Source organism: Sturnira hondurensis, unplaced genomic scaffold (assembly GCF_014824575.4).
Source record: "Sturnira hondurensis isolate 20B ecotype Veracruz unplaced genomic scaffold, ASM1482457v3 Scaffold0006413, whole genome shotgun sequence".
Lineage (NCBI taxonomy): Eukaryota > Metazoa > Chordata > Mammalia > Chiroptera > Phyllostomidae > Sturnira > Sturnira hondurensis.
This window is the reverse complement of record NW_028079044.1, coordinates 21,369,696-21,426,596: the sequence shown is the minus strand read 5'-3', so window position 1 is coordinate 21,426,596 and position 56,901 is coordinate 21,369,696. Positions and strand designations below refer to the sequence as shown.

Below are 56,901 nucleotides of genomic sequence, written 5' to 3'. Positions count from 1 at the left end.
GGTTCGATTCCCAGTCAGGGCACATGCCTGGGTTGTAGTCCAGTTCCCTGCAGGCCAACTCCCAGCAGGGGACGCACAAAAGGCAACCATACATTGATGTTTCTCTCCCTCTCTCCTTCCCCTCTAAAGATAAATAAATAAATAAATAAAATCTTTTTAAAAAAAAATTGCATAACAAGTAGCAAAATGCAATAAATGTGGATGTACAGGTAACTCCAATATAGACAAATACTTCAGTGAATACAGCTATAAAACAGACACCAAAGTGTAAAGGAATTCCATTAATGTGTTCATTCATGTTCATCTGCATATTACCCAGCAAGTAACAGGTAGTGAGTCCGGTGGAAACACATATTCCAGTTCATATAGCCATGCAACAAACACAAGAGAACACTATAAAACGTCATGAATCTTTTTATATTTATCTTCAAACCTAGGTTATAATGGCCTTCCACATCCAGGACTGTGTCATACCCAAAGCCTAAGAAACCATCGTCTCTAGATTCCCATTAAAAAGCTTAATGTAGGAATTTCCCCAAGAGACCCCACAAAATTGTGCCTAGATATATGTGAAATTAGACATGTGGGGCTTGACTTTTCTTTTTCTTCTTAGGTAGCTAAGATTTAAAAGGAGATGGTGGCTGTTCATCAGTGTGTTCTCTGTGTTAGGAAGAAGATAAGAATAAAGATAAAAACCAGCTTTATTGCAGAACACGTCACATAAAAGAATTAGTCTTTCTGATTGGAATTAGGATATATTATTTAAAATATTTATTTTTAATATACTAAATGCCCTCATAGTTTAAAGATCAAGTGCAACACTGAAAATGCTGTTTCTTCCAGCCCCCTAGATAACCAATTTTATAGTTTCATGTTTATGGGAAACATCATTTCAAAAATATAGTTTTTAAATGTTACATTCAACTGTCGAATGTCATCTGTTTTCAGAAAGGCAACAGAAAAACAGACAACAGAACGTGACTTATTATGTAACCTCCTTTGCCTAGTGATACCCTATTCTGCCCTTACCTTCCTTCCTAGTCTATTAATGTAAGCACCTGCCTAAAACCACCTTTCTTTTGCCCTACTCTGAGCATATTTTACCCTATGCTATTTCTGCCTTAATTGAAAATCTTTGGTTTCCTTCAACATTCCATCACAAACTACCATTTTTGTTCTTGAGAGCTCCTCCATGCTCTCCTCCTCTTCCTTGTAGTTTCCCCTTCCTCTTGGTCCCTCCTGCTGGTCTGAGCTGATAAACATACACTCAACTTTCTTTCCTTTAAATATTGTCCCTCCTGTTGCCCAGTACTCTTCATCCTCTCTATTTTCTCTTCTCACCTACTCTGTACAGAAAACTCAAAAAACTGGTATATATTACTTCTTAAATGGCATTAAATTTAAAATACCAAAGTAGAAATATTAGTGGTGGGAGATCATTACAGGTGACACATCCTGTATAGGTATATATTTTTAGATTTCTCTATCACCTATGTTTTTTATATACTTCTGTTGAAACCCTCTCGGGAAGTTTTGATTGCACTTTTATATGGGTGTCCTTTGGCTCAGTATTAGAAATAAAGTGATTAGAAAGAAAAATCAATCTAATGTATTAATGTGGTAGATGAGGGAAAAACAGATTTTGTGAGACATTCAATTACCTGTGTAAAGTCCCATAGCTGGTAAATGTTGAAATCGAAACTAAAATGATGTCTCCAGATTTTTAGATCAATACTTTCCCCCTGTATCCATGGTATTTTGAGTCTACTCCTTAATTTTTTTATCAAAAATATTTGATAAAAAATTTTAAAATGTTTGTTTTCTTACCTGACATGGTCAGAAAAGAAGGGGAATTATCAACTGTAGATACAAGGGATGAGGAAACAACACCAGATGCGTGATTGTCTGGAGCCAAAGAGCACAAGTGTCCAGTACGAAGGTCACTGGTCACACTGGTCACTGGCCACTGCTTACTGGTCATTGGTCAGTTGCGATGATCCAAATTTATTTACAGACCACTCTGTGGATACCCCAAGATTCTACCAGGTGGTGGTAGGTTTGGTGGGAGAGTGATGTCACAAAGCAGGCAGTTTCAAGACATGAGAGAGCCAATAGGGAGTCAGATTCCCATCAAGAAGACAGGATTGGATGGTGGGAGTGGTAGGAGAAGGAAACCAAGCCCTAGATGGCTAAGCTTGAGGACTGATGTGGTGGTCCTCAAGGTGGGTGTGATAGTCTCACTTCCCCAAGCTGTTACATTAGGAAAAGAATCAGCTCAATGTTTCTTATAGACATTCATTAATATAAATAAATAGTGGTAACATATTCTCTATATTTTATTGTATTATATATATAATATAATCATTAATAGCCCTAGGAAGAATGAAACAGACCTATTGGTTGCACAACTACAGGTTTTCTGTGATTTCATGAGGCCATCTGATTAGTGAATTTACTGCAGCTTTGGAGGAGCAGACAAAGGGATTAAGGAACTCTTTTCTGTAACTTGGCTAAAAAGTAAAATGAAGTTTGTTGAGCATATATTGTGAAGAATGATCCAGTCCAAGGATTCCCACTCTAAGTTTCTTCTCCTTAAATCCTACCTTCCTTGGGCTCTGCTGGACACAGCCAGTTTGGACTTGCATCTGTCTCCTGCTCTCCTTCACTTTTTTGTCTCCATTTTCGGCATTGCTCTGAGACGACCTTTGATCTTGCATTCTCACTCTTGGATGTTATGTCCTGTCACCTGTGAGCAGCCAGTTCTTCCCCTCAGTGTCTGAGGCTTCCCCAAATGGACCCTGCCCCTTACAAGCAAATGCCAAAGAGCTAGGAGTGAGCTCCTTGGAAACCTTGCCACTCCCAACCTTTGGTTGAAGTTCTCTTGACCTGAATTTGCCACCTGTGGCTCCTTGGCCCATGAAACAATGTTGCCATCCTGTTCTTTTACATAGGACAGGTGTTCACAGTATTCTCCTTTTTCCTTCTCATATAAAGTGTGCCCATTGTGGCAGTTACTGTAGTCTCCTCCCCCTTGCAAACAGCCACTGTAGAATTCTGGGGCTCTAAGATTCTCTGTCTGCCATGCTTGGGTGCAAGGCCAGGAAGAAATGAAGAGATTAGTTAGTAAAAGTCAAGGCTGTTCATGGAAAATAAGGAAGAGGCAAGGTGAAAGTGTACAGAAAAAGGACATTCATGGTGTTTTCGGTTTCTGTGAGAAACAAGTTGACACACTGTGGCCTCATTTTGCATTAATCGAAGGTGTATGATAGGTCCTGCAGAAACTGCCAGGGACTCTGTTCAGTAGACAGAATAATCTTAAATGTATTTTCCACTTTGTTTTATGTAATATCAGCTCATTTTTATCATTCATTGGTATGTTTGTAGAATGTAGACTGCATCCATGCCCTGTATCAATGTTCTGCTGTTGTCCACACATTTTTTCCTTGTGAAATTTTTGAAGATTCTATCACTGTAAGACATATTGCATGTTTTTCTCCTGATGACTTTACTTAGAAGCATCATGAACCAACTTGTCCTCATGGACATTGTGGAGACACTTAAAAAGAGGATTATGAGAAAGGCACTGTGGTGAGTTACACTGTGCACCAAGCCTCAGGGAGAGATGTGTGCCATCAGCCCACCTTGGCCTGGGCTGCCTGCATTTTTCTTGCCCTGATTAGTGGTGCTCACACTAACCACTCTTGTGACTGCAAGTGAGGGCTGACATGCTAATGACCTATATAGGGTGGGGCCAAAGAATGTGTACAGTTGTTCATTTGGAAACTAATACAATAATTAATAAATAATAATCTAGGAATTAACTGTTTCCTACTCACAATGAGAAATCTACATTTGTCTCACCTTGTTTTTGGATGAAGCTGCTTTTGGGGAGGAAATATATGGATCTGGTTAATTTTTTATGGTAAGCCTTTAGAGGTACCTATGCCAATCTGCCTCAGCACTCTTTAGTGCCATGTGTAGGGAGTTTGTGATACAAGATGCCAAGGGCACATAAGATGGTAACTCATAGATGGGATCTGCAAATAGACATTTTTCTCTTACAGGCCTTCTTTTCCTATAGTGACATAAGAGATTTTTGACAGTGGGTTATGGCGCTAGTCTGAGAGGAAATTGTGAGGGGTGTGGCAGTGCAAAGATGTGGCTGAAACTTAAAAGGTTTTATTACAGGTCTTCCCCCTAAGCTTCATGCCTCTCAGATTGCCAACTTTCGTGATAGTAGTAAGTAATGTGAGGCTAAAAATGTATGCCAGAGCAGGTACCTTTTTCTGTGTTCCCATGGAATCACGGGAATCCATACTTACTGCAGCTTAGAATTGGGGGAAGCATTGATGAGATAATTTCTGGGAACAGGAAAATGTTTATATCTTAAATTCTCAGTTCCAATATTAATTCTATCTAAATAAATTCTTAATTTGGTCTTTACCCGTGCCCAGTCTGTATAACTGTTCTCCGCATAGTTCTGTCTGATTTGCTGTTTCTTGCTCACTCATCATCATCTTAACCTCTAAGAGCATCTTAATTGTAGGAGGAGGAACCTAAAGAAGGTTAGTCCAGTGCTCTGAACTCAGCATCCAGCTCTACCTGGATGTCAAGCCTTCTGTTTATAGTGAGGGCCTTGTCTTGTCCCACAGACCCATTTCCTGTCTGTTGTTCCCATTGGGATAAGTAGGACTTGTCCTGATGAAACATTTTCAGTCCATGTACCACTGGACCCCTTTTTATTTTCTGTTTTTTTTAATACTCACTTAAGGACATGCTCATTGATTTTAGAAAGAGGAGACAGGAGGGAGAGAGAATGGGAGAGAAACATGGAATGTTTGTTTTTTGTGTGTGTGTACCCCAAATGGGGACCAAACCTGCAAACTGGGAATGTACTCTGACTGGGAATAGAACTTGCACCACAGTGGAACGATGCTCTAACCAAGTGAGCCACATGGTCCAAAGCTCTCACTTTTGTTTGTTTTTGTTGTTGTTGTTTGGTTGGTTGGTTTTCTTTTTAAAAAGAATTTATTTATTTATCTTTAGAGGGGAAGGGAAGGAGAGAGGGAGAGATTTATCAATGTATGGTTGTCTCTGGTGTGTCCCCTGCCGGGAACTGGCCTGCAACCCAAGCACGTGCCCTGACTGGGAATCAAACCTCGGTTCTCTGGTTCACAGGCCTGCGCTCAGTCCACTGAGCTACACCAGCCAGGGCTCTCACTTTTGTTTTAATTAAAGAGTGGAATCCCTTCAATCAGGCATTTATAGCCTCCCTCCTCCATGTGCAAGTAGGCAGCTAGCATTAGTGCCTGAGCTCCATCTCCTCCTGTCTCCCCCAACCCCACCCTTGTCTCAGGAATATAGTCTTCCATAAAACCAGTCCCTGGTGCAAAAAAAGTTGGGGACTACTACCTTCAATCCCGACATGATACCTGGGGCCCCTCCAGACACTGGTAGATTTTATAGTGTCAACAATTACTTAGCTGCTTGTTGCTCCAAATATCTTTGGCACCTCTGTCTTCTATTCTTTAGCTCATGTTAGATTCACTGCCATTCAATAGTCCACTCTTTGGTAGTTCCCACACTTTCTGAAAACCCTATTGTGCCTAGGTCTAGATTTTCTTGCGTCAACTATAACTGAGTTTGTTCCTTCCTCAAGCTGTGTCTTTTAGCAAATTGGAAATATGAGACCAATATTGTTTTTCCAGTTTCTGATAGATGTATGTCACATTTTGTATGTTGCCACATCCATAGGCATTTGTACCAGTAATACTTTTTGGCCACTATACCCATATTGTATATTTTTCATAAATCCAAAAGAATATTTTATGTTTTAGTACCAAATTCAAATGTTTCTAATTGTAAGTTTGCAAACTGTGCTGTACTAACTTCTATATTTTGGCAAAGAGCAAATATTAACTGATTTTTAATTATGTGGGAATCTTCAGAATTGTAAATGCTTGTGGATATAAAGTTGGTCAGAGTATGATTGTCCCCAAAATGTTAAAATTAGTGATCTTTTCAGCATGTATGCATTCATGTCTTCAGTAATTGACCTGTGTGATGCTGTTGACCCAGATCACAAATGATTGTGATGATTTAGAGTGTATATAAGGTTCTTTGAGAAATTAGAAACTAACAAGTACCTGCTGGCTTGGTAGCTCAATGGCTTTAGCACCTGCCTGCGAACCAAAGGGTTCCATTCCCAGTCAGGGCACATGCCTTGGTTGCTGGCAAGGTCCCCAGTGGGGCATGCACAAGAGGCAACCACACATTGCTGTTTCTCTCTCTCTCTCTCTTTCTCTCTCTCTTCTCCTATCTAGAAATAAATAAAATCTAAAAAAATGTAAATAAAGTATAAAATGAAAAATCTTTGCTATTATAATTATCTACAGTTTAATCTGAAATTTAGATTTCTATTATCCCTCTGACCTACTGAAGGACATGCTGTCGTCTGCTGTTTCACTAGTAGTGGAATTGAGAGGTGTTCTAACAGTTACAGGTGCCTGAGACTGTGTGGAAATCTTAGACTTCAGCTTCACTCTCATCTCTGTTATTTTTTTGTTATTTTCTAAAATGTAAATACTTAAGACCTGACACATGATAGAGCCCAATAAAAGCTTCATTGTGAGTGGAAATGTAGGTTAAAACTCTATTTTATTTTTTAGGGTTAATTAAGTGGTATCTTTCAACGTTTTAAGTTTGCAAGGCCTTCATTTCAGAAATTCTACTTCTAGGTATTTAGATATAGGTGTACACACGTTTAGGGATGTTCACATCACACCCTGTGTGTAGTGGAGGGCAATAGACTGAAAATAAATCTAAAAGTCCATCAATATAGAATTGGATTTTATAAATTATGGTACTTATTATCATCAGTGGAACACTATGTGACCATTAAAAACAACAGAATGTATGTACACTTAAATTGAGGAAATTACAAGACTTTTTGTGGATATATTGTAAGATATATGGTGTGCTACTTTTATATCAAATAGAGGATTTCCACATTTGTGCAAATAAATATTTACATACACTATACCATAATAAGAGTGAATGTGAACACTTGGAAAATATATGGAAAGAGCACTGAAGGCACCGGGGGAGGGAGACTTAAACTTTCATTCTACGTGTAGTATTTGGATTTTGAAGGGTACGCACAAGGACTCTAGAACCTGCGCTACCGGCCGCCAGCTAAGGCGGGTACACCAGCCACCAAAATCCTGTCCCGCTAATCTAGTTTTCAACCAGCCAGCGTGGTGGCGTCATCACTATGGGCGGTGACGCGTGCGCATTAGCAAGGAGGCGGTGTAAGGGGTGGAGCTGCGTAGGTTGCAGTGTAGAAGCTTCCGGTGGAGGATCTTGTTTTGGCTCTGATCGTGTAGGACTGGCGACTTTGGCGCTCTTGGCGCGGGCTCAGCGGCATCTTGAGGCCCACATGAGCCAATGGCATCGTGCCCGCGGCGGCTGGGGCCCGGGACGCGTGTTTTCTGGACGTTCCAAGGCCAAGAAGAAGGGCGGAAACCACATCCCCGAAAGGTAATAAGCCTTAGACCCTGGGCGTGGCTCTTCCTGTAAGTAGCTCGCGGGGTCTGGGCTTCGCCTCCTGCGGCCTCTGCCAGTCCCTACGGCCGCCGCGCGCTAGGGGGCTGTGATGCTCTCGCTGCCCCGCCTACAGTAGCTGAAATGGACGGTCTGTGCTTTTCTGATTTCTCCCATACTTTTCAAAGCGAGGTTCTGGCCATCGCTTCTCGGGTAAATGGGGAGGGACTGCTTTTGTAGATGGGACTACCAGTGTTAGGGATATCTATCATTCATTACCAAAATAGACCCCCCCCCCCTTAATATCAGAAGCTCAAAGTTTCACAATATGAACTCAAAGTTTCCTACTGATCTGATTTGCTGGCACCAGTTGTTTGAAGATTGAAAATAAAGTGTGAAGTGAAAGGATTGAGTTTAAAGTATTTCAGTCAACATGTATATATTAGTGGTACCTTAGTATTCAGGACCAGGCTAGCTTTTGTCAGGGACATAGAACTTCTGGCCACCTCTGGTCTTAGATCTGCCTCGTTTGTTGAGACCTCTGCACTGTTGCCTTGTATCTGTTCTCAAGACGGGGAAGCAGGAAGAAGGGAGCATTCTTGCGTACTAGGTGGGGTTAAGAAAAGAGCAGCAAAATGCAAAGCAAAGAGAAGAAGGGACCAAGGAGTCTTCAATCTGTGCCAGGGAGATGGGCTAACAAAAAATGTATTAACAGGTGGAAAGACTATCTCCCAGTTGGACAGAGGATGCCTGGGACTCGTTTCATTGCTTTCAAAGTTCCTTTGAAAAAGGTAAGCAAAAATTGATTCATTATTCTTTCAGAAATCTGAATTTACCATGTAGAACACTGATTCTCAATCCTATCATCCTCCACTTTCTCTTTAGCACATGCTTTATATTTTGCCCTTTACTATCATAAAATGAAATTCATTGCAAATGAATTTCAACGTACTTCCATACGTAATTTTAAATGAAAAAATTACTGCAATGCTCTAATTATGAGAGGGGACCCCAAAAAACCAGTATTTATTAAAAATTGAGTATTATTACGTGTTTAAACATCAGTCACTTTCAAATTACTCTCCACTTGATGCAACACACCTACTGAGACTTTTTTCCACCACTCAAAACAGTTTTGGAACTCGTCAATTTGAATGCCTTTTAGTGCTTCTTCTGTGCTTTGTTTTACCTCTTCCACATCGGCAAACTGTTTCCCTTTGACAGCTTTTTCCATCTGGGGGAAACAAACAAAAAAAAGTGTCACTTAGGGTGAGATCAAGTGAATAGGAAGGGTATAGCACGGGAGTCGTGCTGTTCTTGGTCAGCACTGTGTCGCAAATCACCCTCCATGAAAGCACAAACATGTGACAGTCTTCAAAAAAATTTGCTGGAGCCAAATACAGCCTCTCATAACAATGCTAGCTGGTACCCTGATGCAGATGGTTTCCTTGAACACTCCCCCAGTGGGGGAAGCCTGTACTATAAGGGACCTGTCCTCCAGAGATTTGAGGGAGGGGGCTATTTATTCCTTGTATAATTCAAGGAATAAATAAAAGAATTTATAATAAAGTATTGTGTATTTACATTTCACTATGTAAATATTTAGGCATGACTATACTAGAAATAAAGAAGTAGTTGGTTACTTGCACCATGAATGCAAAAAACTACAAATGCAGACTGATTTAGGTGGGTTATATTGCCTTAGCCGTAGGAGTTTCCATGACAGTGAACAGCTCTTAGTAGATTTCTAAATAAAACCAAGTTCATTCTTCACTGGTTAATAAGGTGATTACTATCCTGGAGAATTTAGTGTACATTAAAACTGGAGGAAAAAGAAAACCTTTGTGTTTAATTGTGAAATGGAGCTACTTTCTAAGGCTTACATAGTTATGAACAGTTTTTTCACCTCTTTGAACATGGAGTAGGATATTCAATAGTCATTCAAGTATAAGACACGTTTTTAGGACTGTTCCGATTTGACAAAATGTCTAGCATCTATGACCACATCTACTGACTGCCAGGAAGACCCTTTGCTCCCTCCATCACAACAAGGAAAATGTGAGCTTAGGGTTTCAGCATGGAAATTCTTAAAAATTTTTTTTTAACTAAGAAAGGAATCAGTGGGGAAAGTATTTGAACTATATACAGAAGGTGAGAAGAGATTCCGTGTCTCATTACACTGCCTGTTATAGCATAGATTAGCATCAGTAAAAGCCTAATTCAAGTGTATTGGGAATTTATTTAATTTGTGACTGATGGGTAGGGGTTCCTTTTTCTCTTACTGCGTCTATTCTTCTGCATCTCTGGACATTAGAATTTGGTATAAAGATAACATATGGTTCTTATATTCATCACTACCAAGCAAGTATTTGACATGCAATAAATACTTAGCAATCTTTGTTGAATGAATAAGTGGACTCCCCACACACAGTTGCAGTTAGTGTGAATTTTTCCTCCTTTCTGTGCAGTTTTTCTAACTGCTTCAGTTCCTACTGCATGAGCACTAAAAGTGGATTCCAGAGGCTTTACAAGGGTCTCTGCTTAGCCCCCCTCCAGTCAGCATCACAGGGCTTGAATAAATGGATCCCATAACAAAGGATTTTAAGTGCACTTGTCTGTTTCCTATTTCATCCTCTCTGACAGAGTTTTGAGGACAGACTTGCTCCAGAAGAACGTTTTTCCCCCTTGGATCTTTTTAACAAAATCCAACAACAGAATGAAGAACTCGGACTGATTATTGATTTAACGTATACTCACCGCTACTATAAACCAGAGGTAAATGGAAATGTTAACTAAAAAGAACCTACTTTCTGATACTATAATAATTCACAGCTAAGGCTAAGGAACACAGCTGTTTATCACCTCAGGCTAAGAAGAATCCAGACCTACTTTCATGGGTAACAGTTGAAAAAGGGAACCAAGTGGTTTCCTGAACTAAACATTTCTAATTGCTGTCTCAGAATGAGGTAAAGACATGAATTAAAGTCTAATATTTGACAGTAGGCTCTGAGTGTGCTTAAGAAATTCTGTAAGCTTCTATGTTCTATATTTTGAAAATGAAGTAAACTTTTAGTGAGGTAAGTAGTAGCCTAACAGCACAAAGAGGAATATTGATTATGTCATTAGCATTTATTTTAAGCAGTTACCTGCATATGTGTAAGCATCACAGTAAAAGACAAGTTGTTCTCAAGGGTGTATGCTTTCTTTTCCTCCAATTTTTCCATGATGTACAGAAACCCATCTTTTCTGTTGGCCCACATGGCATATCAGTTGGAAAGAATTGTCCTCCTTCTGACCAGTTCAGTGACCATGGGAAACAATAATAACTAATGCATGTTAATGCTTGTGTAGCGGTTTGCTCTTTTAAAAAGTACTTTGAGCTCTGACTGGTGTGGCTCAGTGGGTTGGCCATCGTCCTGCAAATTGAAGGGTCACAGGTTGGATTCCTGGTCAGGGCACATGCCTGGGTTGGGGGCCAGGTCCACAGCTGGGGGCATGAGAGAGGCAACCAGTTGATGTTTCTCTCACACATGGGTGTTTCCCTCTTTTTCTCTCTCCCTCCCCCTTTCCCTAAAAATAAACATATAGTATCTTTTAAAACCTAAATTAAAAAGTCCTTTCACATACCTTAGGTAATCTGCGCAACAAGTTCTAGCTGATGAAGTAGTCGTAGGACTGATATCTCCTATTGAGTGCTTATCCTTCACTAAGCTCAGAGAATAAATGATCACAATTAGGAATTTTACAGATGATGAAACAGGCTGAGACTAGGAATAATGAAAAGGAACTCAGTTGTTCCTCTTTTATTGTTTTAAAATATGCATTAATAATATTTATCATTTTAACCATAAGTTTTCAATTCAGTGGCATTATGTACATTCACATCATATGTATCCATCACCCCTGTCTATAACCAAAACTTTATCATCCTCAACAAAAACACTGAACCATTAAACCATAACAACTTCATTTCCCCTCCCCTCATCCCCCAGTAACCTCTTGCTTTCTATGAATTTGCCTATGCTAGGTACCTCATGTAAGTGTTCATCCATTTGTCCTGTGTCTGGATTATTTCACTAAACACAGTGTTTTCAAGGCTCATCCCTGTTATAGCATGCAACAAACTGGTATTCCTTTTCATGGGTGAGTAATCCATGTGTATATATACCATATTTTACCTCTTCATCTGTTGATGGCCACTTGGACCGTTTCCTTCCTTGGATCTTGTGGATCATGGTGCTGTGAACGCGGGTGTACAAATTGTTGTTCAGATCCCTGCATTCAGTTCTTTTGGATGTGTAGGTGGGAGTGGAGTCGTTAGGGCTTATGGCAGTTCTGTGTTTAACCTTTGAGAAACTGTCAGGCTGTTTTCCACAGTGTCCTCTTTTTTTTACACAATTGTTATGAACTTTAAACTTACATAGAAGTCGATGTAATACTGTGGGTGTTTGTTGTCCACCCATAAATTCATCCAGCTTTGATATTCATTAACTGATACCAGGTTTCATCTACGCTTCAACCTATTTCAACTTATTCCATATTATTTTGAAGTAGATTCCAGATGTCATTGTGCCTGTACATTTTGGCATTCATATTTTAAATGTGGGGCTTTATTCCCTAATACAACTTTTTAATATTACATATCCAATCAGCATGCAGATTTGTAGTTGTCTTCTAAATCTCATGAAAAGAAACATTTGTAAGACTTGAATTAGACCCAGATAAGGTCCACATTGTGTTTGATTGTAATATCTGTGGAACCACATCTCTTTTCTTTCTTTTATTTCCCCTGTTGAATTTCATTTTTTTAAAAAATATTTTATTTATTTATCTTTAGAGGGGAAGGGAAGGAGAGAGGGAGAGAAGTATCAACGTATGGTTGCCTCTTGTGCATCCCCTGCCGGGACTGGCCTGCAACCCAGGCATGTACCCTGACTGGGAATCGAACCTCAATCATGTGGTTCACAGGCCCGCGCTCAATCCACTGAGCTACACTAGCCAGGGCTGAATTTCATTTTTTAAGAAACTGTGGTTTGTCCCATATAATTTTGGTGATCACACCCCCATGTGTTGTAACCATATTCCTTAGGACTTGTATTTTAAATTGGTAATTGACCCAGAGGCTTGATCAGATTCAGGCTTGGGGTTTTGTTTTTGTTTTCCAAAGTGGTTTCGTAGGTTATGAGTGTTCTTCCATGGAGACATATAAGTGATAGCCTGTTTCTGTAATGTTAGCAGCCACTGATGATTGATACCTACATTGAGAATTATTTGGGGACTTTAAAAATGGTGAATTCTACTGTTGTTTTTTTTTTTCATTTATTAGCTGGGTATATGTATTTTTCTTTTTTAAAAAAGATTTTATGTATTTGTTTTTAGAGGGGAGGGGAGGGAGAGAGAGACATCAGTGTGTGGCTACCTCTCACACACCCCCTACTGGCCCAAACCCAGGCATGTGCCCTGACTGGTAATCGAACCAGCAACCCCTTTCTTCACAGGCCCACGCTCAGTCCACTGAGCTACACCAGCCAGGGCACATTAGCTGGGTATATTTCTATGAAAAGAAGCTCATCAGCTATTTGGTTGCCCAGCTGTAGAGGCATGATTCTTTCCTTTCATTTAAAAATTTTCAAAATAATGAGTTGATTCACTAAATTCTCCAGTGATGACCAGTTCAATTGTACTTTATTTATTTATTTTTGTATCATCAGGGATTTCACTGCAGCTACTATTCTTATTGAGGCACAAATTGAGTCCTGTCTCTGGCCAGTTGGAGCTTCTCCATTTAGCTCCCAAGTCTTCTTGACATGACATAACCTCAGTTGTTCCTGTACTTCTTCAGGGGTAACAATTAGGAAATGTGTTTGTATGTTTGTTTTTCGTATGAATACATCGTAGGTTCACACTGACACTTTCCTATTGGATTCAGAACTACAGGAGTTTATTTAACTTGTTCTGGCTATTGTCAATGTCTACTCTCTCCCACCCCAAGAGTACCAGCTCTCAGCAGTGCCTGCAGGTTGCTCTGTCCAAGTTCTTCTGACTCATGCCCTTAAAATGTAAAATATTAGGTGGATTTGTTTATGCAGCTTTTAGTGCTATATGCATTCATTCACATGCATTTTGCTTTCAGCTGTGTCTACCTACTGAGTATCCATTCTGCAGTTTTAATGCAAATCTGGTGATACTTCTTAGTTGAAGCAGCTTTGGAAAAAATGGCTTTTTATCAGAATTACTAATATACTAAGTTTATTACAGTCTATTCTGGTTCTTGTAATTAATTTTTAATTCTTCCCCTGCAAATGAAATAACATACATTTTCATGATCTTGCCTTTTAGGACTTACCGGAAAGTATTCCTTACTTAAAAATTTATACAATTGGGCATCAAGTGCCTGATGATGACACTATTTTTAAATTTAAATGTGCTGTTAATGGGTTTTTGAAAGAAAACAAAGATAATGGTGAGTTGTTCTATTTCTTACCTGAACTTTGTTATGCATTTTGAGTGGGGTTGTGAATTTTTAATATTTTTAATAGCTCCTGCCTTAGTCCTATTGTATTTGATAATGTGGGCATGTCAGAGGGTGGTGAGAGAGTAAGGTGTTTGTCCTGTTATGGGTACAGAGAAACAACTTAGTTTGTAATGTGAGGTTAGTGAGAAATAGGAGCTGAGCTAGCTCATCTCTTTTCTAAATATTTGAATGGGAAATGTATAATATAAAAATGTTCTCTTGTCTTACTTACTGGTTAAGAGGTGATCAGTAGAAGGAAGAAAGGGTAGAATCTTGATGTTTTAGAATGTGTAAAAACAGAAAAAGTAGGCAAAGGTTGAGACAGACCTTTTAAAATTTGAAAAGGTTTGGGGTGAGACAGACCCCTAGGAGCAGGAGGAACAGTGAAGTTGCATCTTCATCATTCATATTTGAAACATTTCTGCTGTTTTTCCACTCTGGGTACAAGTGAAGAAGGTCATGGCCACCTCCTGTTCTTAGTTTTCAGACAGGAAGAACTAAAGTAGGCTGGTGTTTGCTTGTTTCTGCTTTCAGATCTACTTGACTCTGTTTGAAAACAGATCTTAATAGCTTCTGCATATAAAGAATCCATTGCCTTTTTTCTGGCATCTGGCTATCAGAAGGAACATGATGTTTGCCATATTTTAAGACTAGGGGATCTTTTTTTCTTTGGAAAGTCACATACTCACAGGACCGAGTGTTCATTTTGTTCTCTTTCTACATTTAGCTTAAGGAGTATATACTTTATTAAGTAAATTTGACATACAAATATAAGTTTAAATATAAAGAAGCAGAGAGTAAGGGAGAAAGAATAGAGACAGATGTGGGAAGATAGGGGATGGAAGGAAAGAGAGATAGAATCAGTGGTTTTTAAGATAAATTGTCAAGCCATTACCTGGTCACTTAATGTAGGCACTAGTTCTTAAATATCTGAGCCCTGGTCACAGGTCTCTTGTGTACTTTAAGTCATGAGAGGCTGGACTTTGCCTGTGATAACCACAGAGTCTACAGGCTCCTTTATGCAGTGGAACTATTATGCAGTGTCCCGTCTGTTTCCGGGAGGGCCAGAAGATCCACAAGGGTGTATGAGAGCATGTTTGTAAGTATTGGTTCTTCACGTGCTGCACCAAGTGTACTCCGTTGCATGGTTGACTTGATGTTGGTCTCCTGCTTGTATTATGCTGACTTCACTGTGTCTGGCAGCGCTCCTTGCCATGGCGGTCTCAGGACCTGGCTTATGATCCATTTGGCTGCCTCTGCTGTGAGCCCCTCTACAGATTCTAGGCGCACTGATGAAGAGGAGGACCCTACTCAGTCCATTCCCTAGAACTGATATACTCAGAAAATAAATTGATTTAGTAAACACTTGAAGGCCTGTTGGGTTTATTGTTAGGGTTCAAAGATTTAGAGGTGAATAGCAGTCTTTGTTCATTAGAAATTCACAGTTATCTTGAAAGGTAAATATGTAGGAAGTATAAGTACTTAGTTAATTATAATAAGAATAAATTATATGGTCTGGGAATATAGAGAGATGGAGGAAGGCCTTTCTGAGGAGTCAGTGTTGGAGATGGGCTGTGGGGAGGAGGATTTGGCTAGAAAAAGCAAAGGACAGCTTAAGTGTTGGAAACGGTCCAGAACCTACACAGCTTGAATCTGTGTCATGGAGAAGCAGGCTCTGGTGCCACTAGAAGGTAGAGTGAAAGGGCATGATTCTTATGTTTATATTCCACAAATATTTATATATAACACCTTCGAAGGTGAAGGCACTGATCTAGGAAGTAGGAACAGAAGAAAGTTCTTGCTCTTCTGTACTTCACATTCTAGTGGGGGAGAGGGAGAAATAAAAAGTGAATATACAGAGTGTCAGGTGGTGATAGTGCTTCGTAGAATAAGAAAACAATAAGGAGGTGAGGAGACCTGGTGGGTGATCAGGAAAGGCTACTCTGAAGTTATCATTTAGCAGTGCGTTAATGGGAGGGAGGAACTGAGCCATTGGGTATCTGGGAAAGACAGTGGGCTGGGTAGTATTCTAAAGGGAGAGAATGGTAGGTGTAGAGTCCCTGAGGCACGACTGTCACGACATCAGCATGTTTGAGCAATAGCGAGCAGGCCAGTGCAGCTGGAGTGGGGGGAGAAAGTGAGGTCAGAGCCGTAGAAAATGAGATCAGAGAGGTTGGCATAGGGTGGGAGTGAGGTGGACCATGTAGCAAGTCCTTGTAGGTTGTAGTTCAGATCATTGTGGACTTAGACAGACGGATTGCTCTCCTTGTATTGAGAGTTCTAATGCTATCCTAAATGTTTGGGCTTTATTCTATGCAAAATGAAGATTTTTCAGCAAGGGAACAACCCAGGCAAGTGTATATTTTAGAAAGAGCATCTTCCACATGCAGGTTGCATTGAAATAGAAGAGGTGAGAAGTAGGGTGGTAGTAATCCAGGTAGGAGATGATGAGTACCCTCCTACCAGACAGCGCCTAGTCAGGGGCATACATTGTGCAGAGGTCGATTACACATTGTTTTTTATTTAATTTCTCACAGAGTGTTTTTAAAATAAGGACTAAGACATCCTGTGGCATGGTTGGGAAAATCTTAGACACGATTCTCGTGCTGGTTCTATTTTCCCGCTGTGTAGCTCAGGCTTATGTCTCCACATCTGGCTTTTTCACTACAAACTACAAACAGACTTCACGGGGCACATAGGCCTCTGGCAGGTGAGGAGCAGCAAATGGGGGAGTGGACGTGCCTTGGGAACACAAGAGCACTGCAGAAACTGTCCTTTTTAATAATCGGTGTTAAAACTGAAGGCATTCCCTTTGTTTCACTCAAACACAAATTTCACTCTCTTCAATGCCTGTTTTTCTTTAACTCCCCTTTTCTGTGACTGATCAGTTACTGGTGAGCATTCTACAGGGTCTGGCAGGAGTGAGGCCTGCTGAGTGTGTTGGTCAGGTATGCGAATGTCTCGCATGAGATGGGCAGCAGTTTGAACATGTCACCTAAAATGTCACATGGTGTGCTTGAGTTGGTATTGTTATGTTATAGAATTTCATCCTTACGATTTTGTAATAAGAGATTTTGTAACAGAAAGGGGCCTTATTTGGGCCCGACCCTGTAAACTAAGACAGAAGGAATTTTCTCAGTGGAGTTGCTCTAAGTACCTGACCAGGCCTTCCCCGTGTTACACTGTTGCATCAAACTGGGGACTGTGCACAAGTTCCCAGAGACAGTGAATTTTGACTTCATATTACATCATTCCTTAGAGTATGTTACTAAAAAAACCCGTTTTTCCTAAGGTGTTACTTCTTTTCAGGTAGTGGTAGTGCTGTGGTAACTAATATATGTTACTCTTAAGAAAAGTATATAACTTGTTTTTAGGGCATTCACTTCATTTATTTAACTCTACATTCCCTGTTTCATAGACCGACTTATTGGTGTCCACTGTACCCATGGTTTAAACAGGACTGGCTACCTCATCTGCAGGTGAGTTGCCAACCCCAAGAGCCAGACCATGCTTAAGTTGTTTTAAGTAGCAATATAAACTAATCGCAAAATGTAATTAGTATAGAGATATATGAAGCAGAAAGCAGTGTTGCCCCCCACTCAGGGATTACCACCAGTAATAATTGACTACATGTTTTTTCAGACTTTAAAACTGCAGATAAAAGAATATACATGTAATTTAATGGTACAATACTCAGACATTCTGTTTTATGGTTTTATTTTATATTTTAATATATGGTGGGCATCTTCCTTTGAAAGTATTTGGAGACCTCATTCCTTTAAAAAGCTGTATTATTCTTTCCCTTACTGATGTACATAAAAATCAGAAGATTGATGTTATAAAGTGTTGAAATAATAAACATTCCTCTGAGTATATCTTTGAATATATATGCTATTATCTGAGAGATAATTTCACTCAGGATGAAATTTCTGAATCAGAAAGTTTATGTCCATATGCTTTCTTGCGGATGTTGCTACAATGTACTGATTTGTGTTTGTTTATTCAGAAAATAATGTGTTTTTTATTTTGGTTTTTTAAAGGCATTTTTAAAAAGATTTTATTATTTATTTATTTATCTATAGACGGGAAGGGGAGAGGGAGAGAAATATCAATGTATGGTCGCCTCTCGTGGGTCCCCTGCTGGGAACCGGCCTACAACCCAGGCATGTACCCTGACTGGGAATCGAACCGAGATCATCTGGTTCGCAGGCCCGCCCTCAATCTACTGAGCTACACCAGCCAGGAGAAAATATGTGTTTAGCATCTGTTATGTGTAAGCACTGTGCTGGGTGCTAACAAAGACAGTTGTGAGACTGAACAGAGAGATGTGACCTGGATCCAGCAACTTAGAGAATAATTCCAGCACTTACTCATAATTCTAGCAGTTGCTGGCACACACATCTAAAATTACAACTTTAACAGGTGTTCAGAGGAGAGGGACATGGTATTAAGAGAACATATCAGTTGGGATGACTTGACCTCATCATGGAGCTTAGAGAAGGTTTTCTTGGGGGTGAGTTGATCTAATATCTAAGGAAAAGTAGGTATTAACAAGATAGGGTCATGGGGGAGAGAATTCTGGGCACAAGGAGCAGGACAGGCTCTGTAACGGGAAAGCATGTGCTGTGCTGGAAGACCTGGCTCGGGAGGCTGCGCCATGGAGGAAGAATGGCATTAAAATGAAACTAGATCATGCAGGCCTGTGTTGAAGTTTTAGGTTTTAACTTAAGAGCAGTAGAAAACCATTGAACTCTTTTCACTGAGGCTGAGTTAGGGTAGAGGAGGATCAGTTTGCACTGCAGGGGCACAGAGTGGAAGAAGGAGACAGGTGAGGTTTTTGTAGGAGTCAAGGCATAATGGTGGCTTGCTCCACGGTGTGCAGGTCATTTTGGTGGGAAGATATGGACATACGCCAGAGTGTGTATGTGATATCACTGCTAGGGTGGTGGTGGGATGGACAGGAGGGTAAGGAGGAAATGGCTGGCAGTGATGGAGAATGCTAAGTTTCTTGCCCATGCAGTCAGTTAATAATGTTTTTGAGATAGGACATCAATATTTCCCCAACTTGTCTTCTGCAATTTGTTGATTTCTGATAAATGCTATTGTCATATTTTGATTCAAAATTACTTGTATCTTATCAACATCTTTTTAACACCTGGCGAGTTGGTTCTGTGTTTTCTGCTCTTTTAGTAATTAAATTGTTGTATTAATGTAAGTCATTTTATTAATAGAGTTCCTAAAGTTGGTTCATCCTTGTATCCTTAGCATAAGGCTTTTTGTGATGGTGGTGTGTCATTCTTTAATAATTACTGGATTAGATGTGTGATATTTCCTTGGGATGTTTATATCTATATCTGTAAGTGAAATTGGACCTTTTCTGCAACAAACTTGATTTTTATGTTGTTTTGTTAGATATTTGATTGATGTAGAAGGCATGAGGCCAGAGGATGCAATTGAATGTGAGTATGAGGGTCATCACTGTTTTCCTTTTTGTAAAAGTGGAAGGTGGAAATGTGGATGAACTTTCCAAATTTTGAGAAAAGAGAAAAGTTTGTAGTTCATTCTTTGTGACCTAAGATAATCTTTTGCCAAAAGTTTATACAGCGATGTATCTGGAGATACTGAGATGTAACAGCCTGAATGATTAGTCAATGGATTTCAGCTCTGATCTGCTTTCTCTGGAAAGGATGTGCTTTTTGTACAGCTATTTCTGACAGTTCTTCCACTCCTTAGTATTCAATCGGTGCCGAGGACATTGCATAGAAAGGCAAAACTACCTTGAAGACCTTCAGAACGGTCCCATCAGGTGAGTTGCATTTTACATGTGAAGTTTGTGGTCAGGGAGATCAGTTTTGATGTCATTTAAGTTGCACATAGCCATTCTTCTTGTCACTTGTTTCCTTGGTCAGGGAAACCTAACCAAATAGGAATGGAGGGAGGATGGGGTTGTTACTTTCATTGGCCAAAATATAGACAGTAAATTGGCTCCTGAATTTGGAAACCAGTAATATCCTGTATAAAAATCATTCTCTTTGAGGGATCGGGAACCCAGTGTGTCCAGATCGAGGGGTTCTGACTACTCAACATACATGGTGGAACCAGTCCACACCACTAATAAGGCTGTTCACCACAGACCTGGGAATAACAGACGTTGGACCCAAGGCTACCCAACACCTTCTTGGCATTTGCACACCCAGGTCCCAGATGTGCAGCAGTCATCAAGGTATGCCTGCTTTCCCTCTTTGCTAGAATCGAAAGAGAAGTGAGTAGTGTGATGAGTTAGTGTCAACACGCTCTGATAATGGTGAGGAATTGACATTTTCTTGCTGGTCGGTGCCAACCTCAAGGTATCCTTTCTTCATGTTTTGCCCTTAAGGCTGGACGATCAGGTGCAGGGTGGGAAATATGTGACTTTTCAGAGGCATCTAGGAAAAAGACTTGGACGGTTTCATTGTTTATGAACTTAGTTTCAGCCAGCAATTTGATATGACTACCAGAAACGATCTTGCTTTCTTTGACTACGTTCAAAGTGGTATAGTTTTCAGAAAAAGGAAGGTTGTTGTTTAAAGAGGAGGTACAAATTATAGCGGAAATAGTAAAAATTCCAGTAGAGGAATCTGCAAAGGACTTGAACAAATAAATCAAAAAAGAAGTTTTACTTGGGAAGTGGAAACAGCCTCAGTACACGTGAAGCAGCGAGGTTCTGTGCTTTACCTGCTAACTCAGCAGCAGTCCCCGATATAGCAGCCCCAGGCAGGGTGTCAGGCTGCACCTGCAATGCGTCCTGGTTCTGCCCTTCACTTGCTGTATGATTGTGGGTAAGATTTCTAAGTCTCTAATTTTTCATCCAATGACAATTTTTTTAAAGATTTTATTTATTTTTAGAGAGAAGGGCCTGGAAGGAGAAAGAGAGGGAGAGAGACATCAGTGTGAGGTTGCCTCTCACATGCCCCCCACTGGGGTTCTGGCCTGCAACCCAGGCATGTGCCCTGACTGGGAATTGAACTGCTGACTCTTTGGTTCCCAGCCCGTGCTCAATCCACTGAGCTACACCAGCCAGGGCCCAATGACGATTTTAATAAAACCTATTTCATAGGGATTGAGGTTGACTATTACATGAACTAAAAAAGTATTTTGAGCACATTATGAACACTTTCAAAGAGACGTTAGCATTTTTAGAAGATGTCAGTCTTTTTTTAAAAAAAGATTACTTGTGTGTATATATATATATGTATGTATGTGTGTGTATATGTATTATGTAACATTACTTGTAATGTTACTTGTGTTGCCAATGGTACTGAAAATTTGTCCAGTCGTTTGCAAGGATAACTTTAATTCCGTACAAAATGTGCAGCATACCTGTTAATTCCACATTGAGTCTAAGGAAATACTTTAAAATATGGAAAGAGTTATATTCATTTAATCAGCACATTTCTAAAACCTTTCTCCTACATTTCAGACATTTGAGTGGATGCTCAGGGTATAGTAGTACATTCAGAGATGTCAGTCCCAGCATTAGTTAATAGTGGTGAAAAAGTAGACAGGGGCTTCCATTTCTAACAGTGAAGAATAGTCGGGTAATACTATGTCCATACTATGACCTTTTATAAAGCCATCCAAACTGATAGCTCATGTAGGATAAGCAAAAATAATCTGTTACTATTTAACAGTTTCAAAAAAAGATGCCGGGAATGCATTTCAGAAAGGAAATATTAACCGGCCTAATTAGATTAGGTAGGATTGAGAGAGGATTGAGGTTAATTTTTCTTTTTCTGATTTCAGATTTTTTTGTATGATTATATTACATTTATTGATCTTGCTTTAAGTCTTAATTTTCCAAATTTGTTACATATACTATTTTTAGAATTTCTATAGTTTATAATTAATACATACATATATATTTATTTATAAAATGAAAGCAGCTTTATGTTTTCAGGAATAAATAGCTTGCTCTATCTCATGTCAGTCTGCCAGACTTGGAAAGAAAGTATCCGATTAGAACAGTATGGGCATTTATCTCTATAGGGAAGGAGAGAAAGGCTGCTGGGAATCTACCGTGTGCTGAGACATTATCGTAGATAATTTATCTGTATTGTCTTACTTTACCTTCATAACAGTTCATGAAGATGGAAAGTGTTATTAGCTGTGTTGTATAAAGAACTAAGAAATCCAAAGATTTAAGTAATTTATGTGCTAAGGTCATACAGGTAGAGAACATTAGAACCAGTGCATTTATGTATCATTTACAAAGCTTATTATATATGTTCTTAAAACTAATAATGGTTTATTACTTTTTGTTGTAAGAAACTCTTCACAGAATCGAAGCTTTTACCAGAGACACCATAACCCTCCTCCTGGCCCCCCTGGAGAGGACTATTCACAGAGGAGATTCTCTTGGAGCGCACGGCCAGATGCCAGTCACGTAGTCCAGAACGAAAGGTGGTGTCCTGGCGGTTACTATGGGTTTTCCTATCCAGCTTATTATGGATGGACTGAGTGACGCCAGCCTACCCTGGAAGTCTGTCTGGAGACCTCAGGACTGAAGACAGCTGGAGTGACCCTAAGGTTGGGTCAAGTGAGGTTTATAATCTATTTTTCCTCCCTTAAGTTCAAACTTAAGGAAAAATTATATTAATACTGGACTCTTTGCTGATAAATTTGCAGTATTTGAAATACTGAATGAATTAATCCGTTTTTCCAGTCTTAAATTTTTTTAAAGGAAAATGTTATTTTAGAACTCAAAAAGTAATAAAGAATATCCCATGTACCTAATTTTTAACAATGCTATCTTTTCTCTGTATTTCCTTTCTACTAGACTTGTGATATGAATGTGTGCATACAAAAATTTTTAGTTATGTTCTGTTTTGTCTTTCTCTGTTTTTGACCCAGTCATTTAAGGTTTCTTTTTTTCCCTAACTGTTCAAGATTTGTATTGAAATTTACCTAGGAGACAGTCTCTTTGGAACCTAATCACTATTTGCAGTTAGTGGTGGTATTTTGTGATGAGGCATTTGTTTCTCTGGCAGGCTGTTGCGGGGGTTGACCAGCATCCTTTCACTGAGTTGTCATGTACGCTGAGTAAACACAGGAGTGGATGGACTTTTAGGGGTTGTCTGTCAACTGGGCAAGAGACTGATAAACCAGAATGTTGGTTGATTTACCTGACAGGGTAATTGTTATCAACTGTGAAATTACTGAGAAAACTTGAAAACTTACAGACTATAAAGGTTACTTAATGAACAGAATAGGATACAACATTAAAAGCCTGGGATATTGGGAAGACTTGTGTGGCTCCTTATGTTTGTGCTTTTCCATTGAACATAACTTACTGGGGTCTCTCTCCACTCCTGTCACAGTGGACAGTGCTCTGACTTTGACTTTTCTAAGTGTCTCTTTTGCTGCTGCACCTCTAGACCACACAGGTGGATCACTGGGGTTGGGGTGGGGGGTGTTGATTATTTTTAGTTGCAGAGGAAGCTAAAACCTTTGCTTAAGAAAGTGTCACACCATCATGATGTCAAAAGCCTGGGTAGGTATTTGATGAATATCGGCTTCATTTTTTTAAAGCCTCTTATTTTGAACATTTGTATCAGAATGTCTTTTACAAAATGTGAAAGCATTTCATCTGTTCTCTTTTATGTGTGAAGGACATGTTGAACCTGACCTTAAGGAAATGCTCCAGCTCACCTACTCCCCTGTCTGTGTCTCAAATTGCTAATCTTTCATCTAAGTTGAAGGATGGCTCATAGGTTTTTCTTTGCCCGCCACATTTAACGGAGATACAAGGGCTATTGTGAAGAGGCTGGTCCTGGGGAGTTACTCCCCAGGGGAAGACTCCCTGGGGAAGAACAAGCAAGGGCAGTGACGGCAGTCCAGCCAGCCTAATAGCTCTGAGCAGTGTTTTGGCAAGCAGTTTCTCACGAGGACATTGCCAGCGGAAGGGCCCTCATTTAAACATTTTCAGAAGACCTTTCTTTACCCTGTTGTCCCCTCCATCCCCGTCCACTTCTGTTTCAGTTATCAGCGTGGCTTGTTGAAAACTAGGCTCCATTTGCTCTCTCGTGTCTCATTTACTCTTCAACACTGTAGCTCTGGCTTGGCTCGCACCACACCATTGAGCGTTTTTCTAGGGAAAGGGACCGCAACTCCCTTGTTAAAAGGCCTTTGGTGTTCTATTTACACTTTTAAGATTTGTTTTTATTTTTTTAAAAAGTGAGTACTTTAAAGTTCAAACAGTTCTACCAAGATTAGCATGAAAAAGAATAGTTCCCAGTCCCCACCCCACCCAATTGTCACTCCCCAAAGGCAGTCACTAAGTGTTTTTGTGTTCTCTTCTAGTATTTGCTGCTTTACTTAAATACTGTGCTTATATTGCCACTTCTTGATTTTTCAATTTGTGGTGTTATCTGTTGAGGGCAAAGGGGAACTAGCCAGAACATAGCTGTAAGGAAGCAAAAGGTGTTTTACTAACTAACGCAAAGAGGCGCCGGGACACGCCCGAAGAGCAGGGTGTGTTCCAGGATGTGGTTTAAGAGCAAAGGTCAGTCAGGCAGATAGCCATCTGGACAGTCACTAGGGAGGGAAATTTTGCCCCTGTGCACGAGCTCAACTGACCAATCAGGTAAAGGAGCACGAGCCAGTGCAGCCCCTGTGCACGAGCTCAACTGACCAATCAAGTAAAGGAGCACAAGCCAGTGCACGAGTTATCTCACCAATAATCAGTAACCCTACTGTGCCCCTGAGCCAACCGCTAACCGCCACATCTGCTTCTGTATCCAGCTTGCTTGCGCGCCTCCATAAAACCCTAAGCCTGTAAGCGTTTGGCGCGACTCTCATTTGCAGCCCTTGCGGGCACCATGTCTCCAGACACTTTGGAGAGTTCGCCCCTGCGCAGGTTAAACTTGGCCAATAAAGTAACATCTTTGGAACCCCGAAAGTCTCCGACATTTGTTCTCGCAGTTGGTGAATGCAACATTATCTACTAACTACTTACCGTGGAAGATAAGGATTTAGGTTTTTCACATCACATACCCACACACACACTTCTGTTAACCTCAACTTTGCAGTGTAGTTATTTCCCAACTTGCACTTACATCAGTATTCTAGGTTCAAGTTTTTTACTAGGTGAACACCGTTCACTCTGAGCCCTGGTATATCATGGTTATGTTTCCTTCCTTAGGCCATTTTTGTCCCCCTCATTCTTGCCTCATTTGTTTGCCTCTTTGCCTGTGGACCTACCACCAATCCATCTCCCAGATCTCTGCCAGCACGGTAACATCTCTTTTAATGTGGTTAGGATGAGCACATTAGATCCTTTTCTGTTTGAAATCTTTCCTGGAATCCCCCTGACCTATTTCAGGTTGGGCGTTACATTAGTTTGCCACAGCTGCCATACAAAGTTCCACAGACTGTGTGGCTTAAACAACACTTCTAGAGGCCAGAAGTCTGAGATCAAGGAAGGTATCAACAGGGTTGGTTTCTTCTGAAGCCTTTCATTGTTTGTAAATGGCCCCCTTTTCCTTGTCCTCATGTGGCCGTCCCCCTGCGTCTATCTGTGTCCATATTTCCCCTTCTTTAAGGATGCCAGTGACATTGGATTAGTGCCCACCCTTACGAACTCATTTACACTTACTTCCTCTTTAAAGACCCTATCTCCATATATAGTCACATTCTGAGGTCCTGGGAGTTAGGATGACTATGACTTGAGTTTTGGGAAGGCACCAGTCAGGCCATGACGGGCACATCTCTGCACCTGGGGCATAGCTCTCGTCCTGGGATTTCTACTCACCTTCAGCCTCGTCGTTTCTTCTGCCCACCTCTGTTTCCTGGGCCCCATAGCTGTGGCTTTCACGATTTACTTCCCTGTTTGGTAGATTATATGCTTCTGTAGATTTCCAAGGAGGGTTAATAGGCTATAAATTTTTTGAGACTTTTGCATGTCTGAAATGGGTTTATTTTATTCTTTCACTGCACTGATAATTTGATAGGCTATATAATTGTAGGTAGACACTTTTAAATGCATTTACTCATTGTTTTCCACATTCGTTGCTGTTGAAACCCTGTGCTATTCTAATTCTAAAGCTTTTATCTGGGGACCTGTAGTTTTTCTCTCTGAAAGCTTTAGGATCTTCTTTATCTCAAAAGCCCTGACATTTCATGATGTTTTAGTGTAGGTATTATTTGTGATGTTAGATACTTAGTGAACCCTTTAAGTCTAGTACTTTATGTGCATCTCAGAAATTTTCTTCTCACTTGATGCTATTTTCTTTTTCAGGAACTTCTAGTTGAATGTTGGATTTTCTGAAATGTACCTCTATGTTAATGTTTCTTTTAATTTCCATTTTAACCTTTTTGCTTTTTTTAAAAAAACAAAATTTCCTTGCCTGCCTTTTCTATTTTTCTGTTGATTAGAAGTTCATTATTTAAATTTTCTGCTATATATATTTTTTCTACTATATATTTTTTAATTTCCAAAACCTAGCTCTTATTTTCCAAATGGCATTATTTCAGTTACTTCACTTTTAAAAAGAAAATTAGCCCTGGCTGGTGAGGCTCAGTGGATTGAGTGCCAACCTGTGAACCAAGGGGTCACTAGTCCAATTCCCAATCAGGGAATTGGGTTGCGGGCCAGGTCTCTAGTGGAGGGTGCATGAGAGGCAACCACACATTGACGTTTCTCTTCCTTTCTTTCTCCCCCGCTTCCTCTTCTGAAAATAAATACTTTTTAAAAAATCAGATAATTTTATTACTTTTGCATATTCTGAAAATTCTTTGAAGTTCAACTAATTCTTGAAAGATATACAAGGCCAATGATGTACATACTATAGGAACACATTTGTGAACTGATTATCTTTAATGAATGTATTATTTTTTTCTCTGAAGTATTGATTATTTTTAGGTTTTTCTGTTACCTGCACCAGCTGTTTTCTTTATTTTTCTTTTTTTCTTGTTTGTTGATGCCTGTCTCTCGTATTGGAAATGTTCTTGAAATGTCTGATGATCTGTACCATCTTCCTTACTTCTGACTGAGGTACTCAAAAGTGGATGGAAGCCTTGGTCGTGTTGTGGTGGATTTGTAATAAGGTGATTGCTTAGCTCCCGTTTTGTTTATTTTCCCCTTGCTCTACACATTTAGGTTTTAATTTTCTCCATTCTGACTGTTACCCATCTTTGATAATTTTATTCTCTCTCATCTGTCCTTTTTCGTTCCTGCCATTCTCTCGAGTTTTCAATCTGTAAACTGTCATTTTTGGTAGGGAGTAGAGAATAGGCATGAGATCAATACAGCCAGTGTAATGAGACGGAAAATGAGCCAATAAAATTGGATTTTCAGTTTATCCTCAGTCTGGTAAGCTTTGTTTTAATGCATCATTTCCTGGGAGTGTAGGCCATTGAGTCCCCTAAGTCATGATTTGGTCCTATAATATCAGCCATAAACACTGCTGCAGTGTTTCAGTCACCTCCTCTCTGAAGGCATCTTCTGCACCTCGACCACTGTCTTTTTTTGCCTTGCTAGCAAAAGCTCACGAGCCTGACTAGAACCCTGGTTGCACTGGACCTGCATGGCCCTTATAGCCCCTGCATGGAGCCCTCTGTCACCCCTCCACTTTAGAGGTAGAGGAAATGTCATACTACAGGCCACAGGAGCTGGCTTTCTGAGCTGCTACTGAAGGGTGAGATGATCAGAAGTGGAAGAGTCAGTTCCCAAGGTAGGGAGCCTTAATTAATGGAACACGAAAGACAGCAGGAGCCTGGCAGACTAATTCCCCTCCTTTCCCCCTTCTGTAGACCACTCAGGCATGGTTTTCCCTTTCAGGCCTTCCAGAGAAAGTCCAGCCTGCTGAGTGGACATGCAGGCCAAATGAGCTGTGTGTGCTGGCTCTGGCTCATTGTAAAATCTGCCAGTGAGGTAATCTATTGTGTCGTAATATTTTACATCTTTCCTTGCTTCACTTCCCTTTTTTCCCTCATCCTCACCACCCAAATAAAACACCAGCACTTTAATGCTTGCTTCAGGCTCTGCTTTCTAGAGTATTTGTTAATAAATCTGCAGTCATAATTTTAATTGTTCAACCATACATACAAGAGCTGGAAAAACTAGAGCGCTTCCTGATTTGACACTGAGATTCTGCAAATATCTGTACCTTTTAGGAATACAGAAATGTCAGTTACATCCCAGGTAACTGTTTTCAAGAAATACAAGCTATTTTCACCTGACATGGGAACAGTTTCTGGAGTCTGGGTGTCTTCCATGACCCATTTGCTCAGTTACAACTTCCAAGGTTAGATTCACTTTAACAGATGATAACAGTCATGCGTATGTATGCAGGTCTATGTGTTGCAGAGGAGAACAAAGTTGATATTATGAGAGTTCTCAGTTAACCCTCCATCAGATCAGTTTTTGAATTAATGGTATGGTACATAATGATCTCTATTCTGCAGCTATAGGTAAAGGGATCATCTTTACTTCTGAGATGACATTTTGAAAAACAGTAAAATTCGACAAACACATGCAGTTTTATTAACTAAATTTAAGAACAGTCTCATCAAAATGGACTTAACTAATATATATAGAGCCCTTCATCCCAAAGAAGGTAAATATACATTCTTTTCAAATGCACATGGAACATTTTCAAAGATAGACCACATGACAGGACACAAACAAGCCTCAACAAATTCAAGAAAACTGAAATCATACCAAGCATTTTCTCTGACCACAAGGGACTAAAACTAGAAATCAACCCTAAGGAAAAAACCCCAAAACACTGAAAATGATGGTGATTGAATTAACATGGTATTAAACAATGAATGAGTCAAGAATGAAATTAGGGAAGAAATCAAAAAGTTTCTGGAAACAAATGAAAATGAACTCACAACAATCCAAAACTTAGGAGACACAGTGAAAGCAGTCCTGAGAGGGCTGAGACTCATAGCAATACAGGGCTACCTAAAAAAGATAGAAACATCTCAAATACCCTACCCCTACACCTACAAGAACTGGAGGAACAACAACCAAGACAGCCCAGAGCAAGTAGAAGGATGGAAATAACCAAGATCAGAGGAGAATTAAATGACATAGAGACTAAAAGCACTGTTCTAAGGATCAATGAATCCAGGAGCTGGTTCCTTGAAAAGATAAGCATAATTGACAAGCCTTTAAGCAGACTCATCAAGAAAAAAAGAGAGGACCCAAATAAACACAATCAGAAATGAAAGAGGAGAGACTACAACTGATACCACAGAAATACAAAGCATTGTAGGAAATTACTATGAAGAACTGTATGCCAAAAAATCTGAAAACCTAGGTGAAATGGACAAATTTCTAGAAAAATATAATCTTCCAAAACTGAATGAAGAAGCAGAAAGCCTGAACAGATCAATAACAGCAGATAAATTGAAGCACTAATCAAAAAACTCCTGAGAAACAAAAGCCCTGAACCAGGCTGTTTCACAGGAGAATTTTACAAAACTTTTAAGGAAGAAAGCCCTGGCTGGTGTAGCTCAGTGGATTGAGCGAGGGCCTGCGAACCAGAGCGTTGCGGTTCGATTCCCAGTCAGGGCACATGCCTGGGTTGCAGGCCAGTTCCCAGCAGGCGACACACGAGAGACAACAATACATTGATATTTCTCTCCCTCTCTCCTTCCCTTCCCCTTTAAAGATAAATAAGTAAAATATTTTTAAAAAACTTTTAAGGAAGAGCTAACCCTACTTCACAGACTATTCAAAAAAATTCAGTAGGACAGAAGACTCCCAAACTCTTTATGAAGTCAGCATTATCCTAATCCCACAACCACATAAAGACACAACAAAGAAAGAAAATTATAGGCCAATATCACTGATGAACACATGCTAAAATCCTCAACAAAATATGGGCAAACCACATCCAGCAATACATTAAAAAAACCATACACCATGACCAAGTGAGATTCATTCCAGGGATGCAAAGGTGGTATGATATTTGCAAATCAATGAATGTAATACATCACATAAAAGCAAAGACAAAAATCACATGATTATATCAATAGATGCAGAAAAAGCATTTGATAAGGTACAGCACCCATTTATGATAAAAACACTCAGCAAAGTGGGACTAGAGGGAGCATTCCTCAACATAATAAAGGCCATATATGAGAGACCTACAGTCAACATCATAATAGGCAAAAACAAATCTATTCCACTAAGATCAGGAACAAGACAAGGTTGTCCACTTTCACCACTTCTATTCAATATAGTATTGGAAGTTTTAGCCACAGCAATCAGACAAGAAGAGGAAATAAAAAGCATCCAAATCGGAAAGGAGGAAATAAAACTATCATTGTTTGCAGATGACATGATAGTGTACATAGAAAATCCTATAGACTCCACCAAAAAACTGCTTAACCTAATAAATGAATTTGGCAAAACAGCAGGATACAAAGTCAATATCCAGAGATCAAAGGCATTTTTATATACCAACAATGAAACAGCAGAAGCAGAAATCAAGAAAAAATCCATTCAATATAGCAAAAAGAAAAATAAAATACTTAGAAATAAACCTAACCAAGGAAGTAAAAGACATACTCAAAAAACTACACCACACTGAATAAAGGATTCAAGGAAGAAATAAACAAATGGAAACATATACCGTGTTCATGGATCAGAAGAATTAACATCATCAAAATGTCCATACGACCCAAAACAATTTACAGATTCAATGCAATACCTATTAAAGTACCAATAGCATATTTCACATAGACTGAACACTTGAAAAATGTATACGGACCCATAAACAACCCAGAATAGTTCTGCAATTTTGAGAAAGAAGAACAAAGGAGGGATCACAATACCTCATACCAAACTGTATTACAAGGCCACTGTAATCAAAACAGCCTGGTACTGGCATAAAAACAGGCACAGAGACCAATGGAACAGAACAGAGAGCCCAGAAATAAACCCAAATCTCTATGGTCAATTAATATTTGACAAAGGGGGCAGCAACATAAAATGGAGTAAAAATAGCCTCTTCAACAAATGGTGTTGGGATAGCTGAACAGCTTCCTGCAAAAAAAGTGAAATTGAATCACCAACTTACAGGATACACAAAAATAAATTCTGAAAATAAAATACTGGGGAAAAAAAAGCCTTAAATATAAGTCTTGACACCATAAAAAGCTCCGAGCGTGGTCCTCTCTGGGAGATCCTCCCTAATGACCACACTGAGGGCAAGAAGGAAAATGAGTCCCTCCTGTCCCCCGAAACTGCTGAATCTTGACCAGCCCAGACATATGCAGAGTCCATCGTGGCCAATGCTCTGCATAGGAAGTGAGGGCGTTTCATCCAAAGCCCAGCAAGAGTTAGGGTCAAGGTTGAGACTCGCACGGAGACTTAAACTTCCAACACACGGAACCTTTCAGCTCCCCAGCGCTGGGAAGTGACAAACGCCACCTTGGGTCTCCTCCGCTCCAACACGTAGCTGGGGAATACGTGCATCCCAGCACTCATACACAGAAGGAAGGGAGGGTGGATGTAACTGAAACTCAGAATTTTTCTCTCACAGCGATGCGAAAACTGCATACTGGAGAAGGTCGGGGATAGGGTCCCGCAACAGCCCCGCTCCCGGAAGTTGAGGGTTTTGGTTCCGGGGGAAGGGCTTCCAAGACGGACGGGAAGGCGGCGGTGAATTATCCCGGTGCCAGAGCAGGCTGGGGCAGCCTAGAAGGACGAAGAGGCCCGGAGGTTGGTGAGCGGGCTGGCGGGTGCCGCACACCTGTAACCGGATTTTTTGAGATGACGCCTGGAATTCCCTCCGTCGTTGTTTACCAAGCGCCTCCCGGGGCCAGGCCCTGGGAATGCGGCGCGGAAGTGATAGACTCAGTCTCCCTTCAAGGAATACACATTTTAGGATACAAAAAACTTAGATAAGCTCACGATCCATTAAAGGCGTGACAGGGGCTAAGAAGGAGCTTGTATAATAGGGACCCAACCCCAGGGCTCTGGGCTCTCTGTTAGGGAGGGAGGAATTGGATCAGGGGAACTACCAGTCCGAGAGGGCAAAGTGGGTGACTTGAAGCTGAGAGAGCCTTAGCCGGCATGGCTCAGTAGGTTGGAGCGTCCTCCTTCCATCCCTGGTCGTGGTACGTAAGAAAGGCAACTCGTCAATAAATGTTTCTGTCTCACATCGGTTTCTCTCCCTCCTTCCTGTCCCCTCTGTAAGCCTGTTCTCGGGTAAGGACTGAGGAGAAATTAAATTTTTTTAAAGGGCGGGGTGGGAGCGGATGGCCCAGGTCATAGAATCTGGGACGCCTTGACAAAGAGTTGGGGTCTTTCACAACAGCAGCGGAAGGACACGGTTTGCTTTACATTTTGAAAGGATCACATTGCTTGGTAGAGGTTGGGTAATAGGAGGGTAGGAATTGTGAGGCGACCACAGCTAAGAGGCCACAACTGTGGGAGGCTAGAGACAATTGTCTAGGTTAGTGGCTTTGGGTATGAGAGAGAAATGGAGTGACCATAATTATATTTAAGACTTTATGGATTGATGTGCTATTTAAGTGAGAGTCATCTCACTTAAGTGTCTGGCCCAAGTGAGTGAATTACGTAAAACAAAACAGCTATTTTGATGTGTGCTAGGAGTCCCTTTTACCCTAGTATAAAAACTAAAACCATAAAAGGTTTTTTTCTCCACGATTATATATACTCAGTATATTTTGTGTGCTCCCTGTAGACAACTCAGAACAAACAACGATTTTTTAATAGAGGACAGTAAAAAAAATTGTCTACAATCTGGCTACCCAAGATGGCCATATTTTGGTGTTTTTTCATGATTTAGCTTTCTGCCTGCAGCGTTTTGTATAAATGAGAATACATTCATTATAGCTTTCTGTGGCTATTTTTCCCACTGGACATTATCATGATAATAAAGATTGAACTGGTATGTGTCAGAACATTATTTACAGATATTTTTTTCTGATTGAAACAAAATGTCAGATGTAATTCCACCAAGTCAGAGATAACTTTTTGGTGTATTTTACTTTCAGTGTTTATGTGTGCGCACCATTTATTTACTTAAGTTTTTTTTTTTTTTTTTTTTTTTTTTTTTTTTTTAGAGAGGGGAATGGAGGGAGAAAGAGGGAAAGATCCATTGGGGTGCAAGAGAAACATCTATCGTTTACCTCTTGCTCGCTCCCAGTTGTGGACCTGGTCCACAACCCAGGCACATGTCTTGACCAGGAACCCTCCTACTGGCAATCTTTCAGTTTGTGGAAGGATGCCCAGTCCACTGACTCACACCAGTCAGGGCATCTGTGCACCTTTTTAAAAGCCTCATGATTTATGCCAAATTTTATTATTTGTTTCCCAATCAGATATATTTATATAATATTATTTATTGCTATTTTCACACATCACTTCAAGACGACCGGTTTTAAAAATTTATTGTTTATGCTATTACAGTTTTCTGAAGTTTTCCCCCTTTGCTGCCCTCCACACAGCCTGCCCCACCCCCGACTTCCATAGTCAATCTGGACACTTTTGTCCATATTCGGGGTCCTTATATATGTTCTTTGACTAATCCTTTCACCATCTTTCAGTCATTCTCCACCTCCCCCAGGCCTCTTCAGCTGTCAGTCTGCTCCATGATTCTATGCCTGTGGTTCTATTTTGCTCAGTGTATTTTGTTCATTAGATTCCACTTATAGGTGAGATCATATGGCATTTGTCTTTCACTGCCTGGCTTATTTCACTTAGCATAATACTCTCCAGTTCCATCCATGCTGTCACAAAAGGTAGGAATTCCTTCTTTTTTTCCTCTTTTTTAACTGTTGTGTAGTATTCCACTGTAGAAAGTACCACGGCTTTTTCTATCCTGTCATCTACTGATGGACACTTAGACTGTTTCCAAATCTTGGCTATTGTAAATAACGCTGCCATGAACAAAGGGCTGCATAAGTTCTTTTGAATTGGCATTTTGGTATTCTTTGGGTATATTCCCAGCAGTGAAATTGCTGAGTCAAAAGGCAGTTCCATTTTTAAATTTTTGAGGAAATTCCATACTGTTTTCCACAGTGGCTACACCAGTCTGCGTTCCCACCAACAGTGCACTGGAGTTCCCTTTTCCCCACATCTTTGCAAGCACTTGTTGTTTGCTGATTTATTAATGATGGCCATTTTGATTGGTGTGAAATGATACCTCACTGTGGTTTTAATTTGCATCTTTCTGATGGTTAGTGATGTTGATGTCTATGGGCCCTCTGTATGTCCTCCTTGGAAATGGGTCTGTTCAGAGCTTTTGCCAATTTTTTGATCGGATTGTTTGTCTTTCTGGTGTTGAATCGTATAAGTTCTTTATAGATTTTGGAGATTAAACTTCTGTCCAATGTATCATTGGCCAGTATGTTCTCCCATACAGTCAGTTCCCTTTTCATTTTGATGATGGCTTCTTTAGCCATGCAGAAGCTTTTAAATTTGATGTAGTCCCATTTGTTTATTTTTTCCTTTGTTTCCTTTGCCCTAGGAGGTACAACAGCAAAAATAATGCTGTGCGAGATATATGAAATTTTACTGCCTATGTTTCCCTAGGATTTTTATGGTATCATTACTTATATGTAAGTCTTTTATTCACTTTGAGTTTATTCTGGTGTGTGGTATAATATGTGGTGTAGTTTCAATTTTTTGCATGTTCCAGTCCAGTGCTCCTAACACCATTTATTGAAGAAGCTGTCTTTACTCCATTTTATGCTCTTGCCTCCTTTGTCAAATATTGATTGACCAAAAAGTCATTGGTTTATTTCTGGGCTCTCTAATCTGTTCAGTCTATGTGTCTGTTCTTATACCAATACCAGACTGTTTGGATTACAGTTGCATTTTAGTATAGGTTGATATCAAGTATTGTGATCCCTCTAATTTTACTCTTCTTTCTCAAGATTGCTGAAGCTATTTGGGGTCTTTTTTGGTTCAAGAGCAAATTTCCGTAATATTTGTTACGGAAATAACAGATATGTGAAATATGCCACTGGCATTTTAATAGGAGTTGTGTTGAATCTATAGATTGCTTTGGGTAATATGGACATTTTAATGATGTTAATTCTTTTTTTTTAACATTTAAATGTTTTTATTTTTATTTTTTTAAATATATTTTATTGATTAAGCTATTACAGTTGTCCCATTTTCCCCCCTTCACTTCCCTCTGTTCTGAACACCCCCTCCCACCCACATTCCCCCCTCTTTAGTTCACGTCCATGAATCATTCATATAAGTTCTTTGGCTTCTATATTTCCCATACTGTTCTTACCCTTCCCCTGTCTATTTTGTACCTACCATCTATGCTACTTCTTCTCTGTACCTTTTTCCCCTCTCTCCCCCTCCCATTCCCCTGTTGGTAACCCTCCATGTGATCTCCATTTCTGTGGTTCTGTTCCTGTTCTAGTTGTTTGCTTAGTGTGTTTCTGTTTTTGTTTTAGGTGTGGTTGTTAGTAATTGTGAATTTGCTGTCATTTTACTATACATGTTTTTTATCTTCTATTGATAAGTCCCTTTAACATTTCCTATAATAAGGGCTTGGTGATGATGAACTCCTTGAACTTGACCTTATCTGAGAAGCACTTTATGTGCCCTTCTGTTCTAAATGATAGCTTTGCTGGATAGAGCAGTCTTGGCTGTAGGTCCTTGCCTTTCATGACTTGGAATACTTCTTTCCAGCCCTTTCTTGCCTGTAAGGTCTGAGAAATCAGATGACAGTCTCATGGGAATTCCTTTGTAAGTAACTGTGTCCTTATCTCTTGCTGCTTCTAGGATTCTCTCCTTCATTTTAATCTTGGGTAATGTAATTATGATGTGCCTTGGTGTGTTCCTCCTTGGGTCCAACTTGTCTGGGACTCTTTGAGCTTCCTGGACTGCCTGGAAGTCTATCTTTTTTGCCAGATTGGGGAAGTTCTCCTTTATTATTTGTTCAAGTAAGTTTTCCACTTGTTGCTCTTCTTCTTCTCCTTCTGGTACCCCTGTAATTGGGATGTTGGAACATTTAAAGATGTCCTGGAGGTTCCCGAGCTTCTCCTCATGTTTTTGAATTCTCGTTTCTTCATTGTTTTCTGATTGGATGTTTCTTTCTTCCTTCTGGTCCACACTGTTGATTCAAGTCTCAGTTTTCTTCCCATCACTATTGGTTCCCTGTGCATTTTCCTTTATCTCACTTAGCCTTCATTTTTTCATCTAATTGTGACCAAATTCAACCAATTCTGTGATTGATTGATTACCATCCTGATTACCAGTATTTTGAACTGTGCATCGATAGGTTGGCTATGTCTTTGTCACTTAGTTGTATTTTTTCTGGAGCTTTGATCTGTCCTTTCATTTGGGCCTTTTTTTCTTTTTGTCTTGACATGCCTGTTATGTAGTGTACAGCCTGTTAAGTATTCAGGGGTATACCCAGGAGGGGTAGCCTACATGGCTTTGTTGTGACGCTGTATGTGGGGAAGGGGTCCAAGAGGGAACAATGGCACTTGCTCCACTCTCTGCTGGCTTTCAGTCACTTCCCCAGCTTCCCACAAGCAAACTGGACCCTTCTGGTGCTGATTCCGGGTGGGTGGGTTTGTACTTTCTGGGACCCTATGGGTCTCTCCACCGTACTGTCCTGTGTGGCTGGGAATTTCTCCTGCTGCTGCCTTAGCCCCCACAGGGCTTTTAATCAGTGGTTTGAGGCTTTGTTTCCCCGCACTGGGTTGCGTGGTCTGTCTCGCTCCCCATTTGTTCCTCCCAGTTTATCTGCATGAATGTGGAACTGGCAGCTGCACCAGCCACCGCCACAGTCTTGCCAGCCAGCTGCAGCCTTGCATGCCCTGCTCTACAATCCCGTGCTTTGTCCGCCAGCCACTGCCTTACCCACACTGGTCCTCCACTGCTGCTTTGTGGAGAGTCCTCTCCGCGTGCCCGTTTCTGCCTCTCTTACTAGTCTGGATGAGTGTGCCTTCTTTGACTCCTTGGTTGTTGGACTTCCATACAGTTCGATTTTTTTGTCAGTTCTGGTTGTTTTTTGTTTTTAAATTGTTGTTGTCCTTATTTTGGTTGTGCGAGGAGGTACCGTGTCCATCTACACCTCATCTTGGCTGAAAGTGATGATGTTAATTCTTCCTATACCTGAATATTGTATATGCTTCAACTTATTTATATCTTCCTCAATTTCTTTCTTTGATGTCCAATAGTTTTCTGAGTACACGTCTTTTACCTCCTTGGTTAAACTTATTCCTAGGTGTTTTTGTTGTTGTTGCTATAGTATATGGGATTGTTTTCTTAGTTTATCTTTCTGATAGTTCCTTATTGGTGTATAACAATGCTATCAGTTTCTAAATATTCACTTTGTATCCTGCTACTTTGCTGAATGCATTTTTTAGATCAAGCAGTCTTTTGGTGGAGTCTATTGGATCTACTATGTACACTGTCATCTGCAAACAATGACAGTTTTGCTTCCTTCTTTCCAATTTGGATGTCTTTTATTTCATTTTCTTCTCTGATCGCTGTGGCTAGGACTTCTGGTAGTATGTTGAATAGAAGTGGTGAAAGCAGACATCCCTGTCTTGTTCTTGATCTTAAGAACAAGAAAGCTTGTTCTTAAGAAAGCTTAAGAACAAGCTTCTAGTGGGAAAGCTTCTAGTTTTTGTCCATTGAGTATGATGTTGACTGTAGGTCTTTCATATATGGCCTTTATTATTTTGGGGTATACTCCCTCTATTCCCACTTTGCTGATACCTTTTATCATAAATGGATGCTAGACTTTATCAAATGCTTTCTCTGCATCTCTTCATATGATCATGTGATTTTTGTATTTCATTTTGTTTATGTGATGTGTCACATGTATTGATTTATGAATATTGAACCATCCTTGCAACCCTGGAATAAATCCCACTTGATCATGGTGTATGATCTGTTTAATGTATTGTGAGACTGCAGTTTTTAATGGTTGTTTAGTCACAACCAATCCCCTATTACTAGGTAATAAGCTTTCAACTTTTTACTGTTGGAATGAGGATGACATCTTGTTACATAAATTCTCAGATTTCCAATTTATTCCTTGAGAAAGAGTTCTAGAAATAGAACCTACCAGGTAGAAAGAGAAAATGAAACTACCAAGTTGCCTCACCCAAAAATCTCATTAAGACTCTGATTGAAATTATTTAAAAGATTAAATTTTGGCAATGCTGTATTTTTCCATCCAAGGTTATGGTTTTGTTTTTCTAGTTATTCAAGTTGTCTCTTGTGCTTCTTTTATGTCTATGCATATAACCTTTCATTTTTTTTAAACTTATGTTTAAGAAAAGGCCAATATTATTGATTATTTAATAATGTTCCCTCTCTGCTCAAATTCCATGTGTGAAATGGCTATCTTTGAATTGTGTTGTACTTTCTCTATGAAGTTATTTTGTTTCTAATATGTGTGTCTAGGTTCTGCAAAAATACGAATAAAATGGTGAGATCAGAAAATTAAAAAGGCTAAGTAGAAGTGAAAACTTGTGGTCCAAAGAATTCCTGGTATTCTTTTCTGGTTGTCTGTTAGGGTTGCTGTCCCTCAACCATGTATCTGAGGCCTCATCTGTACAACCAGGGGATTAGGCAGCAGCCTTGATCCTTTCTCAAGTAAAGGCAGCTACAAAAAGCTCCGTGGGGTTGGGTTAACATCTCATGAGGGTGTCCTTTTGATATGGATTTTTTCTAGTTTCAGTTCTATCGTCTTATTATTAAAGTTATTTTTTTTAGATTTTATTTATTTATTTATCTTTAGAGGGGAAGGAGAGAGGGAGAGAAACATCATGTATGGTTGCCTTTCGTGAGTCCCCTGCTGGGAACTGGCCTGCAACCCAGACATGTGCCCTGACTGGGAATCAAACCCGCGATCCTCTGGTTCACAGGCCTGTGCTCAATCCACTGAGCTACACCAGCCAGTGCTAAAGTTATTTTTTTTGTTAGCAAAGATATTTGTTATGAATTATAATGTCAACTTTTAAACAAATGAAGTCTTTTGGTCTTTTTGGTTTTATGCAATAGAATCCTGCTTACCTGTGAAATGCAGTTAACACATCAGCTGGACCTATTTCCTGAATGCAGGGTGACCCTTCTGTTATTTCAAGATGTAAAAAATGCTGGAGACTTGAGAAAAAAGGCCATGGAAGGTGCCATTGATGGTTCATTAATAAACCCTACTGTGGTAAGTGCACATGAGAATGACTGAGATATACGGGGCATTTAAGAATATGTTCGCTTTTTATGATGTTACAGGTTAGTCTAAAATTGTCACTTCAGGTAAAAAGTTCTTGTCCAAGCTGTGGAGTGGAGTCAGGTTTGCGCTGTTGCAGACTCCGGCCCACAGAGTCTGCCTGTTGTGGAATGCACAGGCAACAACATCCTGTGTGGAAAAAGGGAACAGATGAGACTACTCTCTCAAGGGGAGAGCGCCTCTGGTGCCTCGGCCACTCCCTCAAGAGGGGAGTGCCCCGACCCTTGTCTAGACAGGCTTTTATTGTTTTCCTGGGGTCTTACATCAGAGAAAGATTTATTATCTATTACCTAGAATATTATTTTCTACATTTTAGGTACAATCAAGGAAATGAAAATAACATGCAGAGGGTAATGGCCATGAGCTGATTAGCTCTGTCCTTGGGAAAATTCACACAGGCTTTGGAAATAGACAATACACCTGTAAGATAGACAATACACATTTGTTGTTTTAGACCAGGGTGATGGAGTTTTAGCAAGAGCAAGCCATAACAATCTGTATGCATTTTCTAGGCCTGAATCCCATGGGAAAACTCAGTTTGAAGATCTGGCTCCTGCCCACTACTTCGCATCTGTAGGTTTTCCAAACAGCTGAGTCACATTTGCCAGGCCAATACAAACTGGTCCCCTACATTGGGCAACCTTGAATTTAACTGTGAACAGAAGCTGAAATGTCAGGCCCTGCACTGAGAGAGAGGGAAGGTCTGGCTTCGTAATGGCAGACACCTGGCTCTCTATTTCTCACCTGAACTATAAAATCTCTGCAGAGGAGGCATTGCATAGTCCTGAGGGGCATAGTCCTAAAGGTGGAATCACATTGCTAGGACTTAATCCCAACTCCACCAATTATGATGACTTTGCACAAATGGTAGCCAACCTTTATATAGTGTTTACTTTGTCCCTGCCATTGTTCTAAGCATTTGACATATACTAACTCATTTCATAACAATCCTGTGAAATACTGTGATTACCTGCATTTAACAGATAAAACACTAAGGAATTTTCCTTCACTGCTAAGTGACCAGAGCTGGCATTCAAACCCAGAGATGCATGGCCTTCATTTCCTCATGTAGTGCAGGCGAATAAGAACACCAATTTCATGGGGTTGTGTTAAGATTTAAAGAAAATAATACAGTATAAAATATTTAGAATATGACCTTTCCCATATTAGTCCTTGATAATTGTTATTTTCAAATTTTTACTATTTAAATTTTTGCAGCTTTAAAATGCTATGATTGTTTTTTGAGCACCCAGGTCCTTGAGAGAGCAATTTTGAAAATATAGTCCATAGGAATTGTGATGAGGTAAAACAGCCTGCCCTTGGAGTGACCATGAGATAGGGCCTGCATCTTCAGAGTACTCAAATTCTGTGTGTGTAATTCTTGTTCTCTTTGGTAGGTCGTCGATCCATTTCAGATACTTGTGGCAGCAAACAAAGCAGTTCACCTCTACAAACTAGAGAAGATGAAGACGAGGACTCTCGCTACTGAAATTATTTTCAACCTGTCCCCAAATAACAATGTAATTAATATAGATTTTCCTTACTTCACATCTGTTGGCCTTGCTGTGATAACATATGTGTTCCCCAGTGTTGAGCTGAAGGCTAAATCCCTGTAAGCCTATTGTTAGCAACAAACCAAAGTAATAGTGAAGAGAAGTCTGGATAGTTTTGTCTTTATAGGGTAAGGAAGATCCCTGTAAATGGTATCGAAATTTAAATGATAAAACAGTAGGCATGGATATTTATGTGTTATCATATGCATCTTTTATTCTCCCTATAAACTCCTTGAGGATAGAATTTATTTCTTTTCCATAGACCAAAAGTCTGCCTGGTACCGGGACTAGCCCTTAGCACATGCTTATTCACACTCAGTACAGAGGAAGAGTTTGTAGTTTGAGATACTGATAGTAATCAAAGTTCCTGAGTTAAAGACATTCCACATGTGGCACATAAAAATAAAAAAATAACTGAAATTTTGCTGATTAAGTTTTAGTATTACTATTACTAACACAACCAGGTATATTATTAAAAAAATCAGAAAATGGGTGGTATGGTTTAAAATACAGATGTTTGAAATATTTATGAAATGCACAATAATAGAATCCTAAGTACTTGGAGGAAAAAAAACTACTAGATGATTATTGTTTCTTTAAGATCATCTAAAATAATTCAAGAAACTATTCGATTCCATACACATCTGTTGAATTTGCCCCATTCCACTTACAGTTCTAGAAACAGAAGAAACAAATATGTTCCCAAGGAAACCAGATGAACAAGACAGAAGTTTAAAGGCCCTAAGATAAATGATATACTGGGAATAATAATTCACATGTGTGGGAATAGCAAAGAACAGTTTACTCTGTAAGGAGGATGGTGCAGTGGGGAGTGGCATTTGGAACTGGACTTTGAAGAATGAGAACACTCCAGGCACAGAACTGTGCACAGGCAAAGGAGTATGAAATGATGGCATCTCCCAGGAGTCCAGACTGGCTGGGAGGTGGCAGTGCATGGCTGAGGCTCGCCTGGGGCCAGAGCGGGTTGTGTGTGTGCTGTGCTGAGAAGTTGGAGCTTTGGTTCCCCAGGGATGAGGTGCACCTTTGAGCAGAGTCCTCTAGGGCCAGGACTGGTAGATGTTGGGAAGGGACTGTTGACAATAAAAACTGTAGGTAGAGAGAACCCTCAGTATATGAAAATAAGAATCTGAGCAAGGAAGAAAGCAGATGTGAGCTCCTTCAGATATAGAAACTACTGGTTTATTGCCTTTTTTTTATCTTAGATTTCAGAGGCTTTGAAAAAATTTGGCATCTCAGCGAATGACTCTTCAATTCTAATTGTTTACATTGAAGATGGAGAAAAACAAATAGATCAAGAAAACCTAATATCTCAGGTAGAAGGTCATCAAGTTTCTCTGAAAAATCTTCCTGAAATAACAAATATTACGGAAGTCAAAAAGGTTTGTAAATCCACATTTGTAGAGTAGAATGGATGAGGAGTAGTACTGATGCTGTTTGCTATTGCTCATCAATGCTATTTTTTGAACTTCTAAGAAAGGTTAATAGAATTTAAAATTACTTGAAAAATAATTATAGATACAAAGAATTGGAAGATGCATATTTATGTGAAATATAATAAAATGTTATAAAAGCATTCTCTGAGAGCCCTGGCTGGCTCAGTGGATTGAGGATCAGCCTACAAACCGAAAGGTTGTTGGTTAGATTCCTGGTTAGGACACATGCTTTGCTTATGGGCCAGGTCCCCAGTTGGGGGCATGAGAGAGGCAACCTGATCATGTATCTCTTGTACAGTGATGTTTCTCTCCCTTTCTCTCTCCCTTCCCTTTCTCTAAAATTAAATAAATAAAATCTTTTTTTAAAAGATTTTTTAAAAGATAAACAAATTTTAAATTTAATCTTTAAAAAAAGATTTTATTCATTTTTAGAGAGAGGGGAAGAGAAGGAGAGAAATATCAATGTGTGGTTGCCTCGGCTGCCTCTCCCACGCCCCGTACTGGGGACCCTTTGATTCGCAGCCGGTGCTCAATCCACTGAGCTATGCCAACTAGGGCTTAAAATCTTTAAAAAATTTTAAAAAGCATTTTCTAAGAAAGAATAGATTAAATATCAAGCTGACGTAGTACATTTGTAATATAAAATACATAACTTTAGTATGAAGTTAATGTCTAGTATGCTTTTTTTTTTAAAGATTTTATTTATCCATTTTTACCTTGAGGGGAAGGGAAGGAGAAAGAGAGACACATTAATGTGTGATTGGCTTCTCACACGCCCCCTCCTGGGGACCTGGACCACACAACCCAGGCATGTGCCCTGACTGGGAACCGAACCAGTGACCCCCTGGTTCGCAGGCCAGTGCTTAATCCAATGAGCCACACCAGCTGGGCTAGTATGCTTTTAAAACTGGTCCAAATTTGGTTTCTATGTTAAGAGGATTACCACTATAACTTCAATTTAAAGAGCATTTTTGCATTTTTGACATAAGTGATGAATTTCCATCTACTTTGCATATTTTAATCACATTTGTAATTTTATACCATATCCCAGTAATTAAATGGTAAATAATTTCATTTATACATGTTTGTATATTAAAAGTTAGTAGTACGTGAATAATTAGCAAATCATAATTTGTCTTACTTTTATAGGTATATAAACTATCTTCAAAAGAAGAAAGTATTGGGACATTGTTGGATAGTGTCATTTGTAGAATGTCAACAAAAGATGTTTTGTGAAATGACAGAAATATTAAAAATTTTCAACATTTGTAAAAACATTGATTTTTCTTTTTTGATTATAAAATTTATATATGTTCATCATACAAAATTTTAAAACACAGAATGGTGTAACAAAAGGGAAAAAATGTAATCCTACCTGTTAATATTTTAAAAGATAATCACTGTTGGGGGGGACTTCCGCCAAGATGGAGGCATAGGTGGAAACACTGTGCCTTCTCCCACAACCAAGTTTGAATACAACAAAGGTTTGGAGAAACAAAGACACAACCAAAGGACAGAAAATTGAATTATACAGAAGTCCGACTACATCTAACCATTCAACACGGACGGTAAGAGGGACGGAGCCAGCAGCGAGCAGGGTCGGGCAGGACAGGGCCCCCGACCCAGGTATGCAGGCAGACGGGAACCAGTTGGGGTGCGGGGCAGACCGCGGGCGCATATTCGCGCACAGTGAGACGGACCACCCAGGCCCCAGGGGGCGAGGGCTGACGGCGGTGGCACACTCGCGTGCAGTGGGACGAAATGAGTGGGCCCGGTGACGGCAGCAACCGCGGCACCGGTGAGGGCCGTGGCCGCAGGCCTCGGACAGGACGCCATAGTCCCTCTTTGACCCCGCCCCCACATACAATGTCACAACCCAGCGACTTAGTTCCCTTCGGCACCAGTGAGGGCCGGCCGGTGGCGGGCGGCATACGGGACACCAGAGTCCCTCTTTGACCCCGCCCCCACATACAGCGTCACAACCCAGCAACTTAGTTGCCCTGTTCTACTGAACACTTTAGGGCTCTGATCCTGCTATGGAACAGGCACGAACAACCTGAAAGATGGCGCAAGAAGAACTCAAAGTCCCAGAGCCAATAACTCTAAGCGACCAAGAGATTGCCAGCCTCTCAGAAGCACAATTCAGGACACTATTTATCAGGATGCTCACAGAACTGGTAGATTATAGTCACAAATTAGAGGAACAAAGTCACAAATTAGAGGAACATATGAAGGCTACACTAATTGAAATGAAGGGAGATGCACAGGAAACCAATAGGGATGGAAAGGAAACGGGGACACAAATCAATGGAATGGACCAGAAGGAAGAACAAAACATCCCACCAGAAAGGAATGAAGAAATGAGAATTCAAAACAATGAGGAGAGGCTTAGGAACCTCCAGGACATCTTTAAACGTTCCAACATCCGAATTATAGGGGTACCAGAAGGGGGAAAGAAACAGCCACGAGTGGAAAACGTATTTGAACAAATAATAAAGGAGAACTTCCCCAGTCTGGCAAAGGAAATAGACTTCCAGGAAATCCACGAAGCTCAGAGAGTGCCAAAGAAGTTGGACCCAAGAAGGAACACACCAAGGCACATCATAATTACATTAGCCAACACCAAAATGAAGGAGAGAATCCTAGAAGCATCAAGGGATAAGGGGACAGTCACCTACAAGGAGTACCCATCAGACTGTCAGCAGATTTCTCAAAAGAGACCTTACAGGCAAGAAGGGGCTGGAGAGAAGTATTCCAAGTCCTGAAATCCAAAGACCTACAGCCAAGATTGCTTTATCCAGCAAAACTTTCATTTAGAATGGAAGGAAAGATAAAGTGCTTCTCAGATAAGGTCAAGTTCAAGGAGTTCATCATCACCAAGCCCTTATATGAAATGCTAAAGGGACTTATATAAGAAAAAGAAGATGAAAAATATTAACAGTGAAAGGACAGCAAACTCATAGTTATTAACAACCACACCTAAAACAAAAGCAAATCAAGAGGACAGCTAGATCAGGAGTGGAACCATAGAAATGAAGAACACATGGAGGGTTAGAAACGGGAGTGGGAGGGGGAGAAGGGGGGAGAAGGCACAGGAAATAGCATAGATGGTAGGTAGAAAATAGATAGGGGGGAGGGCCAGAATAGTGGGGGAAATATAGAATCCAAAGAACTTGAGACATGTGGTTATAAACTAAGGGGGGGAGAATGGTGCGGGAGGGAGGGTGTGGGTGGAGGGGATAGAAGGGGGGGAATAGAACAACTGTAATGGTATAATCAATAAAATATATTTAAAAAAATAAAAATAAAAGATAATCACTGTTGGTATTATTTGTTATTTTCTTCTGACCTTCTATTTCCATTCAAATATATTTTATTTCTATATAATTGGAATAGTAATTGCAAACATTTATTGGAGAGCTACAAGATACTAGTATTTTGCCTCAGTGTTTGTATGTGTCAGGTCACATCCCTGCTCTTACTCCTGGGTGTTCCAGCATCCCCCTTCCAAGCTTCCTGGTTCTGTTCTACACACAAGAATTAACTTCATTCTCACAACACTTTACGGGATAGATGCTGTTATTACCCCCATTTTACACACAGCCACTAAAGATCATAGTGACCTGCCCAGGGTCCTACTGCTAGTGTAAAATCATGTTTTATAAATAGTTTGGGTTTTCTTTCTTGCTTTGTATTTTGATTGTATCCATCAAGGGACACCAGGTCAGGGGTCAGCAAACCTTTCTGTGAAAGGCCAGATAGAAACTGTTTACGGCTTTGCAGATCATGTGGTTTGTGTTGCATCTACTGAACTCTTGCTGTTGTGGTGCAGAAGCATCATCCGCAGACAACACATAAATGTGAGTGTGACTGTTATTACAGAAGTTAAGTGATGGACAGGATTTGCCCTGAGGGCCATGGTTTGTGGAGTTCTGGGGTAGATTAGGCTGCAATGCTGGTCCCTATAGCTCTGGCTTCACAGGACAAAAGTTCTTTGCTCATTCTAAAAGCCAGCATGAATCGTAGGAAGACTCATTGCAGTGACTCAAGAACAGTCTGCTTATTGTTTCTTTCCACCTTGTCTTCCAGCTCACTAATTTGGTCCTCTGCTTCATCCAGTCTGCTTGTAATTCATTCTATTGTGTTTTTAATTTCAGAAAAAAAATTTTTTCATTTCTTTCTGCTTTTTGTTTATAGTTTCTACTTCCCTTTTCATACTGTTGTAGTTCTCACTCAGTTCCTTGTCATTGTCTGTGAGTTCCTTGAGCGTTCTTATAACCATTATTTTGAATCCTGTATCTGAGAGTTAGCTTACCTCCATTTCGTTTAGCTCTTTTAGTGGGGAGTCTTTGTTCCTTTTGATTGCAGGTTCTTTTTTTGTCTCCCCACTTTAGGTGACTCTTTTTGTTTGTTCTTGCACGTCTTGATGTTCTGCTCTGCTAGCTGTCTCTGTAGGGTGGACTTCTGTGGTAGGAATTCTGTGGGACTCAGTGGTATGGTCTCTTTGATCTCCTTGTCTGGAAGCTCTTGGGTTGCTCTTTCTTCTGTTTGTGCGGGCTCTTTTGTTGTACTTGGGTTTTTACCTGTTGGTGGTTCCTTTGTTGGTGGATTCTCTCGAGCAGATATGTGGGTGTTCACATCTCCCACCTACGCTTGTATGTAATCAGTGGCAGGAGGAAGGCAAAGTGGATTAAGACAGCGAGAGAGTATTCAGTGGGATTTAAAGTACCAACAAGTAGAAAAGAGATAGGGGATCCTTTGGATTAGTATAGCATTACCCATGATATTTCCCCCAACTGGCCACCTCCATAAAAGGCGAAAAAGAGATAAGACTCTAGTTAGAGGGGAGAAGGATTTTGAGCTGAATCCAGAAGACAGCTTGTGCAAGGTCAGACGATGAGCTACAGTGAGAGTAAAGGATAGAAAGTAGGCCTAGTGTGCAAGAGAATAAAATTAACCATAACAGTAGTGAAGCTCAAGAAGACAGTGAAATAGGCTAGGATCAGGGAGGGGTGCTGTGTAGTATTTACAATAATATGGAACAATACTTACAATCGTACTGGAATAACAATAATATGACAATCTATATGATCTAAATAACAAGAATAGGAAGTACTCACCCTAGGGTAGTGTGCTATTGGAACTCAAGTGAAGTGAAAGAAGGAAAATTAAAATACAATATGAAAGTATCAGGAAAACCAGGGAAACAATGCAATTAAATAAATAAAACTAAACAGAAAGAAGAAAAATCCTAGTGAAATAAAAAGTAAAAATACTAATACAAATAATAATATGCAAGTTCTATGGGGTAGCAGGTGATATTTGTCCGTTTCTCTGATGTTGTGGTTGGCCTTGTGCTCCATCTGTCTCTGGACTTTTCACAGCTCCAGGTGTTATTGTCTCACTTAGGAAATAAAGTGTGTGTGTGTGGGGGGGGTGGCTAGTGGGAGAAGAAGAAAAGCCTCCTGCAGACTTTAAACCTGCCAAGGGAGTTCTGCAGGTCTTCCTGGATGCTGCAGGCTGAGGGGGGCTGGGCTTCGCTTTTCTTCCCCTGGTTTTGCGAGGGTGGAGGCTAGGTCTGGGCGGCAATATTCACAGTTGTCCAGCCAGCCTCCAGCCCAGGTCCTCCATGTGTTGCTAGGCCCCCACTGTCCATCTAAGCCAGGCCAATGCCTTTAACCCCCACCCCCCCAGTTAAGCCGCCTGTGATGTGCACTAATTAGGGAAGACTCACACATCACCTTCTCCCTCTTTAATGTCCTAGGTGCTAGGCACCCTCAAAGTCTCTTCAGGGTAGTTCAGCTCCCCCACTGAGTTAAGCCTTTCTGGTAACTCCCTGAGCCCTGCTGCCCTCAGCCAGCCAGCCAGCCACTGTGCAAGAGTTCCTTAAGCAGCGACTGAGAGCCTTTTTTTTTTTTAGTAGAATCCTCTTGTTTAAGCCAACCGTTCTTAACAAGCATTTGGCTTGTCACACAGCCTAACTTTCTAACCAGACCAGAGACTATCTAGGTCAGGGTCCATCACAAAACTTGTCTCCCTTCTTCAGGTGCCACCCAGCTCCCTAATTTCTCTGGTAATGACTCAGCAGAAACAGTCCGCAGTCCCAGCAGGTGGACACTGCGCTGTGCATCTCCCACTCCGTCTTTTCTCCCCCAGCAACCTCAAGCATCCAGGTGTATCCTGCTGCCGCTCCGTGCTCTGTCCTCCCTGCCTCGGTAGGGGACGGAGCTGCTGATCTGGCTCTCTTCCAAGGATCCTGTGGCAGGCATTAGGCCGGGAGCGGCAGCAGCTCTGGTCCCTGCACTGGTCCCAGGGACCTTACTGTCCCAACACAATCTTCTTACTGTCTGTTTTTCAATGTCCTCTACAATTTTGGCCTCCATACTTCATATAAGCTGGGATTCAGTTGGCTGTACACTCCGTTCCTCACATCTGCTAGGTGTTCCAGCTGAGCACAGGGGGAAGTGGACTCTGCTCCCACCTACCTCGCCACAATCTTCCCTTAATGTTTCTTGCATGTACTGTGCTAAATCACTTTATAAGCATTCCCTCAGTTAGTCCTCATTACAACCCAAGAGATTTTTCAAGCGAGGAATCAGACTTGGTCTCTCAACTCTACTTCAAAAAATTTCAAGCATACAAGACAATTGCAAATATTACAATAAATATCCCTGTGTCTTTCAAGTGAATTCACCATCTGTCAATATTTGTTGCATTTGGTGTGTGTCAAGTACCTGTCTGCATGTCACACAAATGCCACACCTGCTTTTCTTCTGAACTATTTGAGAGGAAGTTACAGATCTTGGGGTACTCACCCTACATTGTATTTAACTGCCATGGCTCTTAATCTCCTTTAATCTAGAACAATCCTTTTTAAAACTATGTTAACATTTTTTAGAGCACTGTAGATGTCTTTCAGAATTCTACAATCTGGAACTGTTCCTAAGTTGAGTCGATTCAAATAGTTTTGGAACAATAGTAGGTAGATGGATGTTGTGTCCTCCCTGTTGCATGTCATCGAGAGGCACATAATGTCAGTTGTCCCCCACACTGGTGAAACAAAGTTCGATCACGTGGTTCAGATTGTACCTCCAAACCGCTGCATTATAAAGGCAGCTTTCCCCTGAAGTTTAGAGCGCTGAGGCTCGCCTCAAAACTCAACATGCTGGGATCAGGGTTAAATCTCAGATCTGCGAGGCTTCGTAGGCTGTGCTCCTAATGACTTTGTCACACCACTTCATCCCATGCCACTGCTCTGAAACATGTTTGTTTTATTTATTTTTTAAAGGGGGAGAGAGGGCCAAACTATTATTTATAATTTGATTACAAAAGATTTTGTTGGCATTAAACTTAGAGGTATTTTAAGTCTGAGTATGGATATAAAGCAAAAACCAGAAACTATGTTTGGTAGACATGGGAAGTGTTCCAGTAATTACAGATTGGAAGGCAGAAAGCAATTTAGAATACGAAACTGGAAAAGATACCAGCATTTAGGCTGCCTGTCACTACCAAACCTAATAAGCAATGACAGCAATTGAATCTTTATGGGCTCTTTATTCATAGGGCCTGCGATCTGAGAAGAGGGCTGGTTCACACCCAGAAGAACTGTCTTGTCTTTTCTTTACAGGCCAATATTTTTATAGCAGGGAATAAACAAGGTGTGGTGAGGGGTTTTGAAGTTCAGGGAGGATTAGGTAGAAGAAACTGCAACATTACTGCCCTGGGCAGTTAGCTGTTCCCATGGGAGGGTGGTCATCTGTCTCTCCCTGGAACACAAAGGCCCAGATGCCTCCACTCATCCAGGCCGTAATCTTTAGCAGTGCCCCAGGAGGTCAGCTGTTTTCCCAGGAGCGAGCGTGGGCCTTGTCTGGAGTTTCTGAAACAAAAGCTTTAACATATACATTATTTACTAAGCTTATAACTATTTACCTAAAACTAAAATTTTCCAGCACTTAAGTCCCCAGTCAATGACTTCATCGCACCACTTCATCCCATACCATTGCTCTTAAACATGTTTGTTTTATTTATTTTTAAAGGGGGGGGGGAGGAGGGCCAAATTATTATTATTTAAAAATTTGATTACAACAGATTTTATAGGCATTAAATTTAGAGGCATTTTAAGTTTGAATAATGATATAAACCCAAAACCAGAAACTACATTTGGTAAAACATGAGAAGCTTTCCAGTAATTACAGATTGGAAGGCAGGAAGTAATTTATGGAAACAGACAAACCCCATCTTCACAATAATTGTGCTGCACATTTGAATGTCAGTAGTGCATTAGTAAACTGTTCACATTTAGGATCTTAACCTTGAGATTCGGCAGCTATTTCTTGAAAACTTTCTTGGTACTCTGTGCAAATAAGTTGGTCTTCCACATGTCTTAGCACACACTTAAAACATCTCCATTGTGTATATACAAAACACCTACCATTTGGGCAAGGCATAGTATATGTACTTTCATAACCAAACTATAATGTACCTCTCAAATATGAACAATATACACACAGTACATGGTATATAGTATTTACAAAATAAAATATAATACAAGCTGTAGTTTTTTAAATCTTTTTTATCTATTTGTCTTTAGAGGGGAAGGGAAGGAGGGAGGGAGAGAAATATCAATGTATGGTTGCCTTCTGTGCATCCCCTGCTGGGAACTGGCCTGCAACCCAGGCATGTGCCGCGACTGGGAATCCAAGGCCCCATCCTTTGGTTCTCAGGCCCGGGCTCAATCTACTGAGCTACACCAGCCAGGGCCGATTTTTCTCTTTTCTAAGCGAGGGCTGGCCAGGCGCCGCGGGAGGCCGCGGACGAGGGGAAAGGCTCGCTTCCCCAGTTCCCGTGCATTGGCAAGAGCCGAGGCCGAGGCGGCCGCCTGGTTCCTGACGTCCAGGACGGCGCTCCGCTCCCTTCCGCTCCGCCGGTTGAGCCCCGCCCGCTCTCTAGGCTCGGCCAGTGCTGCTGGTACCGGTGGAAGCGGCTGGGCAGCTGCCCCGCGAGGTTGGCCCGCGTCTTCTTTTTTCGCGGCTTCTTCGGGGAGGCCCGAGAGGTGTCCGCGCCCGGGAGAGGCTGCTGTTGGGCAGAGGTGCCGGGGCGCCAGTCTGAGGGGTAAGACACGGACTGTCCCCTCGGAGGTGAGGAAGAGGGTGGTGGGGCAGTGCCCTGGGGTCCAAAATCCGGGGCGAAAGCGGCGGAGCCGACGTCACCGGCGGCAGGGCCCGGAAGTGACAGGGAGGGGAAAAGCCCGGGGAAACGGCGGCAGCCCCGGGACTAGAGGTTCCTGCTGCGGGAGGCGACGGCCCAGCGCTGGGAGGAAGGTGGCTGCTCCGCAGGGGGAGGAGCGAGTACAGCTGGAGGCGCCGCCCGCCGCTCAGGGGGCCCGAGCGAGCGCGGGTGGTGCGTGTTTGTTTCACTGCTGTGTAACCCCACCGCATCCACAATTCTGTTACACATTCGTGTTGCTTTTATTTTTGCCCCCTAACAAGTAAATCTTGGTACATGTTGCTCATTCTTTAGCATAGCTTCCCCGAAGCGGAATTATTGGGAAAGAGGATGTGCACCTTAAAGGCTTTTAATACCAAAAAGGTGCGCCATTTTGCATACCCAGTAGCAGCGTGCAAGCTCGCGAATCTCTGCCAGTCCTTTTAACTTTAAAGCATTTTGCCATTGTGGCATGTCGGACAACTGATGAAGTAGAGCTCATATGTTTATTGATTTGCATGTTATGAAAAGCGGTTTTACAGGCCTGGTTTATGTAACGATAGACGGTGTTTTCGGCTCCTTTTAACAAGAAGAAAACAAAGCAATGCCATTTTGTGGGAGGAAGTTTACATAAGCTCCTCAAGTCTTTTAGAGAAAGTCTTTTTTAGCCAAGTTAGGAGCAGTTTCCTTTACATTAACCTGGTAGCTGCAGAGCCCAAAGGCTCCACTGGCAAAGGCAAACTGTTGCTAGAGTGCGTTTGGAGTTGGGAGGGAAGGGATGCAGGTTGGTAGACCACGGTGATTTGGCTCCTTAGTCAAGGATTACATACCAAAGCAGAAAGCTGTGTCTTCCACTCTGCTCTGGAACACCGTGGGGAAATGCACTCTGTTAGCCTGATGAACATTGTTGCTCCTCATCTGCCAAGTCTTCAACTGAGTTGCCGCAGGTGAAGGGTCTTTAGACCCTAACAGCTACGCCCCTCACCACACTGAAAATTACAGGGACTGTTCATAAGCCCTGTGCCTTCTTTTTAGGCTGTTCAAGAACCTGCTAACAGCACCTTCTGCACCCCAACTAATTACTAGTAATCACAGAGGTGAATGGAGAACAGGTTCCTGCCCTGTCCTGGCCCAGCTCCTTGACACTGGGGTTGATGATTAATAAATCAGGACCCACCCAATGAGGTGGCCTCCAGGAGCTGGTCCTCAGAGGCAGTGCAGGCCCTGCACACTCTTCTTGAATGCCAGTCAGTGGCTGAGGTAGGAGGTGCGGTGGAGGCCACTGTGGACATTGGAGGCTTTGGGGGTAACAGGTAAGAGGACACGGGTGGAGAGACAGTGCTCTGGGTGTGGCCTGCAGCCCCAGGACCTCCTGGCTCTCAGGGCAGGGCCCGTTTCGGTGTTTGGCTCTTATGCCACTTCAACAGCCTAAAAAGTTGCAGTCAAGGGGGAAGGAGCCTTTGCTGAAACCTACGCCTGGGAACACAGGGTTCCTGCCATGTATGGGCCCTGGCAGAGGGAGCAAAGGGTAGGGGACACATGCCCTCCCTGCTGCTGCACAGGGTCACCCCGACACACCAAGAAGCTGAGGAGAGACAAGAGAAAAGGACAGAGGGTGGGGTGGAGGTTAATTTTTATACCAGAGTTTTGTATATGTTGTTTAATCAAATTCTCAAAACAACCTCAGAAGGCAGGCTTTGATTTAATGCTGCTGTGCAGACGAAGAAGCAGAGGCTTAGGGGGGTTAAGTGACATGCTCAAGGTCACACAGCAGGAGAGGAATGGAGTCGGATCCCATGCAGGTCTTTCTGACCCTGTTCCTTCTCCCGTGTCTGTGGCCAACTTCCTGCCAGGCAGAAGCACAAAGACAAGCCCTTGAAGCAGGGTCTCTGGTTCCTGGGAGGTGGGAGAGATGGGCATTCTCACATGGCTTCCTCTCTTCCCCAGGGCTGCCTGGGGTGCAGGGACGCCTAGCTCTCTGGTGGACTGTGAGATTCAGACACACAACGTCTTCCATGGCTCCTTACCGCATCCGCAAGTATCAGGAGAGTGATCGCCAATGTGTCCTGGACTTGTTCTCCCAGGGCATGATTGAACATGCCCCCACCACCTTCCGCCACCTCCTGAAGCTGCCGAGAATACTTGTATTCTTGCTTGGGTTGCCCCTCGCCCTATTCCTGGTCTCTGGGTCCTGGTTCCTAGCCCTCGTGGCCGGCCTTACCCTCCTCGCTGCCTTGAGGTTCTTTGCCAAATACCCCTGGACTGAGTACGTGGCCCACGCTTTGCGCACAGACATGTCTGACATCAGCAAAACCTACCTCAGTGGGCCTGGCTCCTGCTTCTGGGTCGCTGAATCTGATGGGCAGGTGGTGGGCACAGTGGGGGCTCTACCAGTGGAGGAGCCCACCCCGCAGAAGAGGCAGCTGCAGCTGTTTCACTTAAGTGTGTCCTTGGAGCACCGAGGCCAAGGGATAGCGAAAGCCCTGGTCAGAACTCTCCTGCAGTTTGCAAGGGACCAGGGCTACAGTGAGGTTGTGCTCAGCACCAGCATGCTGCAGTACTCGGCCATAGCGTTCTACCAGGGCATGGGCTTCCAGGAGACAGGCCAGAACACCTTAGAAATCTGGGCGATAATTCCTTTCCGTATATTACAGTTTACTTACCAGCTCCCTTCTGCTCAGGTCTCTCAGGCATCATAGCTTGTCATCTGTTTCCTGGTGCATCAGCCAGGACAGGATGGGCTCTGCAGCAGTAACAAGCTAACCCTGAGTTCTCCCTGTAACAGTAAAAGCTTTTGCTTGTAAACATGGAAGTCCCCGGGGTGGGGTGTGGTTCTGCTCCTTTCCTTCTTTTGGGGTCATCATGATTGCATTTATCTAGTGACACAAATGTTGCGTAAAACCAATCACAAAAGCATAATAAACATTTACTTGGTCTCTGAGTGTGTGGGTCAGCTGTGTAGCCTGCGCTTGGCTAGGCAGCTCTTTTTGTTTGGCCTTGTTCATCTGGGTTAGGGTGGCTGGTTCGTGTGTCATGGTGTTGGCCGAAGGACAGTTACCCGGCTTTCTCATGTTCCAGCAGGGTCATTCAGGCACGGTTCCAGGGTAATTGCAGGTGAACATTCATCTGCAATTAAAGTCCTAAAGCAAAGCAGAAACAAGCAAATGCTTCCTGAAGCCTTCGTAGGTCTCATATCTGCTAGCATCCCAGGCTCAGCAAGAGGAAAGGGACTTGTGTCTTCAGTGAGAGGAGCTGCGGAGCCCCATGACAGAGGGGCTTGGAGAGGAGTTTGGGCTGACTCCAGGTGAGAAAGGCTGAGGCCAGCGATGCCCTTCATCTGCCTGGCCCCCAGCTGCCCTGCTGGAGGGAAAGAAGACAGCCAGCGACAGAGTGTGGGATGTTGACTCCTGGGCTAGATCTGGAATTTCTGCCAGCCACATCCCACTGGCTGGGACCCCATCATGTGGTCCCCACAGGTCTGAAGGGAGGCTGGGAAATTCATGTCCTGGAAGAGAACGGGCAAGTTTCCCAGATCTGCCACCCCTGGGACCCCACCGCTGTCCCCAAATGCTCAGATATTTTCACAGGTATCTCAAGCAGAACTGCCTCATCCCCTTAAGCCTCTGACTAACTGTGAGGAGGAGCTGGGGCCCAGGACTGGGGCGTGCAGCCCCGTGCACCCTTCCCAGCCTGCTCACCACCAGCATGGGTATCCCACACGTGGTCTGGAGCCTCTTACCGGGTCCCCCCACCTAGAGGCTACTTTCAGGAGCTGGAAATCCAGGTGCCCTCTCAGATGGATCTTGTGACACACAGCAGTGTCTGTGCCCTGGTTTACTCTGCTCTGCCCCCTTCTGGGAACTTAGGTCCTCTGCGGGGGTCAGCCAGGCCACAACCCTGGCCTCATCCTGCCACTTTGTGTTGGCCTCTGCACATTACATCTAAATGGAGCCCTCCAACCACGTCTAATATAGGGCTGCTCCAAAACCTCTCTCTCACCCAAAACCACCAGCCTCAATTTTATCCCTCCATCTCAGCTTCTAGTCTCTCCGGCCTTAGAGTCGCCCCACAGGTCCCTCTGCCACCCATCTTCCTCCTCCAGGCCTGTGTCTTGCACCTCCCACGTGATTCTCAGAGAACTTGACCATGGAAACCACTTGTTTAACTGTGCCCCCACTTCTGGGTTTTAAAGCACACTTCTGGGCCTTTAGTTGTGTTCCAGCTTCGAATTTAATGGCAGGGCCTAGGGTCCATCCGCCCTGAGGGGCAGGGCGAGGCAGGGTTCTTTGAGTCCTTTAAACTTGAGCCCCAACAGGAGGGGTCCCGCTTGGGCATCACTAGTCCTGGAGCCAAGGGAGTCCACAGTGAACCCGAGGCTTTGAAAGGTCTTTAAAGTAACGATTAAGTAGCTGTGCAGTGTGGTCCATGACCTCCGGGGGCTTCGGGGCCAGAGGAGGCTAGGAGAACAAGGAGTGCGGGGGCAGACATGCTGTCAAAAGTGGGGACAAGGGACTGCTGACCACACGGTAGGACACCGAGAGGGCACCTAACCGCCTCTCTGGGGAGGGCTTCGCAGAGGGGCCAGGGCTTCTGCTCCTGAAATCCAAACCCGGAGCGAGCGTGCCCAGTACCTGCTCTGGTCGCCAGCACTCTGAGCTGCTTTCACGGAGTGGAAGCTTTCTTTCTGCCCACAGCCTTCGCGCATGCTGTTCCCTCCGTCTGGAATATTCTCCTTCCACCGCCCTCTATGTCTTCTATTCAGCTTCTACACTTCTCAGCTGGGTGGCAGGATAATCGTGTTCGGATAATTCCTGAGCCTCAATTGTACATGGTGAATGTACTAAATGCCACTGAATTGTAGACTTTAAAATAATTTATGTGAAATTCAACTCTAAAAGGTAAAAGAATTTAGATAGCTCTAAAATCCCAAGGAATATACAAAAGGTTAAAGAGAGCAAAGGTGTTGAGAGGTTCTTACTGGGAGAGGTGCTGCTGCGCTAAGTCTGCCCTTCCCAAGCAAAGTGCGGAGGGGGCGCCACGTTCAACCCCAAGGCCGCCATAGGAGAGAGAGGACTGGGGCGCCCGTGTCTCTCTGTGGTCGGAGCAAAAGCACAGACCCCAGGAGTCTCAAAGTCATTGGGGGCGCCTCTGGGCCTGAAACTTTGGCAGAGGCAGGACGTTGCCGGTGTGTGCCTGTGTGTGTGTGTTGGCAGGGCTGTGTCTGAACGGGGCTGTAGGCTGTGGCTCCTGCAGGCCCGTGGGATGCAGACGGAGGTGAGGCAGGGCGTTTGCCGGACTGCACTGTACGGGTCTGTGGTTTGTGCAGGGACCCGCTGGGGCAGGTGTGGGAGACTGAGTTTTCCAGGCAGCAGAGGGCATGGGCCATGGCAGTT

The 56,901-nt window shown here is 41.9% G+C and overlaps 3 protein-coding genes across 6 annotated transcripts; all 3 read left to right on the top strand.

The window, feature by feature from the left end:
• Window positions 1-7,300: 7,300 nt before the first annotated feature.
• DUSP11 (dual specificity phosphatase 11) lies at window positions 7,301-24,091 on the top strand. The gene is made up of 9 exons (XM_037048215.1): window positions 7,301-7,539; window positions 8,258-8,333; window positions 10,186-10,317; window positions 13,882-14,005; window positions 17,475-17,535; window positions 19,469-19,515; window positions 19,790-19,862; window positions 20,094-20,279; window positions 22,361-24,091. The coding sequence occupies exons 1-9, from the start codon at window positions 7,439-7,441 to the stop codon at window positions 22,554-22,556; spliced, it is 996 nt and encodes a 331-aa protein (XP_036904110.1). The 5' UTR covers window positions 7,301-7,438; the 3' UTR covers window positions 22,557-24,091.
• Window positions 24,092-31,669: 7,578 nt separating this feature from the next.
• TPRKB (TP53RK binding protein) lies at window positions 31,670-43,579 on the top strand. 3 transcript variants are annotated; one of them, XM_037048213.1, is made up of 5 exons: window positions 31,670-31,772; window positions 39,066-39,228; window positions 40,695-40,817; window positions 42,074-42,250; window positions 43,454-43,579. In XM_037048213.1, exons 2-5 carry the CDS (start codon window positions 39,088-39,090, stop codon window positions 43,538-43,540), a joined length of 528 nt encoding a protein of 175 aa, XP_036904108.1. In that variant the 5' UTR covers window positions 31,670-31,772; window positions 39,066-39,087; the 3' UTR covers window positions 43,541-43,579. The 3 variants fall into 3 exon arrangements, with proteins under 3 accessions (XP_036904108.1, XP_036904109.1, XP_036904107.1); XM_037048214.1 differs by having other exon boundaries at window positions 31,681-31,772; window positions 39,069-39,228; XM_037048212.1 differs by lacking the exon at window positions 31,670-31,772 and adding an exon at window positions 31,782-32,134.
• A 7,453-nt stretch (window positions 43,580-51,032) lies between these two features.
• NAT8 (N-acetyltransferase 8 (putative)) lies at window positions 51,033-54,443 on the top strand. 2 transcript variants are annotated; one of them, XM_037048211.1, is made up of 2 exons: window positions 51,033-51,415; window positions 53,456-54,443. In XM_037048211.1, the coding sequence occupies exon 2, from the start codon at window positions 53,524-53,526 to the stop codon at window positions 54,205-54,207; it is 684 nt and encodes a 227-aa protein (XP_036904106.1). In that variant the 5' UTR covers window positions 51,033-51,415; window positions 53,456-53,523; the 3' UTR covers window positions 54,208-54,443. The 2 variants fall into 2 exon arrangements, with proteins under 2 accessions (XP_036904106.1, XP_036904105.1); XM_037048210.1 differs by lacking the exon at window positions 51,033-51,415 and adding an exon at window positions 52,593-52,821.
• The last annotated feature ends 2,458 nt before the right edge of the window (window positions 54,444-56,901 follow it).

Excerpts from the sequence above, each read along its gene's own strand:
- TPRKB (XM_037048212.1), top strand. Across the intron at positions 39,229-40,694 it reads CATTAATAAACCCTACTGTG|GTCGTCGATCCATTTCAGAT; the intron begins GTAAGTGCACAT and ends TCTCTTTGGTAG. Across the intron at positions 40,818-42,073 it reads ACCTGTCCCCAAATAACAAT|ATTTCAGAGGCTTTGAAAAA; the intron begins GTAATTAATATA and ends TTTTTATCTTAG.
- NAT8 (XM_037048211.1), top strand. The coding sequence starts at position 53,524 with ATGGCTCCTTACCGCATCCGCAAGTATCAGGAGAGTGATCGCCAATGT.
- DUSP11 (XM_037048215.1), top strand. The coding sequence starts at position 7,439 with ATGAGCCAATGGCATCGTGCCCGCGGCGGCTGGGGCCCGGGACGCGTG. Across the intron at positions 8,334-10,185 it reads TCAAAGTTCCTTTGAAAAAG|AGTTTTGAGGACAGACTTGC; the intron begins GTAAGCAAAAAT and ends CCTCTCTGACAG. Across the intron at positions 20,280-22,360 it reads GATGTGCAGCAGTCATCAAG|AAACTCTTCACAGAATCGAA; the intron begins GTATGCCTGCTT and ends TTTTGTTGTAAG.